Source organism: Bos taurus, chromosome 12, assembly GCF_002263795.3.
Source record: "Bos taurus isolate L1 Dominette 01449 registration number 42190680 breed Hereford chromosome 12, ARS-UCD2.0, whole genome shotgun sequence".
NCBI lineage: Eukaryota > Metazoa > Chordata > Mammalia > Artiodactyla > Bovidae > Bos > Bos taurus.
This window is the reverse complement of record NC_037339.1, coordinates 51,803,867-51,875,955: the sequence shown is the minus strand read 5'-3', so window position 1 is coordinate 51,875,955 and position 72,089 is coordinate 51,803,867. Positions and strand designations below refer to the sequence as shown.

At 42.1% G+C, this 72,089-nt stretch overlaps 1 long non-coding RNA gene across 2 annotated transcripts; it reads right to left on the bottom strand.

Moving 5' to 3' along the window:
* Positions 1-46,343: 46,343 nt before the first annotated feature.
* LOC101902043 (uncharacterized) lies at positions 46,344-64,464 on the bottom strand. 2 transcript variants are annotated; one of them, XR_009496730.1, is made up of 3 exons: positions 64,379-64,464; positions 53,081-61,904; positions 46,344-48,420 (listed from the first exon to the last, which is right to left on the bottom strand). It is a non-coding gene; the product is annotated as an uncharacterized lncRNA (long non-coding RNA). The 2 variants fall into 2 exon arrangements; XR_009496731.1 differs by having other exon boundaries at positions 53,081-60,408; positions 64,379-64,448.
* Positions 64,465-72,089: the final 7,625 nt, after the last annotated feature.

Sequence of the window (72,089 nt, the reverse complement as noted above, 5' to 3'; positions counted from 1 at the left end):
GGTGAGAGAGAAAGAAGGGAAATTTGTTTCCTGGTGTAGAGAAGAAATTAATGGAGAAATGAATTTGAACACCTGCGGGAGCAGGAGTGGAGCCAAGTCATCTTTTAGAAGAGAGATGAGGGTGTAACAAGGCTGATTATTAATTAGGTTCTACTAGGTAATTGGCTTTTAAGCCCAAGTGAAATGTAAGAAAGGTTTGTTTCACTCCAGTAACTGCTCTTTTTAGTTTTCTTCTTTCCCTTTGAGGTACCCCCTGCCCTTTTCTTTATTCCTCCCCACCCGAGGCACCTTGCTCCATGAGATAAAACTGTACAGAAGCCTGATCTTTGTTAGCTAAACTTATGGAAGGATCGGGTCATTAATTTACATGGAAGTATAAAGCAGGGTTATTCAACCTCCTTGCTATTGACATTTTGGACTGGATGATTCTCTATTTTGGGTGGGGGTGGGGTGCTGCCCTGTGCATTCCAGGACCTTTAACCAAATCTCTGGTCTCTACCCACCAAAGGCCAACAGTCCCCTTCACCCCAGTTGTGACACCAACACTTTCTGTAGATATTGCCAAATGATTCCTGGAGGGTGGTAGCCCTCTCTCCCCTCACTGGAAACCACCGAGTACAAAGGTTTGACAACAGATAAATCTGTATCATTCTCTGAGTTAGGTTTCCTTTCTTTTATACGTAATTTCTTACTTACCCAAGACAGAACTTTGAAAAGAGAGTTCATTTATAAGACACAGGTCAGGGAAGAGTGGTTTTGTACAATCACATGCAAGAGGTGGATGCCTCAGTTACTTAAACCAAATACTCCACATCTGTTACAGTGAGCAAACTTTCCTCCTTAGCCGATGGCTTGAGACAGGTTTGAGGCTTCGTCCACATCTGTGTTAAATGTGAAGCCTAATCCCTGCCCTACACTCCAGATAGTTTTAATGACTGAGCATTTAACAATGAAAAGCGTCTCCCATAGTCTATCTGACTTGGTCATGGATAAAACAAAATAGCAAAATAGATCGACTGCTCATTTTTTGTCCTTTGGTAACTGAATTAGGTTTATTGTTCAACAAAACTTATTGCAGAACAGCACTTCCAGCAAAGACAAAAAATGAGTTCCAAATTGGGGATATTTTTTTAAATACACATTTGACAGCAGATCCTAAAGCAGAGGCTGAAGTCCAGAGACTGCTGTTTTTTCCCTTAATTTGCATGTGGCTTTTTGGGTCTGGTCTTTCACATACCTGTTTCCCTTTCTCCTTCCTCCACTGCAGCTCTTCTCTGTGAACTTTTTGTTTAACAAAGAGGAACACATACTGTGCAATGAAAACATGGGCTGAAAATCATCTCAGCTATAAAATATAGCTGTGTGGAGCCTGGTAATTGGGTTGTGTTTCTGAAAACAAGAAGGACAGCCAACATCTGAATGTGTCAGTTAATTGGTTCACAGGGAGAGAGACCCTGGGAATGTCCAAAGGACTGTTTTTTAAAACTTTTTATTGTTCTATTTTTTTTTCCAGGGGACTCGCAGTTTTCCCTTGCTAATCGTTTACCACAAATAACTTCATTTTGTGTGATGAAATTCCGTTGGTATCACAGAATTCAGAGCTCTGACACAGGGAGACCCTTTCAAAGCCTTGAATGCTTGGCAGGCAGAAATATGTGTGCTTTGTAGATTCAGTGCAAAGTGACTGGGAACATTTCTTTATGGCCACAGTGTGGTTTGGGACACCGGCTACAATGTTATCTGTGAAACCCAGGCTGGGAGCAATGCGAAATCCTTGCTTTGGTCACAGAGCAAAAAGTTAATTTATTTTGGATATTTTAAATATGTGTGGAATTCTCATTGCTTCATGAAATCCATGGGATATATGCTATATAAATATGCAGATTTGGAGTAAAAATAGTCAATGCAGTGAGCAACCTGATATGTGTGTCAATAATTTGTTCCCTGGGGACTTCCCTGGTGGTTCAGTGGTTCAGAATCTGCCCTTCAATGGAGGGGACAAGGGTTCGATCCCTGGTCATGGAACTAAGATCCCACATGCCTCTGGGCAGCTAAGAGCCTGCACAATCTAGAGCCTGACTGCTTCAACAAGAGAAGCCTGTGCACAGCAATTAGAGAAGATTTGCATGATGCAATGAAGACCCAGCACAGCCAGAAAAAAAAGAATTGTTCTCTACAGTAAGGTATCAAGGAACATTTGTTCTGTAAAGTTTGAGGATGTTTATTCCCTGTATTGAGATAAGAGGAAGGTTTAGTCTTTCCTTTTTTGCCAAACCTGAGAGAATGTATTAAATTATATATAAATTTGCACTTCTCTCTTTTAATTAGTCGGAGAAGGCAATGGCAACCCACTCCAGTACTCTTGCCTGGAAAATCCCATGGACAGAGGAGCCTGGTAGGCTGCAGTCCATGGGGTCAATCCTGAGATCCACAAGCATGGTTCCAGAGATATTGGGAGCTTACATTTCAGAAACAAAAGGAGATTCTAGGAAAGCTCAAAGTTGAGGTGAGCTGCACCAATGGCTGATGTCAGCTTCTTCTTTAGAGATAGTCTAATGTCGCTTTCCTCTCCTGTGGGTTAGGGCCTGATATCTTTAGCACACAGCACCGCAGGGTCACAGGGTATTCAATAAATGCTTACTGAACTAATTAATACTAGTCATCTCCTTCATGGCATTTCTTCCTGACTGACAGCTTGAGAGAAGCCTCAGGAAGGTGGACAATGATGGGAAGGTGTGGCGGGTCAGCCTCATGGAGAATGGATCATAAAGAAGATGCTTTGCATGACAGTAATAGAAACCCCATTTAAAGTAGCTAAACCTAAAGGGGTTTATATGGAGTTTCTATTACTTTCATGCAAAGAATCAATCCATTTATACACATTTAAATTTATGATCTGCGGGGAGCAAGCTCTGCCCCTGGCAAAGGTCATGAGGAAGGAGGCTTGGCATACGCAAAGGCGGGATCAAGCCTCAGGAGTCTCCCTGGAAATTCTCGAGCAATCTACCCCCAAAACCAGAGTCTGCCTACTTTCTGCTTTGTGCTTTCACCTACACCTCTGACTTTACGGGGGGCTGTCCCCCACTACCTCTCTTTGAAAAAAGAGTTAGCTTAGAGCTCCAGTTAATAATTCCTGGGTGTGACAGTGTTTCAACCTACAAACTCCTTTGGAAATCCTCTAGCCTGCCTGAATAGGTTTTTCCAGCCACATGTGATTGCTCAGAGCCTCCCAACTGTGAGAGGCATGAGATGTTCTAAACTGTCTAAACACAGATTCCTTTGAGCAGTTAAAAGATTGATTAGAAATTGTATTGGTGAAGGATTTTCACTTTTTGGGCCAATGTTTGCTGCTAAGTTTCCATATCCCTTACCTGCTGTGTCCCTGGCAGTGTATTGATTAATATAATTGGTGTAAATAGTAGCTTTAATGTTTGTAACCTGGGACCCTTGAGTTAATTCTTTTTCTTGTTATAGCCCACCACACCGTTGCTCTGTAGGAATGCAACTTTATCTAATGCTTTTCGAAGGTGGCGCTTGACTTATCACCTTTAGAGAAAAATAAGTTTTCTGAAGAAAGGGTCTTAAAATGTTAACAGGCCTCTGGGCCAGAAGATGATGCAAATCACCTAAGCTTTTGCATATGATAAGTTTGCAGGAAGAAAGCCTGGCTTGCTGCATGACTCTACCCTTCCCCCATTATCCTCTATGCATAACTTAAGGTATAAAAACTACTTTGGAAAATAAAGTGCAGGCCTTGTTCACCGAAACTTGGTCTCACCATGTCGTTCTTTCTCTTACCTTCTGGCTGAATTATTCAGCCTCTTTTCTCCACTGAATTTCCTCACTGAGCTATCCTCATTCTATTAGTCTTTATATCCTTAATTAACGTTTAATTAAGCAATTGTTTCCTGATCTTCGCCTACGCCGTCTCTCCTTCGAATACCCTGGATCAGCCGGGGCTGGTTCCCGGCAATGATCCATTTATATACATTTATGTAATAAATATTTATTAAATATTGAGGGGGTCTCACTAACCCAAGAAGAGGAATTCAGTCAAGAGTCAGGAACTAACCAGAAACAGGGAATCAAAGACCACCAGAGCTTTCTCCCCAGTCCTTGATTGTGCCTTTTTCTGTTCAACTGCTCCTCTTTTGTCTACTGGAACTTTAACCCTCACTGCCTCTATTTTTTCCAGAGCAAGACACATGGCAGACATCGAGACACCAATATCCAAAGTGTTAGTTATCTGTTTATTAATTGTTGGGCTGTATCGGGCCTTGGTTGTGGCACGCTAGATTTTCTTTGCAACACGTGGGATCTTTGCTGCAGTGTGTGGGCTCTCTAGTTGTGGTGACTACAGCAACTTCGTTGCTCCTTGCACGTGACATCTCAGTTCCCCCACCAGGGATCAAACCTGTGTCCCCTGCATCGGAAGGTGGATCCTTAACCACGGGACCTCGAGGGAAATTCCTAAAAATTTTTTTTTTTCCTGCCTCAAATCTTTGGGCATTGAGTTTAAAAATTCTAGAGAAGGATCTCATTGGCCTGGTTTGGATTAGAGAGTCTTTCATGCTCCATTGGCCAGGATCAGTGGTGGGATGTCAGTCTATCAAAAGGGCTCAGGCATTAAGCAGGGACAGGGAGAGGAACATCTCCTAGAAGGAAGATGGTGTTGGGAGTGTCCACTGGTTTCAATGTGATCCAAATCATAAGTGAATGAAGAGGAAGAAAAAAAATCAGTGGCACGGAGGTCTACTATTTTATATGCTATATTATTATATGATATATTGTTATAGGCTAACTTGTGTCCCCCTGCCCCAAACTCATATGTCGAAGTCCCAACCCCCAGTACCTCAGGATGCACCTATGTTTAGAGATAGAGTTTTAAAGAGGTAATTAAATTAAAATGAGGTTCATGGTGTTGACCCTAGTCCCTTGTGATTAGCCTTATAAAAAAAGAACATCTGAAGATAGATACATCCAGAAGGAAGACCACATGAAGATGTGTGAAGAGGCATCTATCTATAAGCCAAGAAGAGAGGCCTCAGAAGAAGCCAACCCTGCGACACCTTGATCTTGGCTTCTAGGCTGCAGAATTGTGAGCAGATAGAAAGTGAAAGCGTTAGTCGCTCAGTCATGTCTGATTCTTTGTAACCCCATGGACTGTAGCCCACCAGGCTCCTTTGTCCATGGGATTCTCCAGGCAAGAATACTGGAGTGGGTAGCCATTTCCTACTCCAGAGGATCTTCCTGACCCAGGGATCAAATCCGGATTTTCTGCATTGCAGGCAGATTCTTCACCATCTGAGCCACCAGGGAAGCCCCTGTGAGCAGATAAGTTTCTGTTATTTAAGCCACACAGTCTGTGGTATTTTGTCATGGCAGCCCTAGCAAACTCATACACATAATACTTTTTATCATGACTAGTGCTAGCTTGGTGATTTAAATAATATTTTCTATGACTAGACCTCCTCGGCTCAGACTCTGGCCTTACTAGTTATGAGTTTATAAGACCTTGGATACTTCTGACTCCACCAAGATAGAGTAGTTCCATTCCTCCAAGGTTCCCCCCTTTACAACTGAACAGACCTGATACAACAAACAAGCAAAGGAAATCTGTGAAAGGTGAAAGAATGGGCTGCCTGAGACCGTGAGACCTTGAGGAATGACACAGTGATGCGTTCCTGGGTTACCTTGTGTGTGTGCATGCTAATTCGCTCAGTTGTGTCCGGCTCTTTGCAACCCCATGAACTGTAGCCCACCAGACTCCTCTGTCCATGGGATTCTGCAGGTAAGAATACTGGGGTGGTTTGCCATGTCCTCCTCCAGGGGATCTTCTCAACCCAGGGATCGAACACACATCTCCTGTGGCTCCTGCGTTGCAGGCAGAGTCTTTACCACTGAGCCACTGGGGATGCCCCTGGGTTACCTTATCATATATTTATTTTGAACAGGCACCACACGAGCCTCCAACCCAGAACCACCAATAGGCACAGATATAAAAAGCTCTAAGGAAAGCCTGTTCTCCCTGGGCAAAGGGCCAAGAACATTTGAAAACATCTCCCCTACTGTAGCCAAACACCAGCTGAAAGATGCCCCCTCTATCCTCCACCCCCTTGCTGGGTGGAAGCAGGCAGGCAGCCTGTTCCCTTAACTCCACAGGGTGGTATGAGCAGGGCTGAGCTGGAAGCTGACCTTCTGTCCCAAGCATGATAGAAGCAGACCCCCCATTCTTCCACTGAGTGCTGTCATCAGGATCAGATGGGCGGCTTATCTTTTGTTCCCTGTCTAGTGGAACCAGTTCTGCTGGGGTAGTGTCAGTGGGGTCCAGTGGTGACTTGAGTCTTCATCGTCACTCAGCAGCAATAAAATTTAAGGAGATGGTACACGCCAGGACTAGCCAGTATTCTGCTCTCCCCTGGGCTCAGTGGGGAACTTAGCCTCCACCCCATCCAATAGCAACAAGATAGAATTAGGAGGCTGGAGGTGGGTTTGTTGACACTCCATCCCTCTCCCTCTCGTCTCCTGGTGGCAGCAGAGCCCAGCAGGGTGGGAGTTGGTACCCCTCTCATCAGGAAAGTGTCAATAGGGCAGGAGGGGGAGATGACTAGGAACCCACTCTATAATGAGGAGGGGTGAGTCAATGCGCTACTCTTCCCATGCTGGTATTGGCAGGGCCTGGAGGGAACTTAAATATATACAACCTTGCACTAAAAAGCTCAAAGGAAACTGTCACCAGGGGGACTGTCTGCTTAAAACAAGATACAATAGGATCCAGAGTCTCATAGTACAATATCCAAAATGCTCAGAGTACAATAGAAAGTCACTTGTCATACCAAGAACTGGAGAAATAAAACATAAATTTGAAAAGACAATCAACAGATGCTAATACTGAGATGAATCGGATATTGAAATGATCTACCAACAATTTAAAAGTAGCATTAGGAAACTTTCTCAAGGAATTACAAATTCTCTTGAGCAAATGAAAAAATTAGGAAATTTCAGGAGATAAAATAGACATTATTTTTAAAAGAAACCAAAAGGAAATTATAGAACTAAAAAATACAATGACTAATGTAAAAACTCATTATTACTGTTGTTCAGTTGCTAAGTCATGTCTGATTCCTTGTGACCCCATGAACTGCAACACTCATTGGATGGGCTCAATAGTAAAGTGGAGAAGACAGGATAAAATCTGTGAATTTGAGAACAGATCAATGCTATGTAATCAGTATGAATAGCAGAGAACATAGACAGAAAATAAAAAGACTTTGGATGAGTTACCCAAACTGTTTGGATTTCAATTTCCTCTCCGATGGTTCGGTGGGTAAAGAATCTGCCTGCAGTGAAGGAAATGCAGAAGACACAGGTTTGATCCCTGGGTCAGGAAGATGCCCTGAAGGAAGAAGTGGCAACCAATTCCAGTATTCTTGCCTGGAAAATCCCATGGACAGAGGAGCCTGGCGGGTTACAGTCAGTGGGGTCTCAAAGAGTCAGAGATGATTGAGTGATTAAGCCTCTCCCCAACACCTTTAAAATGATAGTCCTGTTTGTAGCTCTGTCAAAGGTGTGTTGTGACAATTAATTGAGGTGTATATAAAAGGCTTATTTGTCAGAGTGCCAGACATATAGTAAGTTCTCAATAAAAGTTGTGCTTAAAAATAAAAGTTGCTCCATCATGTCCAACTTTTTGTGACTCCATGAACTATAACCCGCCAGGCTACTCTGTCCATGGAGATTCTCTAGACAAGAATACTGAAGTGGGTTGCTTTGCCCTCTTCCAGGGGATCTTCCCGACCCAGGGATCAAACCTAGGTTTCTCGCATTACAGGTAGATTCTTTACTGTCTGAGGCACCAGGGAAGCCCCAGGAAAAGTTAACTGTTGTTATAATCACCCTGAGTAGCTCATTAGGTGATTTAATCTCTTTGTACACTTAATCTGTAATTTAAAATGCTAAATGCTGTTCTTAACGCTGAGAGAGAGGGAGGTCAGTGTGAGGGACTGCTGGGGAGGGAAGCCTTCTTGAATGAAAGTGTTTTTGATGAGTTTGGAAGATGTCCCGGGCAGGGATGAACAGGTGGAGCCTGGCTCCTTCCTCACAGAGGAGGTGGGGTGCCTGGAAATGGGAAAGACCTGGTTAGGAGGGAATAAGGGCTACTGCTGGAGTCTTTTGGCCTTCTTAAGCTGCTGCTGCTGCTAAGTCGATTCAGTCATGTCCGACTCTGTGCGACCCCATAGACGGCAGCCCACCAGGCTCCCCCGTCCCTGGGATTCTCCAGGCAAGAACAGTGGAGTGGGTTGCCATTTCCTTCTCCAATGCATGAAAATGGAAAGTGAAAGTGAAGTCGCTCAGTCATGTCCAACTCTTTGTGACCCCATGGCCTGCAGCCTACCAGGCTCCTCCGTACATGGGATTTTCCAGGCAAGAGTACTGGAGTGGGGTGCCATTGCCTTCTCCGCTTCTTAAGCTAATAAGGATAAAGAGTGCAGTGAATAGTGCAGTGAGGAAAGCAGGCCTCAGTCCCTAGGGGACCATTTAGGAAATGACTTCAGTACTGAATATGGTCTGGTCTCAGTGATCTCATAACAAGCCAGTTGCTATGCTACTTCCCCTTTAAATATCTGCGCTCTTTGTCTCCTCTAAGCCATGGAAACACCTTACTGTCTGGTTTATTAGAAGTGATCTACTCTTAGCAAGAGCTCTTATATGTGCTTACATGTGGCCATGTGCATATACATGCACACTCACAGCATGCTCACATGTACACTCATACATACATGCACATACACCCATGTACATCCATGTTCACACATAGAGTTGCATGTATTCATAATTATACCTCCGACAGACAGACACTCTTGCATAGAGTCACATATACTCATATACACTGTTATACTTTCATACACACATGGCACACACTTACACATCATTCATATGTACAACCACATACATAACCACTCAAGTCACACAGACATAAGTAAACACACCAAACACATACAAGTTGTTGCCTACACATGTTCAAAATGTGAGTGACCGCCTGTGGTCCTTCCCACAGAACATATGTATGTAAACACATATGCATGAGCACCTTTTGAAATATCCCAATGTATTTATTTTCATAATATGATGTAATATTAATATGTAGACAATTTTCATAAAATAGGCTAAAAATATACTCTCTATTACTTAGTTAAGAATGAATTTCTACCAAGATCATAGAGTGAATTGCTTTTCTTTGTGTGATTTCTCAAGGTTTAGTTTTGTGGGAACGCCCCCAAGATTCTATAACTTCTCTTAATAGGCAACAAAAATGTACTGTTACTGGGCTTTTTAATTTGCTTTGGGTCACCACGGTTAACAAGAACACACATTTTGGCTATCAACTTCCTAAGTAAATAAGTGTTTACTTATTTTGTTTACCATATCCTTTCTACCCTCTCAGTATTTTCAATTGTATTCTGTTTTCTGAAACAGCCATCTATTCTTCAATTGATCTTATAGGTTGTTTTTCTCAGAATCATCTTTTTTGTAGTGGTTAAATTAATCTCCCAAGCCTTTAGATTTTTTATCTTTGCTCTTTGAACTCTCTGAGACTCTTTTCTTACAATCAATTACTTTTATTTCATTCTCTTTCACCTCTACTTGTTTTTACAGAAATATCCTTTTTTTCTGCTTCTGGTACTGCCTTTAATGTAACAGCACACTGCTTTCTTCATTCTAGCTGTGAGTAGCCTGCGTGAGCAGATAGAGAGCTAAAACCCATGATGAAGAGGCTGACATCATTTGCACAAGGCCCCGAGTATCCATTTGTCATGCTGTGCACCTAATGGTTGAATCTATGACCAACGCAATAAAGGGAGCATATTAAGCAGATATATTGGTGCTGAGGATAGTTGCTTAAGAGAGTATAAATAAGCACAATATTTCTCAAACAGATAAATACCACCTGAGTTTCCATCTTCACAAAGACAACTGGGAGCCATAATGATAACCAGGAATTGCTGCTTTATAGGTTTCTTGGTTTTTAGTTAGGTAAACAAGGGTCTGTAATTTAGCTCAGGGCCATTGACTCTCTGATGGTCAAATAGGGACTAATAATGCCGGTTGAACAAGTAATATACCTCATCTCTGACCTCGAATAGTATGATTCCGGATGAGAAAATACAGGTAACTTGGTATATTTAGCTTTCTTAAAAAATTAAAACTGGGTCTGTTAACTGGATTAGACAATTTTAGATTAGCCCAGTAGGAAAATTAGGTAAATGTGCAGTGACCCAGAAATCAAGTGGTGCTTTCCGGGAGGTTAGTGGGAGGGCAGGGTCTGTACTGGTTTGTCTCAGTGCTGTTTGCACCCACCCCTTCCTAGTCTCCCCCCACCCACCCTGGTGATTTACCATGCCATCCATTCTTAGGTGCCAGGCTGGCAGGCCTGTTTCATCAACAGAAAGTAGTCCAGGCCTATCACTCTTCAGCTCAGTTTTTATTCTCCTCCCTGGTGTTGGTGTCATTGGTGGTTGTGGTAGACATAGCAGTAAGAGCCCTTTCTACGGTTCCTTGCAATGTATGAAGTCTTCATATTAAGCCTTGTGAGATGGTAAATCACCCTTTTCACTTGATCAATGAGAAAATGGTCTTAGAAAAGCTGGATGACTTGCTCAAGTATCATGCTTGTTCCACTCATGGCAGAAGTCTTTACTGAATATCCAAGTTCTCCCCAGCATTTACTAGTGCCCTTATGGGAAGATGGAACATTTGAGAGCCAGTGCATGACTCTGTGATCCCTTGCTCTGAGGGTCTTTGTCGCCACCATGATATAGAAGCCACATCTTAAGATTCTGGAGCCCCAGGATGCAAGTGGACTGGATTCCTGACTTTGTGCTTGAACGGAACTGCCCTGCAGAGCTTCCAGATTGACAGTGATTATACTTGAGTGAGGAATAAACCTTTGATCTGTTTAACTAAGGGGCTTCCAAGATGGCTCTAGTGGTAAAGAACCCGCTTGCCAATGCAGAAGATGTAAAGTGATGTGGGTTCAATCCCTGGGTTGGGAAGAAGATTCCCTGGAGGAGAGCATGGCAACCCACTCCACTATGGGTTTCCGTGATAGCTCAGTTGATAAAGAATCCAGCTGCAATGCAGGAGACCCTGGTTCGATTCCTGGGTTGGGAAGATCCCATGGAGAAGGGATAGGCTACCCACTCCAATATTCTTGGGAATCCCTGGTGGCTCAACTGGTAAATAATCCTCCTGCAATTTGGGAGACCTGGGTTTGATCCCTGGGTTGGGAAGATTTTACTTATTACTTATTATTGCAATATAGTCTGTCCACTTTAGTAAAATGATCCCTATTTTTATCTAAATATGTATAGTTTAAAAATACATTTTTGTATATACAAAATTTAATCTCCACAAGAATTCTGAAAATTAAATATTACGTTTATTTCTACTTGATCAATGTAGTCACAATACTGATACATCCCAATTATTTTCTGCACTTTTAGGACTAGAAACCTTTCACACTTAGTATTTATCACATCTGGGATTTTATATGTATTTGTATAATTCTTTGATCAATGGCTGTCTAGAATTCAAGCTCCAGAGGATAGTATATTCTTAAGCCTGAATTAGACGGTTAATGCTTATTTATTGAATTCAGTTAATATATGAGTGCATCTTATTCCTATGGACTAGCCATAAAAATTCTACTTAGAACCAGGAGAGTTAGTTGTGTGATTTGACTAATCCGTGGCATTTGGCAAAAAGGAACTTGATCAATTTGTCTTCATTATGGGGCTATATCTACCCTTGAAACAGGATGAGGCCTGCCCTTGGGCCAGCACATTCATTTTCTTGCTGTTTTGATATGGGAAAATAACAACTTCAGGCTCTTTGTGTTTTCATGTTTAAAATGATCTATATTGGTGGACAGACTTCGTGCTCAGTTTATTGATATAATACATTCTGATGGCATTGTAAACTTTGCCACAGTTACTCTAGAGGCAAAGCCTGTGCTACTGCATTTTATGCTTTAAGGCTGTAAAGAAAATTCATGAAGGCTTTGGTCATGATGACGTCACTAATTGTGTGAACCTGAGACTCTGATCTTCTGACACTGTATATGCAATATTAGTATAGGTGCTGGCTTGCAGTTGTTTATAAACACTGGGTGAATGACACTTTTAATGGAACACTTATATCTTCAGTGCAACCATTTTCACAGGACTATGACCCTCCCTCCACTTTTTGGGGGTGGAATGGATGCTTTGATTTGTTTCATCTCTTGGGATGGTAGATTTGTGCTGACCTGGCCGCACTTTCATAAGTTGGTATTCTTAGTAACCTACAGTAGTTTCTGAGACAATTGGCGGGGACTAGTACAGTCTGTGACATGGAACTGAGTGACATTAATTGACAAATGGATAGATTAATGGTTCTGACCTTATTAAAATAATGTGCTTATCATCTGAACTAAAGAGCACTGACTTCAAAGAGGGTTCTTGGAACCAAGGAAAGCTGCAGGAATAAAATGCAGATTGAGTGTATGTGTTCTCTGGATTCATCCAGCAACCCAAATCCTGTTCAACTGTATAAATCTGACCACCATGGACTTCAGGGCACCCATAACTGGGCAACTTAATTCCTCAATCTAATGAAGAAAATGCAACAGCAATCTGCTTAATTTGGACACAGCTCTTCTTATCTGTGTTCATGAACAGGCTGTGTGTGAAAACCAGAAGTCAAAGCGATGGTGGCACTGTTTACAGAGGTTACATTACAGTCAAGGTTGTGTGTGAGTCATCGACAATGAGGAGGCCGCAGCTCCAGACTGACCCTGCTGAGTTGTCATCCAAGATGGGGCCATCAGCGAAGCATATCTCAGTCATGGGGCAGAATCACAGAGCCCCCACCTGTAAATAGCCCAATGTCTTATACGTCAAATACAGACCAGACATCTAGAAAGGAAAGCCATGTAGGTACAAATGCTGATCTTTTAATCAGACTGGGAAGCTGAGGGGAGTCACTGTTGGCCAGACAGAAATGGTTTGCCTCCAGGGCTGGAGGTCTTGTCCTCAAGCTGACACTACCCAGGAAAAGCCCTTCATCTCTGACCATGCAGGTATTCAACCCCTGATCTGGTTTCTTTCTTAATTTCCTGAGCAAATCCTTTCATCTGAAGTTGCAATATTAAGAGTGACTGTGGTGATAAAGAACCTGGCTTCCAATCGGGAAGATCCCCTGGAGGAGGAAATGGTGACCCACTCCAGTGTTCTTGCCTGGAGAACTCCACGGACAGAGGAGCCTGGTGGACTACACTCCATGGAGTCACAAAGAGTTGGACACCACTGAAGGGACTTAGCACGAAAGCACATATTCAGATGTTACTGAAGTTGTAGGTAGCAGAAGGCATTTCCTGCCTATGTTTCAGAGCTTTTCTTAGTGCACAAAGCCAGGAAAGGGTTGAAAATGAAAGTGAAAGTCTGTCAGCGTGTCTGACTCTTTCCGACCGCATGGACTATACAGTCCATGGAATTCTCCAGGCCAGAATACTAGAGTGGGTAGCCTTTCCCTTCTCCAGGGGATCTTCCCAACCCAGGGATCGAACCCAGGTCTCCTGCATTGCAGGAGGGTTCTTTACCAGCTGAGTCACAAGAGAAGCCCAAGAATATTGGAGTGGGTATATTGCAGGAAGGGGGACCCCTTTCAGGGCCCGGAACTGGGCTCTTGTCTAATGCTTGGAAATGAATTGTCTAAGGAGACACATATGCTTACAAAGCAAGAGATTTTATTGGGAAAGGGCACCTGGGTGGAGAGCAGTAGGGTAAAGGAACCCAGGAGAACAGCTCTGCCTCATGGCAGTCTCAGGTTTTATGGTGATAGGATTAGTTTCCGGGTTGTCTTTAGCCAATCATTCTGACTCAGAGCCCTTCCTGGTGGTGCACTCCTTGTTCAGCCAAGATGGATGCCAGAGAGAAGGATTCTGGGAGGTGGTCGGACATGTGGTGTCTCCTTTTGACCTTTCCTGAACTCTTCCGGTTGGTGGTGGCTTATTAGTTCTGTGTTCCTTACCAGAACCTCCTGTCCTAAAGCAACTCATGCAAATAGTTACTATGGTGCCTGGCCAGCATGGGTGGTTTCAGTCAGTGTACTTCCCCTAACAGGTAGACTATCCCTTCTCTAGGGGATCTTTCCACCCAGGAATCAAACCAGGGTCTCTTGCATTACATGCAGATTTTTTACCAACTGAGCTATCAGGGAAGCCCAGGAAAGAGTTAAATGTGAATAAGTTAAAATCCATGGCTTGGGAAATAGATTTCTGAATGAGGAAGATGAACAGTCCACTGAAGAAGGAGGAAACAGACATTTCCATCAAGTGAGATGAAAATTGTCAGTGGATAGTGTGAGTCAAATAAGCAAGGGATGCTTTTTTTTTTTTTTTATTGCACTGTTCCCTTTTCTTTTTCTTCTCTTAAAATTTCTTTTAAAAGAAGCCTAAGAAGCAGCATGCAATGCATTTGGAATAATGCAAATTTACTCTCAAATTCTGAAAAATAGCTTTTTTTTTGGGGGGGGTGCATTTGAATGAAGTTCATTTTCTTGTACCTTAGAAGTTCTCATTTTTGTGGTAGTTTGTGTTATACTTCTCACTGTAAGCAGTCTTGAACCAGCTCAGCCATTTCTGAAAATGAGGCCCACGACATTTCTTTCAAAAATTTCCTGTTAAAAACTCTTTCTTTGTTCAGTGTCACGGAAAGAACTGTTGGTTGCACAGAGGTCTTTTAAGGAAGAAAAACACTCTATAAATAGCAAGCTTTATTAAATCAACCCCAATTCTCCACTCCATGAGGCAAAAATCAAGCTTTCTTGAAAACTAGTGGCATAAAGTTTTTCTAGATTGAGAGGAGATTGGGAATGAAGTGATGAGAAGCCTGTCTCTTCACTCCTTGCCTCCTCACTCCATGTAGGGATAGTGACCCAGGCATTTAATAATCGTGATAACAATCAGATCAGATCAGATCAGTCGCTCAGTTGTGTCCGACTTTTTGCGACCCCATGAATCGCAGCACACCAGGCCTCCCTGTCCATCACCAACTCCCGAAGTTCACTGAGACAATAGCAAACACTTATAGAGCACTTACCTTGTGCTGGGAAATGTTCTAAGCACTGTGTTCTGTAAATAGCTCAAGGACTCCTCTCACACCCCACGAGGGAGGTATGTTTTTGGACGTGGGAAACAGGTACAGAGTTGACGAGACTTGTCAGAGATCATGCAAGCGGTATGTGGGCTACTGTGGTTTTGCCAGTTTTACTCATAGATCAAGATGACCCCTCATGGGATATGGTTTATGTCTACCAGAAGGAGACCTTCCTAGTCAAGCATATATCCTTAATGCTCTCTGAGATTCTTATCTTAGTCTGAAGCCTGATCAGTACAAGCTTCATGTGAGTTAAGTGTTGAGGGTAGATTTTATTCAAAGGAAAGCCTCAAGAAAGAGACAAGTCACATTTACTTTCCTACTGTCAACTAAAACATATAGTGACAACCTGAAAGTAGAGAGTTATTTTATTTGGTGGGAATGTTTAGGACTCTGAGCCTGAGAGACAGCATCTCAGTAGTTCTGATGGGGAAGTCAGGCTATATACTAGTTTGTAACAAAGGGAGCAGGCAGTCTGAACATCAAAGATCAGGTATCCCCTGGGCTCACTGAATTCATTCCGTTCATATGCACCTCAGCTATCTAGGGCCACTCCGGTTTCCTTGTTTACCTTGCTTTTTGCATTCCCCCAGATCTTCAGCAATCATGGGGCATGGCAGCATCTGACGGATCACAGTTTTGGGGGCCCTCATTCACATTTGGAGGCCAGAAACCACTGATGACTGTGACATTTCTTGTTTATTGATATAGCAGGAGATATTTTCATTTAACACTGCATAATTGAGGGAAATGTATAGGAAAGAGAGGTTCACCTGTGTGTGGAGCCTTATAGGCTGGAGTGAGGGTGGTCCTGGGGACAGCAACCTGTCCTCCAATGGGGGAGCCAGGTAGGAAAAGGTAGGAGGGGCCAGAAGAGGCCAGGTGGATGGACTTCAAGAGTCAGGCTGACTTGAGTTTCAAACCCTTGCTACTACTTCCCAGTCTACTTACTTTAAACTTCAGTTCCTCTTCTGTTACCTCTTGAATTGGTTTTAAACATCAAATGAGATAATGAGGATAACATTTTAACAGAGACTTTAGCACAAAGTGGAGAGGAAAGGTGAAGAATGCAGATTCCAGAGCAAGGCTGCCCAGGTTCAAGGTCAGGGGGCCTAGCTCACTGGCTGTGTGCTTTTGGATCCATTAGTAAAATTTTATGTAATTTGGGGACCCAGTATACTATCTACCTTGTTGTGTTTTCTTGGGGTGTGTTGGTTGAGTTAATGAGGTGTTTAGAATAGTCCTTGGTATGTAGTCTGTGCTATATTATTATTGACTATTTTTAGAGCAAGCACTCAAAAAAAAAAAAAAAAAAAAGCAATAATACCAGTAAGTATAAATTGGTGCTTCCCAGGTGGTGCTAATGGTAAAAAACCTGACTGCCAAAGAACCTGCCTACAGGCAGGGGATGTAAGAGACATGGGTTCGATCCCGGTGTTGGGAAGATCCCCTGTAGGAGGGCCTGGCAACCTACTCCAGTATTCTTGTCTGGAGAGTCCCATGGACAGAAGAACCTGATGGGCTATAGTCCATTGCTTTGCAAAGAGTCAGACACAACTGAAGCAACTTAGCATGCACACATACATGCAAGTGTAAACTAGCCTCCTTAGGATTTTCTTCTAGTAGGTCCATGCCATGCCTTGCTAATCTGTAAACAAGCTTTTTTCATAGGCTTTGAACTTTCTTCTACCCTCTGTGAACTCTTTGCCTGTTGTTTTTTGGTTAAATGCTATCACTTACTGAATATAAGTTTGGTTCAAAGTGTAATGGGCTTTGAGAAACAGTCATTGTAGGAGAGAAGGAGCCCATCTTTGTGTTTGGATGGACAACCAAAGGGTGGATGTGAAATCTACATGGCTTTTTTGTCCACCTTATCAGGAAATAAACTTGTGGTTTCCTGTTCAGCTTCCTGAGCTGTGTGTACCAGTGTGACACTTCAGAACTGGGTCAGTTCCAGAGTTGCATTCTAGTGACATAGAAATGCACAGGACTGTAGCTGAGTGGCCAGGTACACTACTGATGATTCCATTTACAAACATGTATTTGTCATTAATTCCCAGGAACATTTTTAAATGGTCTTGGTGCTTTATTCTGACCTCCATTTCAATGTGCTCTGAGTGGCATTCCACCCAGGGATATTGTGAACAAACATGAAATGCTGGCAATCATATTTCTGCAGTTGGTGACTGATGACTCACTACTGGGGTCCAGCCCCGGTGGAGTCAGGGGTTTCGAAGGGGAGACGGCTTCAGCGATCAGGATGTGATAGAATTAGAGATATAAAGAGTGATCAAATAAGGATAGCTCAGTGAGGAAATTCAGTGGAGGAAAGAGGCTGAATAATTTGGTTTATGTGGAAAGCTAATAAAATTCCAAAATAAGGACTTTGTGTCACCTACGTAGGCCGCAGGTGTCCTCCCATCTTCCTGAAGGGGAGGAGACACTAAGGCCTCCCTGGTCAGATCTTAGAAGCCCAGGCAAAATTAGTAGGCTTGACAAGCCTCCACGCTCAAGATGGGAATTCAGCCAGAAGGTGAGAGAAAGAATGACATGGGGAGACCAAGTTTCGGTGAACAAGGCCCACACTTTATTTTCCAAAGTAGTTTTTATACCTTAAGTTGTGCACAGAGGATAATGGGGGAAGGGGTAGAGTCACGCAAGGACAGCAGTCCTTGATCCTAATCGAAGCCAGGCTTTCAAACTTATCATATGCAAAAGTTTAGGTGATTTACATCATCTTCTGGCCAAGAGGCCTGTTAACATTTTATGATCCTTCTTCAGAAAACTTATTTTTCTCTGAAGGTGATTATTCTAAAGTCAGGCGCCACCCTCCAAAAGCATTAGATAAAGTTGCATTCCTATAGGGCAAAGGTGTGGTGGGCTATAGCAAGAAAAAGAATTAATTCAAGGGTCCAAGGTTACAAACATTAAAGCTACTACTTACATTCCTATACACCAATTATATTCATCAATACACTGCCAGGGACACAGTAGGTAAGGGATATGGAAACTTAGCAGCAAACATTGGCCCAACAAGTGAAAAACCCTTCACCAATACAATTTCTAATCAATCTTTTAACTGCTCAAAGGAATCTGTATTTAGACAGTTTAGAACATCTCATGCCTCTCACGGTTGGGAGGCTGTGAACAATCACATGTGGCCGGAAGAACCTATTCAGGCAGGCTAGAGGACTTCCAAAGGGGTTTTTAGGTTGAAACACTCTTGTCACGCCCAGGAACTTTATTAACTGGAGCTGTAAGTTAACTGTTTTTCAATGAGAGGTAGTGGGGGACAGCCCCCTGTAAAGTCAGAGGTGTAGGTGAGAGCACAAAGCAGTAAAGTAGGCAGACTCTGGTTTTGGGGGTAGGTGCTCAAGAATTTCCAAGGGGACTCCTGAGGCTCGATCCCGCCTTTGCGTATGCCGAGCCTCTTCCTCATGACCTTTGCCACGGCAGAGTTCCTCACACTTGCTCCCGGCAACTCACTTATCCCTCCATTCCCCTAAAACATGTTCATTGTTCATCTATCACTTGCCTTTATTCTAGACATTATTCTAGACCAGCAGTAAACACAAGAACAAAAGAGACACATATCTTTGCCTTCAGGATGCTTGAAGGATGAGAGGTAAGAAGGTGAGATTAGCATGTGGCATATCAGGGGGTAATAAATATATTGAGGAGAAGAACATAGCAGGGGAGGTTGGTAGGGAGGTAGGGTGGGTGGGGAAGCCTCCCTGAGAGGGGTGTTTGAATTAAGACCCAAGGATTTTGGGAATGAGGTGTGTAGGAAGGCTGCTCCAGGCATAGGGCACAGCAAATGTGAAATCAACAAAAGTGGAGGGCAGGGCAAGGGGGCTGTTTTCCTAGCTGGGAAGGATGGTGAGTGAGTGAGTGATAATGAGTGAGTGATGGGGAGAGTAACTGGAAATCGAGTCAGAGGACTGACACATTATCAAGGTCATAGTAAGGGGTTTGGCTTTTCTCAGGGTGACATGAGAAGCTATTGTATGGTCTCAGACAGAGTCACCCAATCTGAACTTCATTTCTCCAGGATCACTCTGGTTGCTGGATTGAAACAGACTGAAGGGGTAGGGCAGAGAACATCAAGGAGCAGCTGTGGTCATAGTGCTATTGAAGTGATCCCGGGGAGAGAAGAGAGCAGGACAAGTGGTTGGATTCTGGAAACACTTTGGAATGTAAAACAGTACCACCACTCTGGAAAATAGTTTGGCAGTTTCTAAAACAAAGCAAAAATAACAAACAGACATAAAACCCTAAACATGCATTTACCATACAACCCAGCAGTTTCACTCCTGGGCAATATCTCAGAGAAATAAATATATTCACACAAAAACCTGTACAGGATTATTCATTACAACTTAATTTGTAATGGTAAAAAAAACTGGAAACAATCAAAATGGCCTTCAATAAATGAGTGGTTCAACAACTCCAGACTATCTGTACCACAAAATATTACTTAGCAATGAAAAAGGAACAAATTATTGATACATACAATAAGGACCTTAAGGGTATTACGATGAATGAAAAAACCAGTCTCAAAGGATCACATACTTTATTGGCTCCATTTATATGACATTAAAGAAATGACAAAATCAAAGAGATGGAAAACAGATTAGCAATTTTGTAGGGGTTAAGGATGAGGGGATTATGAGAAATTTTTATTATAAAGGGGTAGTGTGAGAAATTTTTTCTTTTTCATGATGGAATTATTCTGTCTCTAGATTGCAGTGGTGATTACAGGGGCCACCACCTAATTAAATGTCATGGAGCAATACATATACACAGATGTCAATTCCCTGGTTTTGATAATGTGCTGTGGTTATGTAAGATGTAACATCATTGAAAAGTGGGTTAAAAATTATGTGGGATCTCTGTACTTTGCAACTTTCTGTGCATCTGTAAATATTTCTAAACAAAAAAAGTTAAGCAATATTATTAGCTAACGTGAGGGTAGGGCAGAAGTGTCAGTGTAGGTGGGGAATGAGGAGGCTCTGAGGGTCTGGCAGAGTTGTGTATAAAGGTTGTCTATGTTCCTTGGCCTTCTTGACAGCATCTGTGGTTCCTTTTGAATTCTGTAGTTGTGTGAGGCTTTGAGTTTTTAATAATAATGGAAGATGCTGATGGGGGCAGAAAATGAGTGGTGTCAATGGGATTTGCTGACAAAGTTGATGTAAAGAGAAAAGGGAGCTAAAGATGACTCCAAAAGTTTCAGCTGGAGTAACTGAAAGAACTGAGTTGTAGTTAGCATTAAAGGAGCTATGTTAGGGGTATAAATCAAGAGTTTAAACATGATAAGTTGAAGATGCCAATTAGACATCTTTGGAAGTGGTCAGCATGAAAATGGTATTTCAAACTATAAATCTAGATAAGACTACCAAGGGAGTCATGGGAAATAGATGGGGAAACAGTGGAAACAGTGTCAGACTTTATTTTTTTGGGCTCCAAAATCATTGCAGATGGTGACTGCAACCATGAAATTAAAAGACACTTACTCCTTGGAAGGAAAGTTATGTCCAACCTAGATAGCATATTCAAAAGCAGAGACATTACTTTGCCAACAAAGGTCCATATAGTCAAGGCTATGGTTTTTCCTGTGGTCATGTATGGATGTGAGAGTTGGACTGTGAAGAAGGCTGAGCACCGAAGAATTGATGTTTTTGAACTGTGGTGTTGGAGAAGACTCTTGAGAGTCCCTTGGACTGCAAGGAGATCCAACCAGTCCATTCTGAGGGAGATCAGCCCTGGGATTTCTTTGGAAGGAATGATGCTAAAGCTAAAACTCCAATACTTTGACCACCTCATGTGAAGAGTTGACTCATTGGAAAAGACTCTGATGCTGGGAGGGATTGGGGGCAGGAGAAGAAGGGGACAGCAGAGGATGAGATGGCTGGATGGCATCACCAACTGGATGGACATGAGTCTGAGTGAACTCCGGGAGTTGGTGATGGACAGGGAGGCCTGGCGTGCTGCAATTCATGGGGTCGCAGAGAGTCAGACACGACTGAGCGACTGAACTGAACTGAACTGAACTGAGTACAGATAGAGAATTTGGGGCTAAGCTTGGGATACTCCAACAATTAGGGATTTGAGAGAGGAAGAGGAACCAGAAAAAAAAGATCAGAATGGAGTATCCAGACAGGTAGGAAGAAAATCAGGAGAGTGAGGGGTCCTTAAAGCCATAGAAGGAAGTGACAGAAAAGTACCGTTATCACCTGTCTCAAATGCTGCGACATATCAGCGAGCTGAAGACAAGAGTTTGGGCCATAGCTGTAGTAATGTGGAGGGCACTCACGTTGATGGAGTTTGGAGGGCAAAAGTATGACTGGAGTCAGTTCAAGTCACAACAGAGAACATTGAGTTGAGAACACTTCTCATGACAGATCCTGGGGAACCTTGCTATAAAGGGAAGGAGAAAACGTGGAAGTAATTGGGGAGAGAGGTTTTTTTCCCCTAAGATGAGTACAAGAGAACACGTTGTTTTCTGGTGGCTATATTCAGTATAAGGAGAAAAAATGGGTGTTGCACAAGACTGGGGAGAACAGCTGGAGGAATGTCATAGAAGAGGTAAGAAGGGTTGGGATCTAGTGCATGGGTGGGAGACTTTGCATTTTCCAGGAGAGGAGGAGGGTCCAGGGTCCCTAGTGTATCCACAGGGTGGGCACATATGAAGAGGTGCAAGCTTGCAGGAGCTCCCTTTGGGTGGCTTCTCTTTCCAGTGAAAGGGTAAGTAAGGTCACAGCTGCTGAGGGTGAGAATGAGGAGGCGGGCTGGAGGTTTGAGGAGAAAGGAGGAAGTAGAAATCAGAAGGAGGAATGCATCAGAGGCAACTTGAGAGTTTCTCGGGCAGCGAGAAGTGAGTGAGTGACCAAGTGTGGAGGTGTGGTTCTCCAGGGCGCCTGTGTTCAGCTATAGCATGTGCCTTGATGCAGTGAGACCTCCCTACCACTAGTTCTGTGTATTTGTCATTGCAAAAATTATACTTCCTATTTGCTCAACGATTCCACAATTTGTGCAACCCCCATAATCGCAAGTCTGTTTTGACCACTTGAGTTGGAAGGATGATTTTGAAATGGTAAGTTTTGGGAAAAAAAGAAAAAGAAATGAGGGGATATCTCATTAGAGGAGGTTTGGAAATCAGTCAGGAGAAGAGAACACAACACTGCTGCTTGTTTCAACAATTAACAGCATATTGACCATAAACATTATTATAATACATCTTTTGTTACCTGAATGTTATTGACCAGAAACATTTCAATATTCACTTACATAACGAATCAAGCTGGTCACCCAGGTTAGTTTCTGCAAAAATCCCCTCATCAGTAATGTGTTAAAGAATTCATGAAAGGGTTTTAAGTCACTGACATGCAAACAGGGGCAGTTGGACCTAATGGCATAGCTGGGAGAGCTTCACTTGTGCTACATTCATTCAAACAAATGCTTGCTGAGATCCAGTATTGGATCAGGCACTATGCTACGTCCCAGGGATGTGAGAGCAGATGGTCACTGCCCTCGAAGGACTGTAGGTACTAGGGAAGCAAAACTGTAAAAAGTGTGGTAAGGCCAAGAATGCCAGAGATGGAAAAACACATTCAGGAACCAGAAAGGGAGATTCTTGGGGCTCATCTGGTGGTGGGTGGGAGTGATTCAGAAAGATGCAGAGCTAGGGAGCACAGAACTGAGATTTACAGGAGGGAGGGCTAGCCAGGTGACTGGATAGAAGGGGGAAGACAGGGATTTCCTGCAGAGGGTGAGAGAAAAGATGACAGAGAAACAGGGAAATAAGGGCTTTGAGGGAGAGACTCTAGGACTAGTTGTCAAAGGGCCTACATGGAAAGGATGAGAACCCAGAGGAAGTGTGGTCAGTAAGAGAGGGAGGAGAGGGGCCTGAGAAGGGTTTTGACCCTGAGAACCTTCATTTTATTGCTTAAGAACTGTGACTGTTGAATCTTCTTGTAAGCCTGACTGTGACCTGGGAGAGAAAGAGGAACTGACCAACAAGGAAATAAGGACAGGATGGGAAGAAAGTCAACTTACTGGTAGATGCAACTGGAATTGTCCACGATGAATGAGGCCCCAGTACTTAGCCTGCCTTCCCCTCCCCCTCAACCTGGATAAGAATTGGTACAATTTGTCAGTCAGCCGGGGAGCCATGGAAGAGAGCTGGGCTGGACATCAGGAGGCTTGGGTTCTGGTCTCTGATGTGAATTCCCTGGGCAAGCCATTTCCTCCTGGACCCTGTTTTCCTCATCCGTGAAACCAGGCAGTGGGCCTGAAGCACAGATGAGTCATTCCTAAAGAATGCTCCCTTGTATTGGACATGAAACCTTTAGTGATCTCAAGGATATCCTGTTTCATTCCCCACTCAACTTTGCACTCAGTGCTTGGCCTCTCTCATGCTGATGAACTCTTCTAACTCAGGCTGTGGCAGCGTGCCTCTTTCATGCTGGTCTAATTCAGGCTGTGGCAGTGTATTTGTGGCCCCTATGCATTTGTCCTCTTATTCTCCTTACTTAGTATACTGGTTGCCATAGATGATTTAATTCTTTCACAGAGAGGATGATGGACTGTCAAACTTGAGGGTTGATATTCTGAGAAGAGTGAGGAATATTCTGAGAGGAGTATATAATAATAATAGGGTAATGATGGGGATGATGATGAAGAAGATGGGGATGAAGATGGTTATTCTAATAGAGAATGTTTATTGACCACCTATTTTTTACATATATTATTACATTGAATACTCACAACAAATGTTTGGTGTAAGCATTTCCATTATTTGCATTTGAGAGACAAGAAACTTGAAGGACAAAAGAGCCAAGGTAACTTTCTCAAAGGTACATGGCACTTGAATCCATGTGGTCTGACCATGGCTTACATTGTGGCATCACAGTAGGTTGCCTCCCATGGACAGAAATGGCAGCTCTGTGCAGAGCTCCAGAGCTCCACTGGAGGGTGTGAGTAGAGGAGGCTGCTAAGTCACTTCAGTCGTGTCCAACTCTGTGTGACCCTATAGACGGAAGCTCACCAGGCTCCCCCGTCCCTGGGATTCTCCAGGCAAGAACACTGGAGTGGGTTGCCATTTCCTTCTCCAATGCGTGAAAGTAAAAAGTGAAAGGGAAGTTGCTCAGTCGTGTCCGACTCTTCGCGACCCCATGGACTGCAGCCCACCAGGCTCCTCCGTCCATGGGATTCTCCAGGCAAGAGTACTGGAGTGGGGTGCCATCACCTTCTCCGAGTAGAGGAGGGGAAAGGGAAAAAGGGTGAGGGCTGGGGAATACATTATTCTTGCAGATCCATGGCAGCTCCCCAATCGAATGCTGCCAGGAGTTACCCTTTCTGTCAGTGGACTTAATTTTAGAGGTTAATATGAGATGGTTGGATAGCATCACCAACTCAATGGGCATGGGTTTGGGTGGACTCCAGGAGTTGGTGATGGACAGGGAGGCCTGGTGTGCTGCGGTTCATGGGGTCACAAAGAATCGGACACGACTGAGCAACTGAACTGACTGACTGACTGATGCATAGAAGAGGGCTTCCCGGGTGATGGTAGTGGTGAAGATCCTGCCTGCCAATGCAGGACATGTAATGGCTGTGGGTTTGGGAATGTTAGGTAGCTAGAGTAGGAAAAAGGAGTCCAAAATAGTGCTGGCTTAAAGACAAAGGAAGGAAAAAGCCCACAAAAATAGAACAAAGAAACATCCAAGGAGCAAAGGTGAAGAACAAAGGTTAAGAGCCTCAGGTGAAGCAAACAGCCCTCCTGGCTAGCCCAATTTACATAGGGTGGGCTCAGGGGGAAGAGAAAAAAACATATAAAAAGAGGAGTCAAAATTGAGCCGTGGAATTCTTTTCTCTTCGCTTCTTTTGGGTCGGCCCACCCTCATGCCTCGAGAATGTATTTTCATTTGCTTGCCAGATAAAACTGAGCTGTAACACTGGTCTGTCCGTCACTTCAAATTTTTGCTGTGGTGAGACAGAACTGAGGAAATTACCCCCAAAATATATGGTGCCATTTCTGGGGTTTAACCTGGCTGAAATAACCTCAGCTCAAGGCAGAGGCCAAGCACAGCAGAAGCCCAACTCAGCAAAGACTCCTGTGGTGGAAGCTGAATGCGAAGAAAACCCTGCACAGTGGAAATGACAAGAAGCCCAGCATGCTGACAATCAGGACAGCAAAAACAAACTCAGCAGAAAGCTCATGTGATTCAGTCTCAGATTCCAGAAGACCTCCGGTTGGGGTAGGAAGTCCTCGCCCCTATGGCTGGAAGGACATATGGCTAACAAAATCTTAACTCCTTTACAATCTTTCGTTTCTTTTTTCCTCAAACTCTCTGTGAACAGGCGAGCAGCAGTGGGTGCAGTTGAGGGACTCTGGCAGGGGCTACTTAGTACCTGTCACCCAGGTGGGTGGGGGTTCTTCTGTCCTTAATCTTCTTTGATCTGAGGATCAGGCCAATGAAAACTATGAGCACAGGTCAGGTATTTAGCAGATTTTCCAGCAGGTTATGAAGGGGATTCCTCACCATGTTTTCCCCACCACTGTTTCCTCCTATCTTTCAGCTCCTCTCTCCATCTATGCCATGGCTTACAAAGTATTGGGCAGGTCATCATCTTTTCATTTCTTAAAGTTGTGTTTGAAACTGATTATCTAAGATTGGGACTCAAACCCACATGGCAGGGACTCTGTGCTATGCTTAGTCACTCAGTTGCATCTGACTGGGACTTGAGCCTGGTCAAAACCCACAGTGCCTGGTTTCAGGTCCTAATGAAGCTCAGGTTCTTGATGTCTCATTGGGGGAAAAAAAAATCAGTGAGAGACACAGGGATAGGTAGGAGGTTTAGATTCAGAGAGAACCACACTCCAAGAGTGTGGGCCATCACAGAAGGGAGTGAAGGTGCCATGGAATGTGGTGTGGTTAGTTTTAGCAAGCTGGGTGATTTCATATGCTAATGAGTGGGAGGGTCATCCAACAATTGGAGAACCACCCACTCCTCCATCTTTTGACAGTGCCTTGGAACTGTCCTGGCACCGTTGGGTGCATCATTTAGCTTACAGATTGAGGACCAAGGTTTAGTTAAAGTTGACTTGTCATTTTGGACCCATTTGATTTTAGTTTATGTTATGCCCTTGGGCTATGTCATTCTTTCAAAAGTTGTCCCCTCTCCCCTTCCCTCCTGTTCCATGCTCTTTTCCTGAGCCCCGTCTGGGCCCACAATTTTGTCTCTACAATCTTCTGGAGGGACAACCAGAAAATAGCTGGCCCTTGAGAGGGAAATAACTATATAATATCCAATCTCTCTAGATATTTAGGCCTTCATCTTCCATGTTTCCAACAACATCTACAAAAACATCAACTCTAAGTGAACTTGCTAGGGCAGGTAACAGGCAGACAATGCCTGTTAGAAGTCCATCTGTTAGAGGCATCCCTCCAAGGGAAAATGGGCTTCCAGGGATAACATTTGCCACTTTGGGAATTATCCCTGCAGGCTGTTTGGGCCCAAACCCTTACCATTCTTCTCCTAAAGTTACAAACATACCCCTGGATCAAATCTCCACTCCACTTTTATGGAACATCTGGTTTGTTGCTTCTTATCAATTTGTTCTTAAGCCACTTATTAACTCCTACAGCCAGGACCCTGCCTCCTTATAAGCAACATCATTCCACCCCACTTATTATTAAAATACTCTTAAGGCCCCTAACAGGACCAGATAACCCCTTCCTTTGTCATTGCTTCTGTTATTACCTAGAGTGGGTCTCTGACAATGAAATGTTTACTACTGGAGACATTGTAAACTGTTCTTATGGAGGCTTAGGGGAGAAAATCAGTGACTTACATCCTCTCAGAACAAAAAGAGGATAAGGTTTAGGGCTGTTTCACCAGGTTCCGCTTGGATTGCTTTACATCATGGTATCTATTCCCATCCATGGTGGACAAACTGGCAATAAGTTAAGATTACAATCCCTTAATCCTACCCAGCACTGGTCACACTGGAGACCTTGGTGATGCCCAACTCCAGGCCGGGGTCCCAGGAGGTCGACAGGCCACGACCTGCCCAGGGACCCAGTTCTCAGGAGGCTGACATGCCTTGACCTGCCCGGGGATTTAAACTCCAGGAGGCTGTCATGACTCAGCATGCCCGGGGGTCTGTGCCTGACCTGGGGATGCCCAGCTGTCAGGTTACAACAGTACTGGGTAGGATAAGCTTCAGAGAGACTCACTTCCTAAGGAAGTCCACCCATAAAAATAGAAGAAAGCCTATTAGTTGTGGGACTGTGCCGGATCTCAGCAATAACTCAGGAGCCCATTGAAAACCCCATTGCCTTTCTGGAAAGGCTAAAAGAGACCCTCCAAAGGATTACTAAAGGACATAGACTCTTACAAGGGACAGGTGATTTTAAAGGACAAATTCCTGTCCCAATGTGCATTAGACATCAAGATAAAGTTACAACAGCTAAAGCAGCAGGACTCTGCTGCCTCTTTATACAAGATGGTCCAGACAGCCGCCAGTAACTTTTGTAACAGAGAACAGGAGAGGGAAGCCAAGGCTCAGGAAAGGGAGAAAAGGAAAGAGACAAGGTATGCCCAGATGCTGGCCACACTCCAGGGAAGCCCTATGGCAAACCCCAAGTCTTTGAAGGACAAGGCGCAAGGCAAATGCCTAATCTGTAGATGGGTGGGACATTGGGCCAAAGAGTGTCCAAACTGTGACAAGTATCCTAAAATGGCTTGCTATAAATGCCATCAGTTGGGACACTAGGAGGCACTCTGCCCTCAGGACCCAAGAGCCTCAAGGTCAAGAGCCAAGCCTTCCCTCACAATGGTTCAACAGGACTGAAGTGCCCTGCTCCAGCCAGCCCACCTGTCATAGATAACCATCACTGGGATGGAGTCAAGGGTGCAACTGGATGTGGCAGGTAGGCCCGAGAATTTCTTGGTTGACACAGGGGCTGCCTACTCTGTCCTGACTTCCTACTCCAGAGCCTTCTCCTCTCAAACCTGTACCATTTTGGGTGCTACAGGAAAAACAATTACAAAAAGATTCACCTGAGCGCTTCTTTGTTGCTGGAGTGGACAAATATTTTCCCACCAGTTTCTGGTGGCCCCTGAGTGTCCTACTCCCTTATTGGGAAGAGATCTTCCCCTGCCTTCGAAATCTTGAAGCTATCACAGTTCTGATAGAAGATGCTTTAAAACTCCCTTGGGGGCAAATTAACTATTTTTACCAACCACCAAGTGAAACAACCCCTGAATGGGAAAGGCCATTTATAGATGTCTGATCAAAGGATCCTCAGATATCAAATACTGCTGATGGAAAATCCAGGCCTGACTATATCCCCTTGTGAGGTTCTTAACTCAGCTAACCTCCTGCCTACCCCTGAGGGCTCTCTCCCCTTTCACTCTTGCCTAGAAACCTTGGACCACTGGACAAAACATTGAGAGGGATTTTCAGAAGATCCTCTGACCAATCCTGAGGAAATCTGGTACACTGATGGAAGCAGCTTTGTCTTGGATGGAAAAAGAAGAGCCGGGTATGCAGTAGTCTCCAATTTTGAGACCATAGAGGCTAAGCCTCTGCCACCAGGTACTTCAGCCCAATTAGCTGAGCTCATAGCCCTGACTCGAGCTTTAGAGCTGGGAAAAGGAAAAAGAGTAGCCATTTACACTGACTCCAAGTATGCCTTTCTGGTGCTACATGCACATGCTGCTATTTGGAAAGAAAAAGGCCACTTGACCACCCAAGGGTCCCCAGTCAAATACAGCAATCAAATCCTTAGGCTCTTTGAGGCAGTCCATCTGCCTGTTGAGTTTTTAGTCTCCCATTGTAAAGGACACCAAAAAGGGACCACAGAAGTGGCAGGAGGGATCCAAGCAGCAGATCAGGCATCTAAGAGAGCAGCATTACAGAACAATGACCTAACAGGGGTTGCCACCCTAGTTTTGCAGACTAATTTGCCAGAAACTCCTTCATATATTGAAGGTGAGACTCTTAAAGCTAAGAGTGAGGGCTTTCAAGAAGATGTTATGGGTGGTTCCAGAAGTGGGGACTCCTTTTTCTGCCTGGGAACCTCCAATGGAAGTTTGTTAACTCCTTACATGCCACCACTCATTTAGGGAAAAACGCCCTCCAAAGATTACTAAAAAGGTCCTTCAGAGGAACAGGCCTCCAATATGACTGTAAAGCAAGTAGTCTCCTCTTTTCCCACATGCCAATTAAACAACCCCCAAGGAGATCGAAGACTCCAGCTTGCCCAGCCCCTCCATCAGCATGGGACCTACCCAGGAGGAAGCTGGCAGATGGACTTTACCCAGTTGCCAGTTTCTCAAGGGTATAAATACCTATTAGTCATGATAGATACATTCACAGGATGGATTGAAGGCTTTCCCACCCAGACTGAGAAGGCTGACGAGGTGGTAAAAAAAAAACACAAAAAACTGCTCCATGAAATCATTCTGAGATTTGGCCTGCCCAGGTCATTTCAAATTGACAATGGGACATCATTTACTTTTAAGGTCACCCAGGGGGGTCTCGAAGGCATTGGGCATTGCTTATTATCTCCATTGTGCCTGGAGGCCTCAGTCTTCATGAAAAGTAGAAAGAGCCAACCAATTCTTAAAATCAGTGATAAAAAGGAAAACCCAGGAGACCTCCTTGGGATGGAATGAGGCTTTACCAATAGCTCTCCTCCTACCAATACACCCATCTTGTCTCTAAGGAACAGGTTGGTCTTAGTCCTTATGAGATGCTATATGGGAGACTTTTTGTTTATGTTAATGATTTTTCCTAGATTCAGAGGCTCAGATCCTCTGGTCTTATACCATGGCCATTGAGCAATTCCAAAAAGATATATACTTGTTGGGTGTCAACCAGGACCCAAAAGATTCTAAAGAGCTACCCAGGGACTCAAGCCCTGATTAAAGTCTGGAGAGATGGGTCCCCAAAGGCTCAACTCCAGCCTACGTGGAAGGGCTCTACCCTGTGATACTTTCTACCCCCCACAGCAGTTAAGGTACCAGGACATGACTCCTGGATTCACTACTCATGAGTCAAGCCATGGAAGAAAACAGAAGAGGACACTCAATACACCTGTGAGCACCTGGGAGATCTCAGATACCTATTCAGGACTACAAATGAGTGCCATTCTAATGAACACCCCCAAAATTAAGTTTCTGGAGATAAGATTTCTGAGGATAGCTCTAAAGAGCCAACACAGCTTGGCAGGGACAACACAAAATAGACAGGAGACAGATCTCCTGATCCTTAAACAAGGAGGGACTTGAGCCATGTCAAATGAGACATGTTGTTTCTGGCTAAATACCTCCAGCCAAGTTAAAAAAAGTCTCACAGTCCTCAAGAAAAACATTCAGATCCTACAGGATCTCAAAGAATGACCTGGAGAGTTCTTGGGGTGGCTACAATCTCTCTTGGGGGATTTTTCTCCTGGCAAGCAGGAATTTGGAGTTGGTTAATGCCCTTACTAATCCCTGTTATCACCATATTGATGCTGCTTATGATTGCTCCACATATTGTCAATTGTCTAAGCCATTTTGTCTCTGCCCAGGTTCATAAGCTACAACATGCAGTGCCAGTTCAACAAGGATATATAAACCTATACCTGACCATGGAAGATATCACTCACCCTTAGATGGACACCACTATAAGGACTCTGAAGCTTGAGACTGGCAAGAGGGAGAGGCCCAATGTCCCTTGCTGTCCCAGTTCAGCAGGAAGTAGCAAGAGAGACCTTGATGCCCCTATTCCCAAAGAATCTGGCCTCCCATCTTTTGAGGGGGGAATATTAGGTAACTAGAATCGGAAAAAGGAGTCTAAAATAGTGGTGGCTAAAAGACAAAGAAAGAAAAAGCCCACAAAATTAGGAAAGGAATGTCCAAGGACTGGGGTGAGAACTCATGTGAAGAAAACAGCCCTGCTGGCCAGCCCAATTTACATAGGGCAGGCTCAGGAAGAGGAGAAAAAAAAATACAAAAAGAGGAGCCAAAATTGAGCCACAGGCTTCTCTTCTCTTCGTTTCTTTTGGGTTGGCCTGCCCTCACACCTCGAGGATGTATTTTCCTTTGCTTGCCAAATGAAATTGAGCTGTAACACTGGTCTATCTGTCACTTCAAATTTTTGCTGTGGTGAGACAGAACTGAGGAAATTACAAACTCCGCTGATAGGAAGATCCCCTGGAGGAAGGCATGGTAACCCACTCCTGTATTCTTGCCTGGAGAATCCCATGGACAGAGGAGCCTGGTGGGCTACAGCCCATAGGGTCACACAGAGTCAGACATGACTGAAGTAACATTAGCATGCACATGCATAGAAGATGAAAAATGTTGCTGCACCAGCAACAGAAGGACTTTGCAGCCCAGTTAGCATTGCAGAAGTAGAGTTTGAAATCAGTACCTCTTCCCTCACCTTCCTCCCCAGTTCAGGAGGCCACCTCTCTGTTACTTTGGCCTCTAGTCAGACAGGAAACACCATGACAGGACACTTCTTACCACATGGGTCTGTTTACAGAAGGCAAACATGTTATTTGGAAGCAATTAAAAGCAGATGATGGGAATGACTGAAGGCAGAAGTTGGATGGCATCACTGATTCAGTGGACATGAACTTGGGCAAATTCTGGGAGATGGTGAGGGACAGGGAAGCCTGGCATGCTGCAGTCCATGGGGTCACAAAGAGTCAGACATGACTTGGTGACTGAACAACAACAACAAAAGCTGATTCTGTAACCATTCAAGTCATATAAGGGGACCAGCATTTGTGACACACTAGAGGTTTGTGAAGAGCTCTCACATTGTAGTTAATATCTATTGAGTACCTACTACATTCCAGGGTTTCATATGTGTTATTTCACTGGATCTTCACAATAACACTTTCAGACTACTTTCATTGTTATCTCTACTTTACAAATGTTGAAACAGAGACACAAAAGTTGAGTTTAAAGTCACATGACTAGTATGCCAAAAATTTGACTCACGCCCAAAAGACCTACTGTAAAACAGAAATGAGCACTTCCTATTTGTTATAAGGACATTTTCTTTGTATGTCAAATTTGACTTGTGGCACCACGGCTATTGTAAATGTTCAGTTTTCCTGTGACTAACTACAACTTGTAAGAAGAAGAACTTTTTTATATTCACCCAAATCAAAACCTCCTCTATTCAAAAGGAAATCTGTAATAATTTTCTTACCTTTCCTCTAAATGGCTGTAAACTATTTCTGTAAATAGTTATCCCTTCATTGCAAAAGTCCTACAAAAGAGGTCAATGAGTGAAGGAAAGAAATGACACATTTCCAAAAATCTGCTTTCCTCTTTCAAGTTCTTTCCCGGCTGCTTCTTTTTCCTGTTTTGTAATCTGGCCAATTCTCGGTCTGACGAGGCAAGTCCCCTCCCTCTTGTTATGAATTTTTGGTGGTTGACCTTTTTGACATTTTGGGGTTGAAATCAGGCTGAGGGCCCACCGCGTAGTTTTAGTCTCTGCCAGACCCTTACGTACTATCTATTCCGGGTAAATGTCAAATACTAATGATGCTAACAGGGCAGATAAGATCAGCTGTTCACAGCATCCAACTTCCTTCTGAGGCGAAGGAACAGACCAGCATGAAGCAGAAACGGTGGCCACTTCCTCCTTGAACCCAAGGCTCTATGGGGTTGGCTGCAGCCACCCATCTCCATTTGAATGATTGATTGTACTAAGAATAGAGGAACTAATTTCATTTCCACAGTGCTACTAGGCTCTTAGGTAACTCATTTTAGGATGCTACAGTTGCTTGCAGTTGTCTGGCTAGAGAATGAAGAAGTGTTTGGAAAATCTACTCTCTGGTGGAGGTGCTATTGCTCATATTTTCTTTTTCCCTCTGCTAAATGACATTCCTCTCCCTTTGCTTCCAGAATTCTTTACAAAGCCTCTGCATATAAAAGTGATGCCAACTGGTGCCATGCTTTATTTTCAGTGATCTCTGCCTCCTAACTTACTCTGTGGCTTCAAGAACTCAGTTCACATGGTCTCTGAATCTGGGGTGTATCTTCTTTTATTTGTGTTTTCTCAGAGCTATAATTTCTATTGCCAAAAACAGTAAGGAATGAGTCTACTTCTGAAATTATGAGTAAGTTTACAGATTAAATGAACACATTTCCTAACATATATAAAATTTGATATATGAAAAATGCCCATTTTTTTTAAGTAAAATGATACCAATCTAGAGATCTCTGAGTGATTTAAGGATAAATACTTAAGAGTGTTCGGTTTGGATGCTTAAGAGACACAGTCTAGAAATATGTGACAGGTGGATTCAGGGACTCTATCAACCATCCAGTTCAATTCTCTTGGTAGAGTGAGGAGGCTCCATTTTGATCTTTGTGGATGTGGAGAGAAGAACCCCACTTTCCATGTTTGGACACAATGTTGAGCTCTGGAGGGGAGAGACCTGCCCCTGAAATCTGGGATGGCTGAGAAATCTCTGGGCCTCTGGGATCTTTCACGTTTGGGATATGACTATGTCAAAGGGGTGACTTTATACGATGGAGAATGGATCAGCTCCCAGGCTAAGTGCCTGGAAAAGAGGGGATCATGCTTAGAGGATCCTGGGGGGAGATTAGGTTTCTTGGAACCCATGGTGGTAGGCCATGGTTGTCTGGCCAAATGCAAGTCTAGACGTTGCTGTGTTGCTGTGAAGGTATTTTTCAAATGTGATTAACACTTAAATCAGCGGACTTTGAGTAAAGCAGATTACCCTCCATAATGTAGGGAAGTCTTATCCAATCAGTTGAAGGCCTTCATGGAAAAGACTGAAGTCCCTGGAAGAGGAAGGAATTCAGCTTTCCAGTCTGCCTTTGGATTCAAGGGTGCAACATTGACTCTGCTGGACTTTCCAGCCTGCTAGTCTGCTCTGCACAATTTGGACTTGCCCCTACCATTATTTGAGTCAATCACTTAAAATAAGTCTATGTGTACACACACACACACATACACACACACACACAGACACACACACACACATCGTATTAGTGGCTTCCCTAATGGCTCAGATGGGAAATAATCTGCCTGCAAGGCAGGAGACCCGGGTTCGATCCCCTGGAGAAGGGAAGGGCAACCCAGTCCAGTATTCTTGCCTGGAGAGTTCCATGGACAGAGGAGAACTGGTGGGCTACAGTCCATGGGGTCACAGAGTCAGAGACGACTGAGCGACTGACACTTTGACTTTCACTTCGTATATCCTATTTGTTCTGTTTCTTTAGAGAGCCCTGACCAATTCAGAAGCCCATTGGATCCCAGACTGAGGCTTCAACATGTATTCTTTGGTCTGCTGGAGGAATCTTTAACTGGAGCTATGGGAAACCATGGAGATTCCAAGTGTGGCTGCTCTTCCAAGCTGACTTCAAGTCCCTAATTCACTCACGCTTCTGTGTGATTCAGACTTCAGTGCTGGCAGATGTAGTAGGGCTCATGTGTCTTTGGCTTCGAAGTCTTTTGAGTGACTAATGGGTTGTTTATTAAGACTGGAGTTACTTAGCCTACTCTGAGAGTATGGCAATGTCTCAGCATCTCTGTTTCCTGGATTTAAAGGATTAGTGGCTCTCTTGACAAAGGAAGAGAGCCTGTTTGGTAGGGAAGACATGGAAGGGGAAATGGAACATTTCAAGCTCTGAAGGTATAGTGTACTTTGTGGGGACAGGAAGGGATGGGGGTGTTGTTGAAGATGGAAAAGATGAGATGTATTAAGTTAACCAATTAAATTAATGCAAAGAAGGGCCAATGAGGAGAAAGGTGAGGACTATGTATGGACATGGAACAACAGACTGGTTCCAAATAGGAAAAGGAGTACATCAAGGCTGTATATTGTCACCCTGTTTATTTAACTTATATGCAGAGTACATCATGAGAAACGCTGGACTGGAAGAAACACAAACTGGAATCAAGATTGACGGGAGAAATATCAATAACCTCAGATATGCAGATGACACCACCCTTATGGCAGAAAGTGAAGAGGAACTCAAAAGCCTCTTGATGAAAGTGAAAGTGGAGAGTGAAAAAGTTGGCTTAAAGCTCAACATGCAGAAAACGAAGATCATGGCATCTGGTCCCATCACTTCATGGGAAATAGATGGGGAAACAGTGGAAACAGTGTCCGACTTTATTTTTTGTGGCTCCAAAATCACTGCAGATGGTGACTGCAGCCATGAAATTAAAAGATGCTTACTCCTAGGAAGGAAAGTTATGACCAACCTAGATAGCATATTCAAAAGCAGAGACATTACTTTGCCAACAACAGTCTGTCTAGTCAAGGCTATGGTTTTTCCTGTGGTCATGTATGGATGTGAGAGTTGGACTGTGAAGAAGGCTGAGCGCCAAAGAATTGATGCTTTTGAACTGTGGTGTTGGAGAAGACTCTTGAGAGTCCCTTGGACTGCAAGGAGATCCAACCAGTCCATTCTAAAGGAGATCAGCCCTGGGATTTCTTTGGAAGGAATGATGCTAAAGCTGAAACTCCAGTACTTTGGCCACCTCATGCGAAGAGTTGACTCATTGGAAAAGACTCTGATGCTGGGAGGGATTGAGGGCAGGAGGAGAAGGGGACGACTGGCTGGAGAAGAGGATGAGATGGCTGGATGGCATCGCTGACTCGATGGACGTGAGTCTGGGTGAACTCTGGGAGTTTGTGATGGACAGGGAGGCCTGGCATGCTACGATTCATGGGGTCGCAAAGAGTCGGACATGACTGAGCGACTGATCTGATCTGATGTATCTCAAGAACTTGGGGGAAGGAGAGAGCCTCAAATAATGTCAGGAGGGTGACAGGCACAGAGGTCAAATGAACGCTGGCTTCACTCCCTGACATTCTACCCACCATATGCACTAGAGCATGCTCCACAGGCCTGCGAGTCTGAGTAGGTGTGTGAAGTTTCTGAAAATGAGGTTGAATCCTGTTCATTTTCCCCTCAGGGGCTGTTTCCTTTTTTACCTTTTTACAGGTTTCCATTTAGTTGACATGCTTGCTTGTCTTTAGGTTTGGGCAGAAGTTTCACCTGACAGCAACCTCCATAAATGTAAATTTAGGCAGATAGTTTGGAGGTGCTGGGGTACGTGTGTGTCACCTGCTTTTAAAGCCTCATAAACCCAGAGCTGGAAAAGGAGCTGCCCGTATATTCATGGCAGATTTACCTTTGGCACCACCGGAAATTTCGGTCTTGGCTTCAGCCCAGCTGCATGCAATTACTACCTTACTTTAGATAAACACTTCTATTTTAAAAATTAGTTAGTATGATTTTGTTTGTCCTTCAGATATTTTTATGATATGCAAATGAGGGGTATTGCAGGTTATTCTCATTATATTTAGGCTTGGAGTTTTAGTCCGAAAGTGAAAGTTGCTCAGTCCTGTCCGACTCTTTGTGACCACATGGACTATAGAGTCCATGGAATTTTCCAGGCCAGAATACTAAAGTGGATAGCCTTTCCCTTCTCCAGGGGATCTTCCCAACCCAGGGATCAAACTCAGGACCCCTGCATTGCCCGAGGATTCTTTACCAGCTGAGCCACAAAGAAAGCCTTGGATTTTTAGTCTAGCTTTCTTTATAAGAACAAATGAATTATATTAACATGAATTATATGAAAGCTATCATAAGGGTCATTCAAAGGCAGGAGTGGTGGGGCACCTGTGAAGTTTTCGTGGGGCCAGAAAAGATGCTGCTCAAGTCTATTTGAAAGGATTGTGTTAGGGAGCTGCAAACATTGATGGGTGTGGGATCTTTGCCCATGCGGAAGATAATGTGTGGATGCTGAGTAACTGGTGATGGAAAGGATTATACAGCACGTGGTCTCTGTTGCTTCATGAGAAGAGAAGATGCAGATGTGATGAGCTCATTTGATCTACAGACAACACGTCACCCAGTTATTTTGTCATTTTTTTCTGAGCTATATGAGGTATGTGAAATTTTCTGGGGTCAGAATTATAAATATGACTACACACTAGTTCTTCATGTGCCAGTTAGCAAGCTAGTATACTGAGCTACTAGGGATGTCCCAACTTTTACCCTGAAATCACAGGACAACTTGGTCAATGGAAAGAGAGACCTGGAATCACCCTGAAAGGGCAGGTACATTAAAGAATCCTATAGATGGGGAAACAGTAGAAACAGTGTCAGACTTTATATTTTTGGGCTCCAAAATCACTGCAGATGGTGACTGCAGCCATGAAATTAAAAGACACTTACTCCTTGGAAGGAAAGTTATGACCAACCTAGATAGCATATTCAAAAGCAGAGACATTACTTTGCCAACAAAGGTCCATCTAGTCAAGGCTATGGTTTTTCCTGTGGTCATGTATGGATGTGAGAGTTGGACTGTGAAGAAGGCTGAGCGCTGAAGAATTGATGCTTTTGAACTGTGGTGTTGGAGAAGACTCTTGAGAGTCCCTTGGACTGCAAGGAGATCTAACCAGTCCATTCTGAAGGAGATCAGCCCTGGGATTTCTTTGGAAGGAATGATGCTAAAGCTGAAACTCCAGTACTTTGGCCATCTCATGCGAAGTGTTGACTCATTGGAAAAGACTCTGATGCTGGGAGGGATTGGGGGCAGGAGGAGAAGGGGACGACAGAGGATGAGATGGCTGGATGGCATCACTGACTCGATGGACATGAGTTTGAGTGAACTCTGGGAGTTTGTGATGGACAGGGAGGCCTGGCATGCTGCGATTCATGGGGTCACAAAGAGTTGGACACAACTGAGCGACTGAACTGACTGGACTGATTGTGAGGTGATGGATGTTGACTAAACTTATTGTGGTAATCACTTTGCATTATAAACATACATCAAATCATTATAGTGTATGCTTTAAACTAATACAATTTATATACCAATTATATCTCAATAAAATGGAGAGAAAAACAGTAATGAGGAGGAAGATAAGAAAGGAATTATTGAATATCTACCCTGTACTGGATGGGGTCAGGTCCTATGGGGGAAAGAATATGACTAAGACAGAAATTACAAGTGACCAAGACTGGCCAGAGAAATGAAGACGTCATAGGTTATAAACAGTGGTATTTTATGTACCATTAAGGAAGAAAACCTTAAATTAAAACTGCCAGTTTTAATTGTATCTTTAAAATTTTTTTAATTGTATTTTTTTTAATGTTGTCAGGTAACCCCAGAGACTTCAGAGATGTTTAAATGTGAAAAAAATATGCCTCTTAGAATTAGGGCAATTAAATACTTCAGAGTTTGGTTTCTGGTATCAGATTTCTGGAGCAGTTTATTTAATCTCTCTTTATACAGTCAGCAAAAACAAGAGTGGGAACTGACTGTGGCTCAGATCATGAACTCCTTATTGCCAAATTCAGACTTAAATTGAAGAAAGTAGGGAAAACCACTAGACCATTCAGGTATGACCTAAATCAAATTCTTTATGATTATACAGTAGAATTGAGAAATAGATTTAAGGGACTAGATCTGATAGATTGACTGATTGATGAACTATGGACAGAGGTTCGTGACACTGTACAGGAGACAAGGATCAAGACCATCCCCATGGAGAAGAAATGCAAAAAAGCAAAATGGCTGTCTGGGGAGGCCTTACAAATAGCTGTGAAAAAGAAAAGAAGTGAAAAGCAAAGAGAAAAGGAAAGATATAAGCATCTGAATGCAGAGTTCCAAAGAATAGCAGGGAGAGATAAGACAGCCTTCCTCCGATCAATGCAAAGAAATAGAGGAAAACAACAGAATGGGAAAGACTAGAGATCTCTTCAAGAAAATTAGAGATACCAAGGGAACATTTCATGCAAAGATGGGCTTGATAAAGGACAGAAATAGCATGGACCTAACAAAAGCAGAAGATATTAAGAAGAGGTGGCAAGAATACACAGAAGAACTGTACAAAAAGATCTTCACGACCAAGATAATCATGATGCTATGATCACTCACCTAGAGCCAGACATCCTGGAATGTGAGGTCAAGTGGGCCTTAGAAAGCTTCACTACAAACAAAGCTAGTGGAGGTGATGGAATTGCAGTTGAGCTATTTCAAATCCTGAAAGATGATGCTGTGAAAGTGCTGCACTCAATATGCCAGCAAATTTGGAAAACTCGACAGTGGCCACAGGACTGGAAAAGGTCAGTTTTCATTCCAATCCCAAAAAAGGCAATGCCAAAGAATGCTCAAACTACCACACAATTGCACTCATCTCACACGCTAGTAAAGTAATGCTCAAAATTCTCCAAGCCAGGCATCAACAATATGTGAACCGTGAACTTCCAGATGTTCAAGCTGGTTTTAGAAAAGGCAGAGGAACCAGAGATCAAATTGCCAACATCCACTGGATCATCAAAAAAGCAAGAGAGTTCCAGAAAAACATCTATTTCTGCTTTATTGACTATGCCAAAGCCTTTGACTGTGTGGATCACAATAAACTGTGGAAAATTCTGAAAGAGATGGGAATATCAGACCACCTGACCTGCCTCTTGAGAAATATCTTCACAGCTCAGGAAGCAACAGTTAGAGCTGGACATGGAACAACAGACTGGTTCCAAATAGGAAAACAAATTCATCAAGGCTGCATATTGTCACCCTGCTTATTTAACTTATATGCAGAATACATCACAAGAAACTCTGGGCTGGAAGAAGCACAAGTTGGAATCAAGATTGCCAGGAGAAATATCAATAACCTCAGATATGTAGATGACACCACCCTTATGGCAGAAAGTAAAGAGGAACTAAAAAGCCTCTTGATGAAAGTGAAAGAGGAGAGTGAAAAAGTTGGCTTAAAGCTCAACATGCAGAAAACGAAGATCATGGCATCTGGTCCCATCACTTCATGGGAAATAGATGGGGAAACAGTGGAAACAGTGTCCGACTTTATTTTTTGTGGCTCCAAAATCACTGCAGATGGTGACTGTAGCCATGAAATTAAAAGATGCTTACTCCTAGGAAGGAAAGTTATGACCAACCTAGATAGCATATTCAAAAGCAGAGACATTACTTTGCCAACAAAGGTCCATCTAGTCAAAGCTATGGTTTTTCCAGTGGTCATGTATGGATGTGAGAGTTGGACTATAAAGAAATCTGAGTGCCGAAGAATTGGCTTTTGAACTGTGGTGTTGGAGAAGACTCTTGAGAGTCCCTTGGACTGCAAGGAGATCCAACCAGTCCATTCTAAAGGAGATCAGTCCTGGCTGTTCTTTGGAAGGACTGATGCTGAGGCTGAAACTCCAATACTTTGGCCACCTCATGCGAAGAGTTGACTGATTGGAAAAGACTCTAATCCTGAGGGGGATTGGGGGTAAGAGGAGAAGGGGACGACAGAGGATGAGATGGCTGGATGACATTACTGACTCTATGGACATGAGTTTGGGTGAACTCCGGGAGTTGGTGATGGACAGGGGGGTTTGGCATGCTGCAGTTCATGGGATTGCAACGAGTCGGACAAGACTGAGCGACTGAACTGAACTGAAACCTCAGCACCTTCATCTGAAAAATGAGCATAATAACAATAGTTCTAAACTCACAGTGTTATGAAAAAGACTAAGTGAGATAATTCGTGGATAGCTTACAACCCAGTGTCAGACATGTAGTGAATGCTCATTAAATACTGGCTTTTGGTGACTTTATTTTATTTTATCTAAATTTTTAATTGAGTATAGTTGATTTACAATATTGTGTTAGCTTTAGGTTTATAGTAATTTGATTCAGTTATATATTTATATTTTTCATGTTATTTTCTATTATAGGTTAATGTAAGACATTGACTGTATTTCCCTGTGTTATATAGTAAATCCTTCTTGCTTATCTATTTAATGTGTACTAGTTTGTATCTGCTAATTTCATAGTCCTGATTTAACTGTTCCTTGATCCCTTTCCCCTTTGGTAACCATAGCTTATTTTCTCTGTCTGTGAGTCTGTTTCATATATAGATTCATTTGTATTATTTTTTTGATTCCACATATAAGTGATATCATATAGTATTTATCTTTTTCTATTAGACTTACTTCACTTAGTATAATTTTTTCTAGGTCTATCTATGTTGCTGCAAGTAGCAATATTTCATTCTTTTTATGGCTGAATACTATTCCACTGTGTATATACCACTTCTTAAGCCAATTGTCTGTTGATGGTCACTTGGATTGTTTTCATGTCTTGGCTACTGTACATAGTGCTGCTATGAACAATGAGGGACATACACCTTTTTGAATTGCAATTTTCATCTTTTCCTGATTTACATCGAGGACTGGGATTGCTGGATCATTAAGTTCTTGCCCTAATAGCTTAGAGTGAAACACAGCTAACATAAGAGAGCCAATAAAATGAGGAGATGAATGGGAAAATTCCTCAGCCTATGTATTCCAAGTGGGAAGCTGATATTTGGGTGTGGGCTGCTTTTCCAACTACAGACAAAGCAGCATAATTTGTTTAAAAGAGGTCAGTTGGAAGAGTTTTCCAAAAAAATATTTCTAGGCAGTTAACATATGTGGTGAATATCATGCGTATTTAAATGGTCTGAAGAAAGTCTCCCTTAGTAGCAGACAGAAATATTAACTATATGGACAGTTCCATTACATTATGCCTCAGTTCCTCTCATCTGCCTAGAGTAGCCCTATCTGGGAAGACTGACTCCTGCACAGCATTTCAGTCACCAGAAAGGCTTGAACATGGCTGAGGGCATTAGAGGTTCCTCCTGATGGGAGGCTTACAGAACAGGTTCTTCTGGAGTGTTCTCACATTTTCACCAGTGACTGGACTGATAAATTCCCCAGTAAAATTGTCCCTTGGATGCAAATATCCCAAGCAAAGAGAGTAACTTCCGTTTGTTTTCCAAGGAAATGTTGCTTATTGCAAAAGAATGGAATCATCTTCCCAGAAAAAGCTGATTATAATAGTGTTTAGAGCTCTTTGAGAAAAATCCTTTCCCGATGCATTTTATTTGCTATGTTTTATTTAGAACAGAGAGTCTCTCTTTCAAGTATGTTTATTTCTTTTGGTTAAGTGGTGCCTATGACATTTATGGCCTAGAAGAGTGTAACATATCAATTATGCTGTCAAAAAACTAACCAATCTAAAGTTTGCCAAGTTATCTCTTGAGAATTTTTGGTTTCTTAAAGTACCTCATGTATTATATTATGTAGTTTAAGGTTGAGACAAAAAAAGTTGAAAATTCTAGATTTTTAAATATGTATCTCAAAATAGTATTTTATTGTATTTAGGGAAATTTTTTAAACAGATTAGTCTTACTTAGTAATGTCCTTTTTCTAAGTTTTACATTACTTAAGCACTGAACTTGGGATATTGTTACTTAATAATATCCATACAAGTATTTTCCCTTGTATCAATAGAAGTTGAATAGTTCTTAGATTCCACCAGCTTGTTTAAGTCCCCAGGCTGAGATGACTCCCGCAGCAGTAGTCCTCTCACTGCATCCATCAGTGACCACTTCTTCTGAGAGGCAGGCCCTGATTCGTTGTGGCTACTGTGTTATTCAGGGAAACCTCCAGAAGTACAGGAGGAGAGGGCAGAGGCTGCCTGGCTTGGCCTTTCTAGTCCTGTGGGTTGGCTGCTGCCTCTCTGCTTGGCATGGCTTGCTCTTGACCTCTAGTGGCCCGGAGTGTTTATCTTGAGTTGCTGTGGTCTGGAATTCTGCCTCCTGACCTAAGCTGTTCATTTCACCCTTTGGTCAATGGGAAAATGGCCTTCCTTCTAGAGTCCAGGTCTCTCCTTCTTGAGCATGTGGGTTGGAAGTAATGACTGCCTCATAACAGACTTTAAGAGCTAACATGAGTTTCAGTTATGTTACGAGCTCTCCAGTGGCAAAATGGCAATTCATACAGCAGAGTGGCTTAGGGTCTTACTGTGACAGGTTTGCACATTTAAAGAAAGTTGTTTTTTTTAACATATTTCTCTCTTTTCTAAGGTGTGTAGGCAGTCCTGCCCTCAACATTTTTGAGGCCCGGAGTAAGAGTAAAAAAATGGAGATGCACATGTAAAAGTCTAAATACTTGAGTATAAATCAAGCAAACCACTGCAAGGAGATCCGACCAGTCCATTCTAAAGGAGATCAGTCCCGGGTGTTCTTTGGAAGGACTGATGATAAAACTGAAACTCCAATACTTTGGCCACCTCATGCGAAGAGTTGACTCATTGGAAAAGACTCTGATGCTAGGAGGGATTGGGGACAGGAGGAGAAGGGGAAAACAGAGGATGAGATGGCTGGATGGCATCACCGACTCAATGGACATGAGTTTGGGTGAACTCCGGGAGTTGATGATGGACAGGGAGGCCTGGTGTGCTTCAATCATGGGGTCACAAAGAGTCGGACACGACTGAGCAACTGAACTGAACTGAATGTGTTATATAAAATACATCTTTTCTCCTAATGACAAATGTCCCTTTATTTCAATGAAATTTCCATTTAAAAAATTTCAGCCTTTTTACATTTTTTGAACTCATTTCTCATTTTCTATCATAATTTTGTCTTGTTTTCAACCTTGATGATCTAAAGTATAGTGTACTAAATTTGAAGACACTTTTTAAAAACATAAATTAAAATAGATGTAAAGATGGAAAAATAAAATATTTTTGTATTTTCCAAAAGATTCTTTTATTTTTTTTCTGAAATATTAAAAAAACTCTATTGAAAATTAAGATGTAAAATTCAAGTGGGAATTAGTAAATATCATAAATTTTAATCAATTTTGAAAATAAAGCTGGATATTTAATTTTCTGGATATAAATAATTTAAATATATCTATAAAAATAAAACTATTACTACTTCTAGTGTTCAAAGTCCATCTAGTTGCCACTGTAAAGATATTTTGCTTCATGCATGTTTTGTTTAGATCTTTATGCATTGTTTTAAAATGTGAACTTATATATGTATAACTTAAGAGTCATGTGAACTATTTAATATTGAAGAATGTTACTCATTTTGCACATGCAACTTCTATAACCAGTGTGCTGATTTGTGAGTGCCTCTGGACCCCCAATTTGAAACATAAAAAGAAGGAAGACTGAATTCTCAGTAGTAATGGGAAATGATACCTCATTATGCATGAAGTTATTATATTCATAATATTGGGGGGTGAGTGTGACACATTCTTTATTATGGTTTTCTTTTCTTAAGCACTTTTAGCTGCTAACACCCTCCCTGTACTCTGAAGCATTGTCAATCTCTGAAGTTGGCAGGGTCATAGCCCTCAAACCTTCATGGCATTTGGATACAGTTGTCATCCTTTCAAAGACAGGATGAGAGATGTGAAATTTCCCTGAGGCTTGAACAACATGAATAATGAGAGCAGATATGTAGGCTTTATGGACTGTGTTTAAATTCTGAGTCTTGGTTTAAAAGAGACAAAGATGCCCAGATGTTCTTTAGTGAATTCCTTTTGCTTGAAACCCAATCAAGAGACTGAGTTTTCTTTTTTTAGTTTTGTTTTGTAGGATAGCTGCTTAACAATGTTGTGTAGTTTCAAGTGGACAGCAAAGAGACTCAACCATACATATGCGTGTGTGTGTGCCAAGTCTCTTCATTTGTGTCTGACTCTCTGTGAACTTACAGACTGTAGCCTGCCAGGCTCCTCTGTTCATGGGATTCTCCAGGCAAGATTATTGGAGTGGGTTGCCACGCTCTCCTTCAGGGGATCTTCCCGACCCAGGGATCAAACCCAGTTCTCTTACCTGTCCTGCATTAGCAGGCAGGTTCTTTACCGCTAGCACCACCTGAGAAGGCCCAGCCACACATATCAGATCAGATCAGTCACTCAGTCATGTCCGACTCTTTGCGACCCCATGAATCGCAGCACGCCAGGCCTCCCTGTCCCTCACCAACTCCCGGAGTTCACTCAGACTCACGTCCATCCAGTCAGTGATGCCATCCAGCCATCTCATCCTCTGTCATCCCCTTCTCCTCCTGCCCCCAATGCCTCCCAGCATCAGAGTCTTTTCCAATGAGTCAACACTTCGCATGAGGTGGCCAAAGTACTGGAGTTTCAGCTTTAGCATCATTCCTTCCAAAGAAATCCCAGGGCTGATCTCCTTCAGAATGGACTGGTTGGATCTCCTTGCAGTCCAAGGGACTCTCAAGAGTCTTCTCCAACACCACAGTTCAAAAGCATCAATTCGTCAGCACTCAGCCTTCTTCACAGTCCAACTCTCACATCCATACATGACCACAGGAAAAACCGTAGCCTTGACTAGACAAACCTTTGTTGGCAAAGTAATGCCTCTGCTTTTGAATATGCTATCTAGGTTGGTCATAACTTTCCTCCCAAGGAGTAAGCGTCTTTTAATTTCATGGCTGCAGTCACCATCTGCAGTGATTTTTGTGTTCAATTCTCCACCAAAATCCCCTCCCAGGGGATCCAGGCTACCATATAACATTGAGCAGAAGGCCCTGTGCCATTCAGTAGGTCCTTATCTGTTACCCATTTTAAATACAGCAGTGTGTACATGTTTATCCCCAACTCCTGAAAAGTGTGAGTGTCAGTGTATCAGCTTGCTCTGGGCCAGTCAGCACTTTAGCTTTGGATACTTAAGTATTGTTTGGCTTCTCATTTGCTCCCACATTCTCTCCTTGTTTACAATGTTTCCTTTGGCTGTCCTTTCCTGCCATCTAGTTTCCTCTGGACATTTCCAGAAGTCATATTTTTAATGTACCTGAATATCATCGTTGTCATAGTTTGAGCCCTTTCCATGTTTTGCATGTCTCTGAGGATTGTGACAGTGAAAGATACATTTTTTAGGGTCTTAGGGAAGATCATAAGTACTCTCAGAAGTGTTGCCTAAATCCACATGCTGGTCCAACCCAACTGGTGGTCTAGCTTACAAAACAGCATCCTGTTACATTTAAATTATTATCCTTCTGAATAATCTCTTCTCAACACTGGTGGTCTAAAAAATGACAAAATGTTCCAGATAGTGTGCTTTGAAGATAAACATGATATTGCTGACAGAACTTATTCCTAAATTCTTTGGTTCTTCTGTTGATCTTACTTCCTCATAAGAGGTAGTTACCACCCAAGTGTAAAAATAGATGCCATTTTTGGCTTTTCTGAGAAGGTCTTCTTTCATTTTGACTATATTCATATGGAGCAGATCCCACATAGATAATTTATGGTTAAAATAGAGCATTTAGGAGCTCAGTTTATCTTTTTTATTGAGATGTAATTCATATATTAGTTTTACAAAGATTCAATATTTGTATGCATTGCCACATGTATAATGATCTCCACAATAAGTCTGGTTAGCATGTCACCTTACGTTGCTGTTGTTTAGTTGCTAAGTTGTGTCCAACTCTTTGCAATTCTATAGATTGCAGCACACCAGGCTCCTCCATCCTCTACTATTCCCCGAGTTTGCTTAGATTCAAGTCCATTGAGTTGGTGATGCTATCTAACCGTCTCATTCTCTGTCGCATCCTCATCTCACATAATTACATTTTTTTTCTTTTTATGAGAGCTTTTAAGATCTATTTTCTTAGCAACTTTAAAATATACAATTATTAACTACAATTACCATACGCACATTATATATACCCATGACTTAATTGTTTTGTAACTTTAAGTTTGTACCTTTTGACTTTCTTCACCCACTTCTCCCACCCTAGATTGCTTCTGGCAGGCACCAGTGTGCTCTCTGTTTCTATGAGTTCAGGTTTGTTAGATTCCACATATTAGTGAGTTGATACAGTATTTGTCTTTCTCTGTTTGGCATATTTCACTTAGCATAATACTGTTAGTATCAATCCATGTTGTTGCAAATGGCAAGATTTCACTCCTTTTTATGGCCGAATAATATTCCACCATATGGATATGCCATATTTTCCTTATTCATTTATCCCTCAGTTGATACCTGGATTATTTCCATGTCTTGCTATTGTAAATAATGTTGCAATAAACATAGGGGTGTTTATATCTTTTCAAGTTACTATTTTCTCTTTCTTTGGATGAATACTCAGGAGTGAAACTGCTAAGTTGTATGGTAGTTCTATTTTTAATTTTTTGAGTAAACTCCATACTAAGGAAACCATTTTCCTTAGTAACTGTACCAATTTACATTCCCACTAACAGGCTTTCCTTTTCTCTACATCCTTGGCAACACTTGTTTTTTGTGGTATTTTTGATAATAGCCATTTTGACAGGTGTGAGGTGGTATCTCACTGTGGTTTCAATTTGCATTTTAGCAGTTCAGAGTGTTTATAGATGAGGCTAAACATTAACTATCCGGGTATTGCTCATCAGTTCTGTATCTCTCATTAGTCTTAAAGTTTTTAATCCTAGTACTTCCTCAATTACCTTCTTGCTTCAGAATGATCAGTCATTTTGACACCCAGTATCATCTTTCAGTTCTCTTCTGTAGCCCTTCTTCCCTTTCACTTTTTCCACATTCCATATTAAAATTTGCATGGTGGTTAAGGCCATGAATCCATAGACTGCAGCACACCAGGCTCCTCTTGGAGCTAGGCCTTGAATCCTAGCTCTATCACTCGCTAGAATGGGACTTTTGGAAACAACCCACCCTGTCAGTTTCCCTGTTTATAGAATGGGGATTATAATGCCAATCTCATAGGATGGTGGGAAAGATGAAATAAGACAATGCAGGTAAAGCACTTGGCAGAGATCTGACATGGGAAAGATACCACCAAATGGTACTTACTGCTGTTTGTCTTTCCTTTTATTTGTCTTTGGATTGTTTCATAGCTTTACCTGAACATCAGTTCAATTGAAGGAGGAAAATTGAAGGGGAATTTTAAAATTAAACAGCAGAACCAAGAGTTTCACAGTAATCTACTGGATATTAATTGAACACAGAAACATAGGCTGCCTCCTCTGAGATATACTGCTTTGAGAAAGAAGGAGATTCTTTCATGGATGTTACCAAAGCCAAACAAAATAATTATTCTTTCTCTCCAGGTATGGGTTTCTGATATCATTTCCATTTCCAGGGGAATTGAACTTAAGTAATTAATAGAATGTTATCTGTATAACACTGTATAAATACCAACAAACAAGTCCCACCAAACCCCCAAAACAGAAGATTCAAGCCCAGTCCTAAGGCATTCATGCTGTTATTCCCTCCACCCCCAACTATCACCAGGCTGGCAGTAGGGTGGGCTGGTGGTAGGAGGAACATGTGCTGCTAACACGTGGTTTCTTCAGGGAAGAGGTCATACTTTGGTTGTGAAGAAGCACTATTTCAGGTCCTGTATTTAGTTTACTACAAAAAAATAAAAATATGGTGCATTAAAGGAAATAGAACTTAAATGGGGATAAAAACCCAATTAATCAAAGCATTTAATTCTCTAATGAGCATAAAAATGTCCCCTTCCTGGAAATAACTGAAATGAAATAACCGAAACTTTTTGAACATGTTAATTGGCTTTCTCTGCTTGCTTCCTCACAGGCTTACTCAGTGTTCCTGAAAATTCTCAAAGCAACCCTCCTGTATATCTTTAATCTTGCTATTCCTGGACTGGAGTCCCCTCTCTCTACCTCTCCACGAATCCTAAATAGTTCAAGGTCTTGCTGGCATTTCTGTTCCTCCTGAGACCTCTCTTCCTCCTGCTTTACCTTTTCATTGCTCTCTAAATTGTTTCAGTTAAACTTTAAACCATGTAGGAGAGCAAGGACCATGTCTTGTATTTTAAAAGTGCCACATCCCATGTGGTAGCTGGGTGTAGTTCTGGACACACTAGATATAAACTGAATACATTTTGTCTGATGGTTTGAAGACCTGCCTTTTACTTGACCAGAAATTCAGACAAATTTGGCAAGACGTTTATCCCTTTCAAAATATGATTAATAAGACTTTATGAAAAACTCTGGTCTCGTATGTTTTAAAATTTCCCTGCTCATAGAATTCTCTGAGGCTCATACAAAGCAGCTGTGGATAGTGATCACGAGGTGTACTTTCACAAGCAACAGGAAAAGCAAACAGATGCAGTTGAAACCCATCTGGAAGAGTAAAAGGTGGTGGAAATATCACACTAGGAAATAAATTCATAAACACTGTAGACTTCGCTGTTACCCCTGAAGAATCATCCCAAATATACTAGATAACAACCTCAAATTCCTATGACGCTAAACAAGCAGAGCTTCTGGAAAATAATCCCTTTTGTCTTGCCTGTTTTTCTTGATTAAACAAGAAAAACAACATGGAAATGACTGGCAAGGTAGTGGCCAAAGGAAAAAGGAAAACCCCAAACTCAGAAGGCCACGAGTGTGAGATGACCTTTTCGTTTACTCTCTGCTTTTTATCTGCTGCTGTTTGGGATTCAGGAAAGACAGCTCTTCATGTTGTCTCAGCTGCATCTGCTGTAGCTTTTCTTTCCATTTCTAAAAGTCTCTCAGCAGATTCTATCATCTAAAAAAACAAAACAGCACAAACCCATAGATAACTTCCTCCTGGTTTTAAACCTGCCACATTTTGATGTCAGGAAAGAACAATTCTTTCTTTTTACTCCTCTCTCTTCAATAGTAGCTTTGGATGTGTGCTTGTCTCTTAAAGTTTTCTTATTTCAGGGTATATACGTGATGTTCTTTTTTCAAATCCATGTTAGATAATACAGATAAGGATGGTTTCTACAAATTACTGCATAAATCATTATAGTAGCTACATGAGAGGTTGTTAGATGGATTATTGAAGATGAAACACTATTCTCATCCTCTATTCTCTTGGCAGAAATGGTATTTGTAGAGGCAAGTAGGCTTGGCTTCTTCTGTTACAGATTTAATCCTTCTTTTCCTTCTTTCTCCTCTTGCCTTCCATTTCTCCTTCCCTGCTACACTATTCTCAGCCTGCTATGCAGTGATTCTAAAGTATAATGACCTCCCAGTGTCTTCTTAATATTTGCCCACTTCATATAGGAAGCAGGACAGTGGGCCTTGGTTTGCTGCTTTCTTTAATATTGACGTATTTAGCAGCATTTTAGCTTATGGACACAAACTCAGAATTTTTTAAAAATTTGGCTTCTATATTTAGCTCAACTCTTCAGTGTCACATAGATTTTCCACATATTCTAACATGCATTTCCCTCCAGTCCTCATTGAATTAAATCTCACTGCTCTTTAGTTCTCATTGATGGTTCTTTCCAGGAATGGTATCATATTAAATTTTTAAAAATACATGGGAAATAATTTGACTTTTAGAAGCTATGTTTTGATTTTGAAAGAAAAATGGATGTGATTTTTTAAAAACCCCTTCCCCAACTATTTGAGAAAAATCAGAAAGTAGCAGCTAAGTGGTGGTTACTATGTGCTCCAGTATGTAATGAGGAAAGTAAATAATCACTCCTAAAGGCCCAGGCATTTGCCTCCCATTATAGAGACAAGTGATAAATAATACATTATCTGTAGTACTGTGTCAATAACATTATCAATAATATTAACTAGAATTGTAAACACCCTTGGTGATGATGGTAAACACCCTTGGTGAAACTAGCTTTGATACCCAAATGTAATAAGAACAGGGCAACTAAGGGACTGAAGTATCCATAAACAGGGAATGAGAGAAGGGCCTTGGACTGTTTATTTTGCAGAAGAAGAGATTAAAATGAGATGTGAAAGAGGGAGCAAACTCTGTCCACATTGTTCCTTCAGGCTTGTTGGGTTTGTTGCCTTCTAGAAATAGTCCAGCAAAGGTTGAGCAACTAGACTTCTGGAAAATGACAAACAGAGTTCTTTTCCTGGGTGAGAGCATGGGGGATGGTGTCTGTGGTCTGTGCATGAGATATGGGGAGAGTTCCAAGTTGCTAGTTGACGTAAAGGCAGGATGTTACTGAGATCGCTGATGGTAGTCTGCACTGAGCATTTCCGATGGCTTAAGGCTGTGAACCCATTTCTTGTTGTGGGTTCCCCTGTCTCCTGTGTACTGTGAGTTGTGAGGTTGAGGTCCCGGGTGGCCAACAGGGAAGTCTGCAAATCTGCACTGGAACACCGGGTAGCAGGGAGAAGCACCCAGCAAGTTGGGGCTGAATATTTGGTTTGGTCAACTCATAAGGGAATTTGTTTATTGACACCAGACTTGCCCTGTTTTTCCACTGGGATCACAAGAGCTTTCCTCTTGTTAACTTTAGAGAAGTTGAGAAGGTGAAGGTCAAAGCATTTGTGCATGGTAAGTTGCTTTAGTCATGTCCGACTCTTTGTGACCCTATGGACTAGCCCACCAGGTCCTCTGTAGGATTCTCCAGGCAAGAATACCAGAGTGGGTTTCCATTTCTTTCTCCACGGGATCTTCCCTACCCAGGGACTGAACCCACATCTCTTATGTTTCCTGCATTGGCAGGCAGGTTCTTTACCACTAGCGCCACCTGGGAATCCTTTGTGGAGGTTGTCAAAGAACACTTATAAAAGCTATAGTTAGTTCGTGTTAGTTGTTCAGCTGTGTCTGACTCTTTCCGACCCCATGGACCCCACCAGGCTCCTCTGTCCATGGAATTCTCCAGGCAAGAATACTGGAGTGTGTGGCCATTTCGTTCTCCAGGGGATCTTCTGACCCAGGGATCAAACCCATCTCTCCCTCACTGCAGGCAGATTCTTTACCCCTGAGCCACCAGGGAAGCCCCTAAAAGCTATAGACCCTCTCAGTAAGCCCTGAGCATGGTGTGAACATCACTTGGGACCTGTGTGTTGTCTGAGGACCTGACTGTCTTGGAGGCTTTCATTGTTCTGTCACAAGGCATCATAGACATCCTTTCCTGTGATGGTTTTGTTGTAGCTAATAGGAAGAAAAGAAACGGCAAGTGTAAGCTTGGGAGAGTGAGAGAAGTGGTATGAGAAATACATAGATGTACTGAGAGGAAAGGAGTGGAATCAATGTAGGATGAGAATTTGAAACACAGAAATGGGAGAGGAAGAAGAAGAGATGTTCTTTGGATGCTTACAGATCAAAGAACTAGAACTTGAAAAGGAACTTGACTTATAGAGACAAAGCATATTGAATAAGTAAGAGAAGAAGCAATGGAAATAACTTTATCTCTTCTTTCCTATGAAATAGAACTCTCCTTTGTTGAAAGATGTATTATCTGGTCTACTGCCAACCTCCAAGCTCTAGAAGTAGGCACTTGTATATTCCTTGTTTCAATCTAGGAACCTGGTGGATAAACCATAGTGATAACATACTTAAAGTAAGCTTGATTTTTTAAAAAAATCAGTTAAAGATAGATTTGCATCCAGAATTTTACATTGGTAGAAACCAGAAGGCTTAAGGAATCCAAGAAAAAGAGATTTTGTTTTCATTTAACATCATTTGATTGGAAACACAAGAACCGAGAGGTGGCTTTTAAAAACTCCTAATGACAATAGTAAAATAAGTGTGACTAATGTCCTGGAGTGAAGCCAGAGACCAGTATATGTCCCAGTTTCCTGGGATGAAGGAAGGATGCTCGTATTTGTGGAAAGGGAAGTCATACTTATGGAGTGCCACACACTAGGCTAAACATCTTACATGTTCGATCTCATTTATTCATCACAACCCTGCAATTCAGCATTATTATTGCTGTTTTGCAAAGGAGGAAACTGTGGTTCTGTCACTTAGGAAAACATATATAAGGGCCATAAGTAATTTTTTAAACTATGTCTTTCATTTATTGGGTATCTGGGGTTTGGAGTCAAGTGTAAGGTTTCTATAAACTTGACTTGCAAGGCTGTGAGATTTCTTTTGAGAAATTGTTAGCTCCTCCCTTCTGTGAGAGTATATTGACATCCTACACTCCCTACTGCCACTACTCGGTTGCTACTCATCTCAACTAAGATGGCAAGAAGAGCTGGAAACCTCCAGGTCATGATGTCCTGCCATTCTGAAACTTCACCTGCAGCTTCTGATGGTAACACCTGTTGAAACCTGGTTAAGCCTATAGTTGGACAAGGGGACAACTTACCCATCCTTCTCTTGACTCAGGTTAAGCAGCTCTCACGCTTGTGATGGAGAGTCCCTGCGGAAGCATCTTGGAATTGATGTCTCCCTCCTGGAAAGTCCCATGTCAGGATGTCTTAATGTACTGAATTGTGTCTTCTCCTTCTACCAATTCAAATGTTGAAGCTTAAACTCCCAACATGACTGTATTTGGAGACAGAGCCTCTGAGAAGGTCATAAGGATTAAATGAATCATAACGGTAGGGATTAATCTAATAGGTCTGGTATCCTTATCTCTCTCTCTCTCTGCCAGTACACAGAGGAGAGGCCATGTGAGGACATGGCAAGAAGATGGCCATCTACAAACCAGGAGGAGACGCATCACTAGAACCAACTTTGGCAACACCATGATCTTGGACTTCTAGCTTCCAGTACTGTGAGAAAATACATATCTGTTGTTTAAGTCACTCAGTCCATGCTATTTTGTTATGGCAACCTGAGATGATTAACATAGATGATTTCTGCCAAAAAACTGTACCTGTGATAAGGGATTGAACACCAGTAGTTTCTTCGGCATGAGGTGCCAGAAAGCACTGTGAGATGGTGGGGTTGTGAGACAAAGAAGGAAGGAAAACCAGTGAAAAGTGTGGTCATGAGTGAACTGGACTATGTGGAATTGGATCTCAGTGTTTCTGGGGAGCTTCTGAAGGATTGTGGAACACATCTCCGAATCCTCTTATTGCAGAGTATTTATCCATCTACTCCTCTCCCCCAGTCATTGAGTGTCCCCCCCACAACCCCAGAGCAATTTCCAGCCTGCCAAGATCCACAGCCAGCGCAGGCAGAGATGTAGAAAGCCATTTAAGCATGAAGAGTCAAACAGTTATCTCTTGAATAGGCCAAGAGTGACCTTCAAAACGAATGTTAAATTTCCATCTTAAAAAGAAATCACTATACAATGTGTGCAGTAGATACTTCACTCCATCTCTACATACCTTATCCTGGATCCTTTCCAGTCATGAGCTTATCCCATTCCTGCAACTCATCCTCTCCTGAACTGCTCAGCTGTGGAGTAATATTTCCGAATGGAGGAAAAGTCACAAATGTCCTCATGTCAGAATCTCACCATCAAAAATTCCCACTGTGAGTTAAAGAGTTTTGTTTCTGGTAGGATGGTATAGACAAACAGTTGATAAGTGCTAGCCTGAGAAGCTTAATTCAACTGAAATTCTCCTGACGAAGTCCCTGCCACTGCCTAGCACTGATTTGACAAATTTCTCACCTTTGGAATTTGCGCTTTATATTAAGGCATTATGCCCAGCAACAGGCTAACCAAGGGCATATTTCAAGGGGAGGGGTGAACAACACAAGGGTGCATTGTTTCCCATTGGCCCCTATTATCAGAGCAAAATGAAGAAGTGCAATTGGTTGTATTTGTTGGGAGAGAGAGATAAGCAGACAAGCAATCCTGGGCTCCTTGATAGAGAGAGGGTAACAGCAGAACTCTGGTTACTACACCCTCTTCCTGCCCATCACTATTGCTGTTCTGCCTTGGACTCCATCCCAAGTGAAGTGTTCTTCCCACTAATTGTTTAATGTGGCTTAGTCATGTTTTCCTCAAAGAAGGCACTTGGCTTGAGTGTATGTGGTGAAAATTTTCTTGCTTTCCACACCTCCCTCCCTTCTTTTCTCACTCGCCTCCTGTTTCTTTCTCTTTGTGTGCTTAGTCGCTCAGTTGTGTCCAACTCTTTGTAACCCCATGGATGGTAGCCTGCCAGGCTCTTCTATCCATTGGGATTCTCCAGGCAAGAATACTGGAGTGAATTGTCATGACCTCCTCCAGGGGATCTTCCCCACCCAGGGATTGAAGCCAGGTCTCCTGCATTGCCAATGGATTCTGTACCCACAGAGCCACAAGTCACATAAAAAATATTGACATTATCTTTAAAAAAAAAATCATACTTGCTCACCATAAAATATCACACAATGCTGAAAAGTATAAAACTGCAATGATTATAAATATCTTCAATTACCTACCAGAAATAACTTATGGTTATTTCAGACACCTTTCTGTATATATTAGAAAGATAGATACATAGAGATATAAATACTTATAAAAAATGGAGTTATTCTCCATATGCTACTTGAAAGTGATATGCATTAAATTTTATCTTGTTAATAATTTAGCCAAAAAAAAGAAGAAACAGAATTAAATGAAGTATTGCTGAAGTTCAGATAAATTTTCACTGTAAGGCAAATTGGTTCTCAAGGTATCTTGCTAAGAGGATACAGAGAATGTAGTCGTTTTTTTTAAAAAACTACAGAATTAAATTTTGGGTAGTATCTATTGCTCTGAATATTAGAAAATTAGCACACTTCCCCCCTCCAGCTTTCACCTGGATGCCAGTTTTGAAAATTATTCATATTATAATTTTTCTATTTTCAAGATTTTTGAGATTTACGTTTATGCATAGTTCTATGATGCTGGGAGGGATTGAGGGCAAGAGGAGAAGGGGACGACAGAGGATGAGATGGCTGGATAGCATCACTGACTCGATGGACGTGAGTCTGAGTGAACTCCGGGAGTTGGTGAGGGACAGGGAGGCCTGGCGTGCTGTGATTCATGGGGTCACAAAGAGTTGGACACGACTGAGCGACTGATCTGATCTGATCTGATCTGATGTACACACTGATTCGATGTTTACCACCTGTCTGTTCTTTCCAAAGTAATTTATTTTTGTTCATTTTTATGTTGACTGGATCTTACCTTTCAATATTTAAAAAATCTTTAAATTAAATTAAAATTTTTTGGGGGGAGCAACTTGCGGGGTCTTAGTTCCCTGACCAGGCATCAAACCTGGGCCCAAGGCAGTGAATGTGGCAAGTCCTAACCATTGGACTGCCAAGGAATTCCCAGTTTTTCATTTTTCTTTCCTTTCAGGTCTTATGGGTTATAGAGTTTCCAAGTTCTTACCCAAACTGACTCTCAAGACTATAAATATTATCTGAAATTGAGAAATTTTGTGGAAAAATTTGGGATCTATCTGATTAGTTACTTGCTTTTTATGCCTAGATTTAAACAATGTTTGTTAATTTTTAATGGCAGCCAGGTACTTTTCCAGGATGTATACTGCCATTGATCATACTGATAATGTTTTTACAACTGCATGTTTTACTCTAATAATTTGTACCTGGAAGGATCTAGTTCAAGGAAATTTATTTATTTTTCTAGGATATCTTTGTATATTTTCTTCTATTCCATTTTTCTGTTTTGTCTTCACAACAATTATGTGTATGTTCATTTTTAAATCTAGCTTCCCTATGTATCACTTTTTCTAGACATTTTAAGTATATTATTCCTCTTTTCTATCTCATTTTGTTTAATTTTCTCAAGACTACTTATTATGTCCCTGAGGACATTTTCAGTTGTTCTTATTCCATTTTCTTAATTTCTTCTTGTGTAGCATCTACCACTCAAATGTTGTTTTCCACTTCCATTTATTTTCTGAGCTCTGCTTTCTTGGATATGATATTCTTCTATAATTTAACAAGCTCTTCTTTGTACTGTTATGATGACTTTGTCTTTTCTATGAGGCCAAGGAGAGCTGTTTGTCTCTTATCTTCATTATCTTTCTTTCCCCTACTCACTCCTCATAATTGAATAGAGCCAGTGGTTTCCTGACACACTGATGCATTTGTGTGTCAGAACTGGGGTTAAGGTGAGACAAGCAAAGTGCCTGGGGTGCAAAATTCAAGAGCAACAGACTTTCAGGGTCTCCCTGGGCTCCTTACTTGCCTCACCTTACTCCTGGCCCTAGTTCGTATGTGCGTGTTTGTGTGTATGTAGAGAATGGGTGTTGGGGGTAACACTGAATGGGTAGCAGTGGTGCAGTAAGTCATGGATACCTGCTGACCGCCTTAGGGTTTCTTGTCTTGGAGACTTTCTCCCTTCCCAAAGTTGACACTCCCTTTTTGCCTAGGGACACAATTTTCCTGTGTTTTTTCCCTATATAGAGAATAGTATAGTGAACAGCAGTCATTTGGATTACAGGCTCACTGTTCTCTGCCCATCACTCTTTCCTCTCCTCCCTCTACTCTGCTTCACTTCTGCCTACTTCCCTTGGGTAAGAGGCTGGATCATCCCATAGAAAAGGTAAGGTGACATGCTTTCACTCTGAGCTCCTTCTCCTTTCTCCAGTTTTGTGATATTGCTCTATGACTGTCCGGGACCATTCCCTGCCTCTCTCATCATCTGTTTTCATGTCAAGAACACATGGTTTCAGTTCAAAGATTACTGGCTGTGACCTTCACTTACTGTAGGGGATGCCTTTATCTCACCTAACATCTGAGAAACTGCGCACGTACGCAGCTAACTGACTCAGTCCAGATTGCACAGTGCCTGCAGGTTGGCTCTCGGATGTGTGATTTGTGGTTGTGATACTGCCCATGTTTTGCAGAAGTGGGAGCTTTTCCTCTGTATTTTTAGATATTTTTGTGGGTTTCTCTAGGGTGGCAAGCTGAGAAAAAGGGCTAAGAGGCATAGTGTGAAAGGAGATGGGCAGGATCCAGAAAGGGGCACTGTTGTTGTTGAGGCTGTGACTTCCACAAGGTACCAACACTTTGCTTTTGTACAGGCTCCAAGCTGAAATTAGGGACGTTGATTAAGAAGGGAGGAAAATTTGTCTTAGCTTTTCATTTTTGTTACAAGGAAGGGGGGATGTGGAGGGCCTTTTCCAAGGCTAGGACTGAAGATTCCAACCACAACTAGTGCGCAAAAGTTGATTACTTCTGCATTGTCATTTCCAGACATAGATACGCTGTTGTGATTCACCCAGTGGGCCAGTCATGTCATATAGTTTGCCCATCGTGGACATGGGGTCTCCTTTGAGCTAGATTGTTGCTTGTCTGGGTCTTTCCCAGGCTCTTCCTTGGACTGCCTAGGCTCTAAACCTAAATAATTTTTTTTTTAATTTTAGCAAAATAGACTAAATTAATTTAGTTTATACTTTTTAGTCATAAGAAGAAAGCAACATACTACCCCAAAGACAATCATATTTAGGAAAAATGTCTTTTCTGAAACTTGATTATTTTTGTTGTTCCATGATAGAGTTAAAAACAGTCTTCTGAGGTTCTTGGGAATTGACCAATGGGCATTTTCAAGGCTGATTGTAGCATCTCCTTTTCCGAGCCTTGTTAGAAAAGTTTAAATAGGAATAAGTTAGCCTAGTTTGAAATCATTACTGTCCGGAAGAATGTAGGTTTTTAGACAACTTCTTGAGATTATTTCCAGATCTATGATTCAATGGTAAGTACTCCCCAAGTTTTCCAATGTAAAATTACTATTTATAGAAAAACCAAGAAAGAAGGAGTTATGGTAGATAATTTCTTGTAATATTTTTGGTGATCCTAGGCCAAGTCCTTTAAAAATTTTTTTTTAGCAATTCATTTGACACACTAAGTGCACAAATCTTTTATTTTTCTGTTAAATACATTGGTCTCACTTATAAAACATGATCAGTGGTATTCATAAGCTCTCAGATAATTCTGTCATGTAAATAAATAACCTTTCCTTTAGGTTTGAGACTGTAAAGAATCTGCCTGCCATGCAGGAGACCCAAGTCAGGAAGATCCCCTGAGAAGGGAATGGCTACCCACTCCAATATTCTTGCCTGGAGAGTCAGTCCCATGGACAGAGGAGCCTGGTGGGCTATAGTCCATGGATCTCAAAGAGTCGGACACAACGAAGTGGCTGACATTTTCACTTTCTTTTTTTCCATTCTTGAATAAATTGCCTTTAAGTGTTCATCTAGATTTACAGTCTTTTGAGTCAGTACATTATTGAGATCATCTGTGGATTTAGTTTATATTCCCCATTTTCTCTTTTTTGAATATATTAATATTTAGTTTCAGTGTGCATCATATCTGTTTAATTTTAGTTTTGAATAGCTGTAGTAATAACATTTTTGAGATTTACTGTTCATTTCTTTTTTAAATATAAAATTTAAACATGCATTTTCTTTCATAAGGAATCACGTCTTGTGCTTCTGAGTGATTTCCCCCCTGCCCCCATTCCTCCCCACTTCTTTCTATTGTCATCCATTACTTCTGTCTACATCCCTTCTCTGAATCAGCATTTGTTTATTTGGGAGTGTGAAAGTGAAAGCGTCAGTTGCTCAGTTGTGTCTGACTCTTTGTGATCCCATGGACTGTAGCCCATCAGGCTCCTCTGTCCATGAAATTCTCCAGGCAGGAAAACTACAGTGGGTTGCTATTCCCTTCTCCAGGGGATCTTCCCAACCCAGGGATTGAACCCAGGTCTCTTGCATTGCAAGCAGATTCTCTACTGCCTGAGCCACCCTTGAAGTAGTTGTATATAATTAATTGCTTTGCTGCTGATGGGATTGACCACATGGCTCCCAAATTTGATGTTGCAGTGGGCCAACACTTTTGATATAATCCAGACAGTACTATGAAACTGATAATATTAGGTGAAGCAATGGAGAAAAGGATCAGTACATGTAAAAGAATCAATTTTTGCGGGTTCTAATCATCTTGCTTTTATTTTCTTTTATCACTCTGCTCCTTTCTTTTTCCTTTCCCATAGGCTACTTTGATCATGATATTTTTTATGGCTCCTCTTTCCCATAATCTGTTCTCAACTAGGATGATTGCCTAGCACAGAGTAAGAAATTTTCTCCTGTGAGCCTTCTCTCTCATCAAGCTCAACTTTCATTCTTCTCAGGAGATGGATTACAGAAGGAGCAGATTTAAAATTCACTGCCTGCTCATGAATAAACATGGTAAAGAGAGCTGTTGAGGTAAAGTTATATTACAAAGTATTTGTTTAAAAAACTCATCCTTTTGTTCTCATGGAATTTCTCTCTTAAATTCACTTTAGCAAATAATAACAACCATAAAAAATAAATATACCCAAAGGCCTTAATAAAAAGGGAGAACAAATGCACAGCATTTTATGTCATGAAAATAATAGCTCTGGGAAGTCCACTGGAACGTCCACTGCTTCAGCCTGACCTTGGCTGTTGGATTTCCAATGTTTCCCCTCAAGTTCTAGATGAACTGTGAGTGCATGCGTGCACGCAAGCTCACGTGTGCCTGAAACACATCTGCTGACTAGAAGTTGGTGTATTGAGATTTCGTGATTGTTTTTGTTCATCAAAGTGCTTATTTAAGACACATGAAGTTAATGACAGTCCACTCACCTCTCATTCTGCCCTCCTCCTCAATCTTTATTTCCTGGGTAATAGGAACTTCTTCTTCCCAAACAGTTTTGCTGCAATTGGGAACTATGGCCACTTGATGTGAAGAGCTGACTCATTGGAAAAGACCCTGATGCTGGGAAAGATTGAAGGTAAAAGGAGAAGGGGCAGCAGAGGATGAGAGGGTTGGATGGCATCCCTGACTCAATGGACATAAGTTGGAGCAAACTCCAGGAGATGGTGAAGGACAGGGAAGCCTGGCGTGCTGCTGTCTATGAGGCTGCAGAGAGCTGGACACAACTTGATGGTTGAACGACAGCAACTATACTAATGTGTGTTTGGAAGCCATTTTATTATCTTTAAAGTGTTTTTTAAAGTGTCTTTCTACCCTTTTTATTCCCACTAGACTTTGAAAGAGTCTTAAAGAGCATTGCCACTATCTGCATTTATAATCACCAGTATTTTTAAGCTTTTTTTTTTTATTAGAACACTGGACTGGGCTCTTTGGTTGTTACCAAAAAATAGTGGAAGTAGCCATTCATTTTCTTAATGTGCCAAATGTTCTAGTCCAAGCTAAATATCATGGCTGGGATAGATTAAGGGAGAAGGACTTCTTTTTTTTCTTACTTGGTATTTCTTATATATTTAAAAACATATTTATTAATTATAATTGGAGGCTAATTACTTTACAATATTGTGGTGGTTTTTACCATACATTGACATGAATCAGCCACGGGTGTACATGTGTCCCCCCTGCCCCGAACCCCTCTCCCACCTCCCTCCCCATTTCATTCCTCTGGTTGTCCCAGTGCACTGGCTTTGAGTGCCCTGTTTCATGCACTGAGCTTGGGCTGGTCATCTATTTCACATATGGTAATATACATGCTTCAATGCTATTCTAGAGGAGGACATAGAATTCTGAGAAGCAGGCAGGGTTCCTTGTCTTTGCACAGACTGGACCAGGAGTCCAAAGACTTGCCTTTTAATTTGTCTCTGACACTAACTAGGTGTCTTCATACCGCTTCACCTTTTGGAATCTTTGTCTCTTTGTTGATTAGGTTAGTTTTAGAGGAGAACTGCTTCAATCTTGTTTTTCTCCTGCTTTCAAGCCTCTCCCCAGCTCGCTGAATTAAAGTCCAACTCTGTGCTTGGCATCCGTGGCCCAGAGCCTGCCTTCCCGACCGGGTCTGCTGTGAAGCTACGGCAGGCACCTACTCTGTCGTGGGTGGTGTGGTTCCCTAGGGCTCCCCTGGCTCTTTCGTCTCAGCCTGGCCTGATTGTCCTTCTCACTCTGCCGTGTTCTCCTACAGTGCACACACTGCTTTCCACCCAGCAGCTGAAGGCAGAAGCCTAGCTGTTCCTTTTTACATTCCCTCAGCATCCCTCACCAGTTGATCCTTTGCCACTCCATCCTATTAATTTCTTCTGCTTAAAATCTTTTCATGCATTTCCTCTGTATTCCATGTGCTAGGTTGAGTCTCCTTTGTATTGTACCTCAATTGTTGCCATAACTCCTAATGCTTTTTGCTTCAGTTCTTCCCTTTAAATCTGTTCTCCATTCTGCTGGCCAGGTGATCTTTGTAAAATGCAGTTACAGTCCTGCATGCAGTCCTTCAGTGCGTTTCCATTAGTCTATGGAAAGTAACCAAAAGCTTTTCACAGCCCACTTTGTATTGTGGTTACATGTGCCTTTGCTTTGTCTTGCCTCTTGATTATGAGCTATCAGAGAGTGGGGCCTATGCATTACTCAGCTTTTTATTTCCCAAAGCTTCTAGCAGAGCAGCTCACATTCTAGTAGGTGTTTGCTGCATGCGTGTTATGTGATTCTATCAAATAGAACTGATATTATCTATTGTATCTTTCTCAAATCCGAAATATTGTATGGAAGACTTTCGGTAAAATTAAATGGATCCATCCTCAGCAATTAAAAAAAAAAAGCCTGCATGAGTCACATAATCATAAGTCCATCCGAAAACTTTTTCTTTCTATGAATAAAAACTCATCTTTATGTAAATGATGTTCCAGTCATGATGAACTGTTGCAAATCTCAGAAACAATGACGGAGCTCTCCAGATAAAAGTCCAAAGAAGGTGAAGCTGGGATGCAGTCTATCTTTGGAGCTCTCAGCAGCAAATAGGGTGGCAGGACTTGATGAGAGCACTGTGCTAAGTGATCCTTAAGGACTCAGCAGACTATAGGGCTCCCTACAGACAGCCAGCAAGCCCTTAATGGGCATCCCAGAGGGGCTTAATCTTCCATGTGCTGTACTCAGACACAGTCATGTCCGACTCTTTGTGACCCCATGGACTGTTGCCCGCCATACCGTCTATACCGCCACTCAAGAACCTTTGTTCTTGGCTAAGACTACTTGGTAAATCTGCAAAGTTGATTGGCCCAGAGCCAGAGTTCAAATATTCTCTTTCTCATCAGTTTTTCCTTTTACATCTCCCAGGCATGGATAAAAGCTATGAGATGGGCCGGCTCGAGTCCTGGTCCACTTTAAGCATTATTTCACCAGAAAAAACAACTCACCGTTGCCCCTCTTAAAGAGAGAAAAACTCCCCTGCTTAGAATTCTGTGACTCATGCCACTTGGACACAACTACATTCTTTCTAGGGCGGAAACCCTGAATTCAAGTGCAGCTGGCCAAGTTGGGGAAGAACTTTAAGCTGTTTCTGGGAAAGAACTTAAGTCTTCTTACTGATGATGAGAAACAGTTTTTAGTCTTTGTGAAGAGTTAGAAGCAGTATGCTGTTGAATAATAACCTCGGGGCCAGCCAAAGAATGTTTGAGTGGTGTTTTGATTACCATTAAGTTTTTTCTTTTTTAGTGTAACCTACTAAGTTTCTGAATTCTTGTGATAAATGTAATTCTGGAGAAGCATCAAAGGGGAAGGAAGTACAGATGGGAGTGAAAACAGGGAAGGGTTACCAGATATTTGTAATAGCAAAGTGTCTTTTTGCTAAACAGTTTTGTAGCTAAAGCCACAATTTTCTGTGTAGTTGGGGATAGATGCCATATTTTCTTCCTATATGGCGGGATCTAAGCTAGCACTCAGCCCACTTGATAGACCTCACATAAACCCTGCAAGATGAACAAACTCTAACTGCCAAACAGAATCTACATTTGCCTCAGAGACCGATGAGTATTTATTCAGTGCCCCTAGTAGAATTACTTAGGGACTAAAATAAAGCTGTGACAAAGCAGGAAAGGCACAGCAGTGAGAAATGCAGTGTTTAACAGAAGGGATGTTGACGAAACAGGACTGATGCTAAACTCCCTTGGGCAAGTAATCATCTCTTCGAGCCTTTCTAAATCACGGAAGTGTGTTGTGAGTTTTTTCTGGTCTGCATGTTTTCTATAGTCTGCTGAGGCCTTGAGGATCGCTTAGCACAATGCTCTCATCCAGGGTAAAGGGGATCTAAAATGAATGTCATTCAGCCTTATTATCTAACCACAAACTTTGTGCCTTGGACCTGGAGACTCCTGAGTGCCTGCTATGGTTGAAGGTCCCAGGGGGCAACAGTTCAGTAGCTAACTGAGGCTTTCTTTTGTGTACATCTTGCCAAAATCCCTTAAGAGCGTCTTTACCGCCGGGCAGTTTTCAGGATGAATCCTTTTCAAGTGTAAAATAAACAGGGGTTTAAAAATCTTCCCTTCTGTTGCAGACAGAATTCCAGCTGTCGGTTTCTTCCTTCCCTCCAGCAAAAACAAAGCGAGTGACTTGTATCCATTTACAGGCCACAGAGTTTCACCTTGGTGCTCCCTTTGCTGGTCGGGATGCATTCCTTCTGTTGCATTTCCTGCATCAGCTAGCTTTTCATCTTCCTGCCTCCCTCAGTGTTTCCCCTACTCATTGTAACTCTTCAAGCCCTTAAAAGTTTTCCTATTGCTATCGCTTGCTAATTTTTTTGGTTCATTTCCCCAATATTACCCTTTTCCTGCCAATCCACCATGCTGCCATAGTTACCTTTACAAAACACACCACAAGTTTTATCTGCCTTAAGCCTGCTTAAAACTGGTGATAAGTCCCTACTGTTTCCCAAAGTGTATGGGATAAAGTACCAGCTCCTCGGTGTTGGGGTTTGAGGCAGAAGCTTACTTACCGTTCTTCCTTTCCAGATTCAGAATCAATTGTGTGTTCGACACACAAGCCAGATGGAGATGAAAATGCAGTGTTCGGCTCACTACTGATCATGCTGCACTGGGGCTTGGGCCAGAGGCGGGCTAAAATATGACTTCCTGGAACCTTTGCCTTGAACTTACCCATAAAGTTCAGGAAGAGCTGCTGGAGAACTTCTGGTAGAGGTTTTGACGGGGCCTGGGGACAGCCTCAGGGGTTGAGCAATCAATCACAAGCCTGTTTGCAGGGCTTGCTGAGTCTCTGGAAATAACACTTCCTTAAAATCTCAGAGGGAGGTCAGCCTATTCAATGTCTGGAAATCCAATAGGCTAGCAACTAAGACACAGTCATACCACAGCCTGATCCTTGAATCCAACCTGCTTTCAGAGTTCCTGATTAGCCCACTTGGAGTTCCTATTTCTTAGCAATGTCTTTACCTGTTTCCCTCTTGGTCCCTGTTCTTGGAATAGGCTGGGATAATGAGATGGGGTTTATCCTCCCGGAAGTTGCTTTAAAATGATGACATCATAGTCTATTTCAGGTGGGAGCATATAGCCTGAAGTACTTGGTGAGGTCTGGGGAAATTTGGTTTCCTCGGTGTTCTAGCTCTTCCTGCCTTCCCATATGATTTCCTTTCAAAATAGAAAAATAAGTTCTTGTGTCCACATAAAGATTGCTGGAAGAAGAAATGGTGAGACTCTGTGGACCTTCCCTTCTCCTATCAGAGGGTGAGCTTGGCCTGAAACGTCTAGGACCTCACTGAAGCAAGATTAAAACACAGTCAACCCACTTTAACTTTGTCATGGTTGGTTCCCCAGACACAAGTAAGTGAACTAGATTGAGTCCCAGAACACAGATAGGAAAAATCTGCCAGGCTGCTTTGTTACCACTTACCCAGTACTGTCACCTTCCCAGGAACAAAAGGCCACTCTCACTGCCCAGCATCCTGCTTGTTTTCAACCAGACTCATGTTGTAATGCCTGTCAGTTTCAACACCCCACTTCCCACTACTGATTGCTATTTTAGGCAGAATTCTTGTGGGTGCAAGTTAGAGAAACCCAACTCAAACTAGACTATGGTTAGAAGTATGGAAACCCAAGAGGTGTCTCTGACCTCAGGGTTGGCTGCATCCTGGGACCTAAACTACCTTACGATGAGTTTTTTTTTTTTCTCTCCATATCTTGGCTCTTCTCTTTGGTAGTCTTTAGCTTCAGTGTATATTTTTATAACTGCTTCTAGCAGTCAGAGATGACTGAGCAATTGACCCTTTCACTTTCTAGCACCATAGAAAGAAGACTCTTCTTTTCCCAGAGACCGTGTCTCAAATGTGATGGAGAAGGCCTGATTAGCCCACTTAGAGTTCCTGTTTCTTAGCAATGTATTTATCTGTTTCCCTCTTGGTCCCTGTTCTTGGAACAGGCTGGGATAATGAGATGGGGTTTATCCTCATGGAAGTTGCTTTAAAATGGTGAAATCACAGTCTTCCACTCATGTGCCTCTCCCTTGCCCAATTTCAATGCCCACATGGATGGGTTGCTCTGAACAACCAAGTACAACCATTGTGCCGTAATTGTGTGTTTATGTGTCTCACCGAGACTCTGTGTTAGACTCAGAGCTACAGCATGGCAAAGAAGATCACAATTTGTCCCTCCCACAAAGTCAGGAGGCCACGGTACAGTCTGGAGTTCATTTGTTTGAAAAGGGAAGGAAAGAGACTCCCTAAGCGCTGCAGCCCCATGGCCGTGTGCCGTGTGCTGTAACCACCAGTGCCAGTGGGGTCACCACCCCATCCATCATACTGAGAAAGGATCCTGGCACAACCACTGGCCCCGCTGAGCTTGAAACCTCCCCTGCCGAAGCCTGAGGCTCAGTGTAGCTGTCGCCTGGGAGGTCTGCAGAGATGTGGCCCTGGCCAAACCACCTGCTCTGGCTTTTCATTGCCTGCTCCCCTACCCCAACTGTCAAATTTTCCCAGAGCACCGAGGTTTCTGAATATGGGTTAAGAGCATTCACTGTGACTCTCAAAGATGCATCCAGGTAAGGGTGCTGCACACTGACATGGTTTAGGTTCCAGGTTCTTTTTATAACGTCCCTCCCTTCCTTTTTATAACTGAACTTCGTTTATTATTATTTAATAATTTTATTTATTTATTTTTGGCTGTGCTGGGTCTTTGTTGCTCCATGGGCCGGGGCGAGGGCTAGTTTTCTCTAGCTGCGGTAAGCGAGGACTACTCTCTTGCGGTGTGTGGGCTTCTCATCGCGTTGACTTCTCATGTTGCAGAGCACAGGCTCTAAAGCACAGGGTCAATGGTTGTGCTGCATGAATTTAGACTCATGGCCCATGGGATCTTCCCAGTTCAGGGATCAAACTCGTGTCTCCTGCATTGCCAGGCGTTGGCAGATTCTTTACCGCTGAGACCCAGGGAAGCTCCCAAACAAGCTTCCTTATTTTAAATTAATTTTAGTTTTACAGAAAAATTGCAAAGACGGTATAATTCCCATATGTCCTTTGCCTGGCTTCTCCTCTTGCTGACATCTTACAATCATGATGAATTTTTCAGAACTAGGAGATTAATATTACTCTTTCCTAAAATACAGACTTCATTCAGATTTCAGTAGTTTTCTCACCAATATGATTTTGTTGTTGCTGTGCCAGGATATCACATTGTCTTTAACCAAGTTCCTTTGATTTACTCACAAAACTAATTCTCTTACATCAGTTGCTAGTGTGGTAGATTAGCTGTCCTAATGGCCTTCATTGATGACCCCTCCCTGTATCCATGCTCCTTGCAATGTGAAATCTTAGCATCTCCTATAAAGAAGTGCTCTACCTCCCCATTCTTGAATCCGGCTGATGTTGTGACTTGCTTTGGCCAATAAAATGCAGCCGATATCAAGATCTGCTTATTCCAAGCCTGGATCCCAAGAAGCCTCGGGTGCTATTGCTCCTTCCCTTGGACCCCAGCCTCCTTTATGAGAACAAGGCTGGGCTAACCTGCTGAACAGAGGAACTACATGAATGGGATAGGAGATATCCCAGCTGTATACTGAAGCCATAGACAGCCAGACCCCAGCTGACTCAGATCCATGAGCAAGTCCAGCCATCATCAGCTGAGCCTGTCCCATTGCAGAAGGGTCATCCAAATGGCCCATAGACTTGTGAGCAAAATAAATGTTTAAGATGGTGAGTCACTTAAGATTTGTGGTGTGTTTATGTAAAGGTGTCATAGCAAGAAATAGCTAATACAGTTGGGACTGGATGGTGACCCAAAGTTCACTGTCACCAATAAGTTGAGTTAAATTCATTGAACTTTTCAGGTTGTGGGCCTTCTTGGGAGTGGTCTTAGACCTTTGTAATCCGAGTTAATGAACACTTCTTTATCCCCTTCTCTGGATCTGAGTGGATTTGGATAGAAATCACATATGTGAAACAATATTTCTCCTGTCACACTGGGTAGTTCTGAATGCTTTCCTAACCACTATGTCATGGGCTTGTGCATGCTGATTGAAGTCGTGGGTCACCACAATATGTCCCTGGATTTCTTTCTGTCTCATTCCAAGGACAAGAAATCTCTGCATACTTTCTCTAAGTTTTGCTGCTTTGAGTATTTCCCAAATAAACTGTCTATATTGGCAGGGTTTTCTGCTGACTCTAGTGGATACAAGTCTGGAATTTAAATTTGATATCTTCAGCCATCTTAAACTTTTTTTTTTCCCTTTCTTCCAGGGCAGACAATGGTCATTTTAAAAAAAGTGCTCTGAAAACTGTGGCGTGCTGCTTTGAGGGAAAACCAGTTACAAAGGGGCAGCCTATCCTCTCATATCATGTCCATTAAACAGTTTTACTTTCTCAGTCTTGGAATTCAATTCTGATTCTCCTGGAGAAGGGTTTGTTTTTCTCCTTTACAAGGTCTCAAGCTTTTCCTCTGCCTTTTCCTCCTTCCTGGATTTCTCCTCCTTCCTACTGGAATGGTGGCAGTTTCCCCAGGATTACAAAGATGCAGGCGGTAGTCCCAAGTTTCTGCCATTCTCCCTCCAGAAACTATCTTACCCCTGCCTCTCATCTAGGCGTTTCAGTATCTTGTGGATGCAGAAACAAGACAGCCATGTGTTTCTGAGCTCTGATCAGCAGCTGTTGTCTGGAGGTGACAGATGAGGAAGGGGACCTGGAGTGTAGCAGGCTTTCAGACACTCCTTCTGTGTGTGGTTCTCTGCCCAGCTTTTGAGACAACTATTCCCCTGCCAGTGCCTGAGTCTCTGGGTTTCTGTGAAATGAAGTCACTTGCTTCATTCCCTTCTTCCTCCCTTTCCAGTGCTCATTGGGAGCACTTGTTCAGCTTTTGGTAACTTGAATACTTTTCCATCTTCCAAAATGTCTTGACACCGCTCATTAATGTGTTTATTAAAATATTTCAATGTATGTGTGTATTTGGCTGTGCCGGGTCTTAGTTGCAGTATGTAAGATCTTTAGTTGCAGCATTCGCACTCACAGTTGCAGCCTGTGGGATCTACTTCCCTGACCTGTGCCCCGCTCTGGGAGCACACAGTCTTAACCCCGGGCCACCAGGGATGTCCCAACACTGCTTTTTCACTACTATCTCTTACGTTCTCTTAGTCCTTGTGAATCTTCTTTCCGAATGCATTATTAATTTTTATTAAACTTCAAAAGTACATAAATGCTTAACATTAATTTTCATGCCTTTTGTGCCTAAGTTATTTAATAGTATATAAAAGCAATTAACATATTATTTACTATCACAGCCATAAAGTTGATGATAAAAAGACATATCAATATGAAGAAATATTGAATAGATATAATAAATCTTCCTAAAAGTAAAATGAAAATAAATACACCCTCAGATGTAACTTATATAAAACTTGATACTGCAGGGGTGGGTTTAAATCTTGATTTGATATCTTCTCTTATTTTAGTGGGTTTTGCAAGGGAGTTATGTTCACATTCCATCTGCCATGTTAGCCTGAAGTCTTCAGACTTTTTGGATTTTTATGAACATATATAAACTTGTTCTGCTGTTATTTTCTTCTTTAGGAAGTCTGTCTGGCTTTTTAAAAAGTCACTTAATAAATTATTTCAAAAGAAAAAGGAGTTGAAACTGTAGAGTTTGGAATTTTAAAACAAAATTTTTTTTATCTTTAAGAATTTGAGTAACTCTGAAAAGAATAGCAACAAAATGTAAACACCCTTGGGCACATCTAACATTTGATTATATACAATTTTTTGTTCAAGAGAGTAGATTTTCTTTTCTTATTGATATTAGCACTCTCATTAACACAGAGCTCATATTCATTATTCTCATCTTGATCACCCATTTTACCATTCTTCTGAGAAGCAAAAGAGTTTTTCTGAAAGACAGGAAGTAGCTCTCACGGCTTCTTTTCCGTGAACTTGATGTTGGCTATGATAGGGACAATATAAACAGTGTTTGTCCTTTAACATATTAAGGATGTGACATTATAGTGAAGTCCTACCTAAGTTTTCACAAGTGCAAATATTTTATACATATATATATATATATATATATATATATATATAAACTGGATTGTAACACTTTGTGTTTTGCAAATTGCTTATTTCTCTTTATAGATTATGAACCCCTTCACATCAGTACATAAAGAACTAACTCATTCTTTTTTTTTTTCTAAGATAGCTTCTCAAATGGTTTGCTATTCAAAACAATGTTGTAATAAGCACGCCTTAATATACGTTTTTGCTCATCTGTTTATGTATTTCTGTTAGATATTTTTTCTGGAGTAGAATTACGAGTCACATGACTAGCATCCATTATATTTTGATAGATAAGGCCAGATTGCCTTTCAAAAAACTATCAATTTATACTTTGCATTTTTAGAATATTCATTATTTCATCCTTTCTTCAAAACGATATTTATTTTCTCCTCCGGATCTTTGCTCATCTGATAAGCAAGACAGTATGGTCTTAGTTCACACTCTTGATTATCAGTGTGACCATGTTGCTATTCACTGCACCTCCAGTCTCCATACACAAGCCAGTACTTTCCTCCCATTTCTGATGGTAGAAGAATGAAGTCAGCCCTAAGGTTTGCAAGAAATCTGGATGTTTGTTCATTAAAGGGAATTGTCATTGAGAACACGGATGACCCCAAAGGCGTAAATCTTGTTTACCTCCTGATTCTGTCACTTTGGTAGTATTTTAGAAATATGCCAGTTCAGGACACAAATGCTCTCTCCCTGGTTCTCTCTGAGAAGAGTTTGAACTCTAATAATTGTCTCTAGCTAGAGGGAACCACACTTCTTTGATTTCCTTTCTTGTGCTTTAGTGCAATCTTTGGGAGTTTCTTTCTGTGTCACTTCCTTGTGATAGTCACTAGAGATATATTTTGATTCTTTCATTTTAGGCTTTTTAAGAGTTTGTACTCTTGACTGCTTTTCTCCCCCGTGAGATGTGGCCATGGGATGCTTCCTTTTTACCTAAAGCCCTGAGAGAAGGGTTCTAAGGAAGAAAGAGTGGCCTGATGCCCAAGAAAGGGAAGTAAACTGGCTAAAATTGCCATGAGAGCAAGGAAGTGAATTGGATGCCTATTATTAATCTTTTCACATTCTTTAGTTTCACCTCTTACTTTAGCCATTCAGGCTTCAGTCTATTTTGGGAAGTGAAAATTGACTATATCTTACCTTGAACCTCTTGCTTCCTGTGCTGTGGTTTTTCTGAAGCTGTGGTGAATATTGTAGGACATTGTAGGACCCCACTTCGCACTAATGCAGTAGCTTCTGGACTTATGGGGGAGTTTTCACCCAGGGCACAACCTTGATCAATAAGGGATGGATGCCTCCAGAGAAGGCAATGGCACCCCACTCCAGTACTCTTGCCTGGAAAATCCAATAGACAGAGGAACCTGGTAAGCTGCAGTCCATGGGGTCGCTAAGAGTCGGACATGACTGAGTGATTTCGCTTTCACTTTTCACTTTCATGCATTGGAGAAGGAAATGGCAACCCACTCCAGTGTTCTTGCCTGGAAAATCCCAGAGAGGGCAGAGCCTGGTGGGCTGCCATCTATGGGGTTGCACAGAGTCGGACACGACTGAAGCGACAGCAGTAGCAGCAGCAGCAGCAGCTGCCAGAGAACTTTGTCTTCCTTTCTTCTCCTAGCTGGGTGGCTTGAGATGGATTTCATGACTACTTAGAAGGTTCTACCAGAATGAATTGACATAGGAGTGGCCAGTGCATCTGTGGTAGGTTGAAAAATGATACCCCAAAGATAATCATGTTCTTTCCCTGGAACCTGTAAATATGTTATCTTATGGCATAAGGGAATTTTCAGATATGAATGCATTGAGGATTTTGAGGTGAGTAGGTTATCATGAGTTATCTGGATGGACCAAATGTAATCAAAAGAGACTTTGTAAGAAGGAGGCAGTAGGGGACTTCCCTGGTGGTCCAGTGTTAAGACTGTGCTTCCACTGCAGGGGCATGGATTCAGTCTCTGGTTGGGGAGCTAAGATCCTGCATGGTGCATGGTGCAGCCAAAAGTAAAAATAAAAAATAAAAAAGAAGGAGGCAGTAGAATTAGAGATAATAGAAGATATGATGATGGATACAAGAGGCTGGAGTTTTGTGGAAAAGGGGTTGTGGAGCTAAGGAATACGGGCAGCATCTAAGTAGAATCTGAAAAAAATAAAACAAAATAAAAAACCC